Source organism: Vicia villosa, linkage group LG3 (genome assembly GCF_029867415.1).
Source record: "Vicia villosa cultivar HV-30 ecotype Madison, WI linkage group LG3, Vvil1.0, whole genome shotgun sequence".
NCBI classification, from domain to species: domain Eukaryota; kingdom Viridiplantae; phylum Streptophyta; class Magnoliopsida; order Fabales; family Fabaceae; genus Vicia; species Vicia villosa.
In genome coordinates this window covers 58,882,555-58,954,643 of record NC_081182.1, presented here as the reverse complement: position 1 = coordinate 58,954,643, position 72,089 = coordinate 58,882,555, and the positions used below count along the sequence as shown (strand labels likewise).

The following is a 72,089-nucleotide window of genomic DNA, read 5'->3' as shown; positions in this document are numbered from 1 at the left end:
GTCAAGCTGTCTAGCATCATCCAAGTCGCTATTATCACCAACATCGTCTTTCGAAAACAATGGCTCGTTATGTTGTGTTTGGGATGGCTCTTTGTGTAGGGAGGACTGACTTAGTTGATATTGATGTGTTTGAGACGATTGTGTGGGATAAACTTCCTCTTCCTCCTGAAAACAAACATACAACTCCATTAGATGTCCACTACTAAACCTAGTGCGGCAGTGAAGCATTGAAGTAACATCTTCGTCATCTTCGATCTTCGCAGTATTGTACGTGACACTATTATGTGCTCCATCAATTATCGGAAATCGGTAAAAAATATTCGATATTTGCCTTTGCATTGTTTCTTCTATTTTTTAGTCATATGCGCTAAATCACATTTGCGATGAACTTTGACAAGAGTGGTATTTGTATTTTGAAATACTACCCCAATATCATTATTTGTAACAATATTTCCATTGAAATGAATGATACAAGGTATTTTATTTTGTGCCATTGTTTGAATTTTGAATGTAAGAAAGGTTGTTTGTTAGAAATATTGTTTGTGTATTTATCATGCATGTGACCAATTAGAGAATCTGCATGCAAGTTCACGTGAAACATGAGCACGTGTCATTACGCCATCCTAGATGGCGACATGCCTCAGAAGTCGCCAGCCCAGATGGCGACATGCCTCAGAAGTCGCCAGCCCAGATGGCGACATGGGCTTGATTTCGCCAGTCCAAATGGCGACATGGTACAGATTTCGCCAATCCAGTTGGCGGCATGGTCCATACGTGGAAAGAATGCATGCCCTGTAAATGAAGTCTATTATTCTGTACACAAACAACACACACCAAAATGGCACTGCTTCTTTGCTCAGTATTCATTGTTCCGTACAATACCTCTGTTCAAATTTCTGATTATCACACTGCTTTTTATAATCCATTAACTACATGGCTAATGGAAAGGGAGAAACTTCGTCATTTAAAAAATCAATTACGCCAAGTCACCGGAATTGATAGGCAAATTCTTCATATATCATTTAATCGTTGGTACTTCAACGAGAATGGTGTTCTAATGGAAGAAGTAACAAAATTAGAGACTAATGAGGATGTGCATAATATGGTTTATGATTTTATAAGTGATTTTAACAAAACACCGTTTGAATTATATGTTAGATTTAGTAAATCAGGCGATGAAGTGTTAACATTGTGTAGAAAATCGATTTAAATTGTTCAACCAAACTTAAATTATTCAACTGTGACATTTATTATTCCACCCAACTCAACTAATTATTATGTACTTTCTACCCACCTAGCATTAATTATTTTAACCAATGCAATAATTACACTTTACTTTTCACCCACCTATTTTCCCTAGAAATACCACTCAAACTCTCCTCATTTCTCACACTTAAGCTCTCTTCTTAACCTCTAAAACGCTTCACTCTCAAAATATGGAAAACTTGATTTGGTTAGGTTCTAAGCATAGGGGAACGAGAGAAAATATCGATCGTGTAAGTTTTATGTTTCTTTTATTATATATTTATTTATACAATAGACAATATTGATAGTGTAAGTATTATGTTTTTTTAATGTTACTATTTTTTATTATATGTTTATTTATTAAATATTGTTCGTTAATATTAATTTTCATTATACAAAAGACAATATTGATAGTGTAAGTATTGTATTTTTTTAATATTACTATTTTTTATTACAGCTTGATGATGAATATATAACTGCATTTAGATGTAGAAGTCACAAAATGGTGGAGCCATATCCTGCAATCCACCATATATAATTACTTCAGGTTTTTACCACGTATCTATCATACCCCATTCACAAATTGATAACCGATTAATTTTAGCGTTATTAGAAAAATGGAGGCCAGAAACTCACATTTTCATCTTTCGACTGGTGAATGCAGTGTCACGTTGGAGGATGTTAACATGTTAATGGGCCTTCTAGTCGATGGTAGGCATTTAAATGGTCCTACCGAACTAGGCCCCGGTGTATGGCATTCCATAGTAGGGATATTGCCACCACAAGATTGTTTAAAAGGACATGGCTTAGAAAAATTTACACAAACCGAGAAAATATACCAATAAACGCTTCAATAGAAGAGCATAAAATGAGATATGCCCAAATTTATATAATGATCCTCATTGGGCAAGTCTTGTTCCCTGACAAGACCGGTAGTCACGTCCACCCAAAATGGTCCCAATTTATTTTTGATTTGAATGAGTGTGGTACATATAGTTAGGGGGTCGTCGTTTTGACAAACTTGTACAGGGAGATGTGTATCAAAATACTCAACCACCCACCACTATGTATATCCCAACCGTGTCCCACAATGACCCGTACACACAATTCACCCCAAACTTAAACTTGGATTGCAACGTCAGTGATTAGGAAACGTTAAGTCAACTTTGGTTTCCTCCTTCGCCTCCACCTCCAACACAAGAAACGCAAGACGACCTCGCTCCAACTGAAGAAGAACAACAATATGGTCGTGGTCATCCTCGCCAAAGAATACCTCCTCCCTATGGTACCTATGGTTATTTGGATCGTCATTGATTTTAATTTTGTACCCATGTATTAATATAATTTAGTTGAATTAATATAATGATTTTCCATGTATTAATATGATTTTGTTATTTATTATTCATATTAAAGTTTAAAAATTTTATTTTTATTATTTAAAAATAATTAAAACATATTTTAATTCATTTAAACTATTTATTAAATTTATAAATTATAAATAAAACAAACAAAATCATTTTAATTAATAAAACAAAAAAAATTAAAAAAAGCCATTCCGCCAAATGGATTGGCGACATGGGCTGAAAAAATGGGCCATTCCGCCAAATGGAATTACGACACGGGGCAGAAGTGTGACATTTGAGAAATTTCTTTTCAGCCAGTGGCAATTGGGGAATTGACTTTTAGGGATGGGGTATATTGAGAAAAAAATTCTCTACTTATATAACCACTAAATCTCATTTCACTTTTTTTACTTAGATTTTGATAATCTATACGAGACATCAAATGTATTTTTTTTCTCGTCCTTAGAACGCCACCATAATTTGGCTAACATAGATTCAATATCATGACAAATGTCATAATGAATTTATAGTAGATTCAATATCATGACAGATGTCATAATGAATTTATAACACCTTCGACATTGTTTGGGCAAATTTCTTTGATCAAAACTTTTTTCCACTCTCTGACATACAATTTTTCTTCCAACCTTTGATCTTATTCCAAACACGGTTAATGGAAAATGAGAAAATGTCCTTTTTACTTCAATCCTGTTATAGGTCATTTCTTTTTCTTCATGTGGCATATTTTGACTAAAGGATATCTCTGATTCGTCCAAGTCGGTCTATTGACTTGAAGCTTTTTGGAAGGTAGAGAGAACTTTGAGAATAACGTCAACTTTAATGAAATGTGCTCTTGTAAAGAGTAAGCTATCATCCACAAATAAGCGGTGGGATATTTGGGGAGCCTTTCGTTCTATCTTGATGCCAGGAACTTTCTTATTCCTAGCTTCCTTATGTAACAAATCAAATATCAAGTCAGAACATAAAATAAAAAGATAAGGTGAAAGAGGTTCACCTTGATGCAAAACTATTTCTAGAGCAATAATTCTACTTGGTTGGCCATTGATGAGGATCTGGTAAGACACTAAAGAGATAAAATCATTTCTAGTTCCTTTTCAATGAACTGTATACATTGTCTTCAGACAAAATCGTGCAACCTAGCATAGAATGAAGCGTTATACCGATTCTTAGTGTTGACAATACATTTTTGAAATGATACTCTGATTGAACCTGGCTGTAACTTCAACATGGTGTTCAGAACATCCCAACTTCGGCATAAATCTCCCTAGCTTGTAGTCAACATGTTTTTTAGTTTCCAATGAACAGACTTCACCCTAAAAACCATAAATAGAAATATATGTTAAAATATGATAAGCTATGTAATAACATCAAAGTGTCGTGTTCCATGTACCTGTTTGTTGTTGTGTTCCCTAAATGAGTGACTTTGTTAGTCCAAGCAACAACGAACCTTTCTTTATAAGGTGTCAGCCATGTTTCATTAGCATATTTAACAAAAAATGAAATATCAGCACAAACCGTCTCAAAATGCTTCAAGTGTTCGGCAAACTCAATTTCTATATTTGAATACATGATATTGTTCCAAATATCCATGTTCATGTCTTTCTGATTTTAACATACTCTTTACCTTTCATACTAACGTTCTTTGAAATATGGAACAAACACAACATATGAGTTGCATTTGGGAACACATATTGTAACAACCCTTTTATACCCCAAAATAAATAAGCATATAATCAGAGAATGAGCATGCATATAATAAAAGGGCGTCACATCGATGTTTTCAAAAACTAAAAGCCTTTAAAAACCGACAGCATTTACTTACAATATATGATACACCTGGTCATTTCAAATAACACTTCTCAATTAATCATATGTTATCCAGAATATGCATTCACAACGGAAACTACTAAATACTCATGTGTTTCTTAAAATGATCCATGTCCCATACCATGATCAAGTCTCAATAATCATATCAACATAAATTAAAACATAATTCTGAATATTTGGCTTGAAAGCCTCTCAAACAACAAGTAGCCAAATAACAAGTTCTCAAGTCATAAACATAATACATAACCAAATAGAAACATGAGTTCAACACGACTAATCTACCCAGTGTTACATGACCAGAGCATCGACTCACTACCTAATCTCCAACAAATACGGAAGAATCTCCGACTAGATCACGCACGAGCTACTAAACTCCAGAACCTGCATGTCGCCAAACGAGGGCAACATTAAAACAGAAGGGTGAGAATACGAACCATTATGAAGAAAGTATAACAGAATACAATGGTTAAATCAACACTTCAAGTAATTAATCACACTATGTTTAACCATGTAGATAATAGTGATCGATCCATATTTCACATGTTATCAAGTATACAACAAGCTTAAAGAGTATAATATTTCAATTCTACTATTATATTCTCAATTATGTACACAATCATAATTCTCACATATTCACACATCTAATCAAATAAGTATTCAAACTTCACTCGTTTTCAATTAACAAACTCATACACATATCACAACTACATCAACTTCACATACTCAATTATCGCATAATTTTAATGTGACTCAATGCAAGATATGTGACACTATGCATGTGGTACCGAATTGTGAACCCAAAGTTTCACCGCTTTCCGATTCAATATCTAGAATCCAAGCCACGCTTCCGATCCGGACAAGACCAAAGCCCACCAAACGTAAACATATAGTTTACCGCTTCCGATTCACTTTAGAATCTAAGCCTCGCTTATGTTTCAAAGCAAACCACCTTTGTTTCAAGGCATCCATGATATGAATGTATGTACAATGTTAATCAACCATATGCAATTAAGATCATCTCTACCATCTTAATATTTAGCATATCACAATAATTCACTCAATGAATTATTCCACAATATTGTACACAACATTCTCATCACATAAGCATTATTCACATATAGTAGTCAACACAAAATTCCAATCCACATTGCAATTAACACTAATAATTAATATAATCACATACTATCTCTCAACTTATCAATTATATAGAATTTATTCATTTTCTTGTTAAACTAATGATTCATTAAGATTTTTTTTTTATCAACTAGTTATCCATGAAATTAAATATTTAGAACCATAGTAGAAATACAATCTATTTCTATCTTTATCTTTATTAGGAACATATTAATTTATATGGAAGTCAATTTCATCAACAAATTAGTTTATATCCACCAACTAAAGCCTATGCACCTAACAAACTAAACAGATCTTAAAACTAATGTTTCAATCAGCATAGAAAAAATGACGTTTCGAAATGAAAAAGCATGCGGTTAAATAATGGCAATTCATTTCAATTCCCTTTTACTATAGCATTGTTTATTTTTTTTATTCAAACAACAATGTTGGTGATTCACGTTTCCCCTAGGCCAATAGCTAGCAACATGAATGTATTCTATCCATAAGTGAGTGTGTGGTTCACGTTTTGACATTTAGTGATATAAACATCATCAACCAAGTAACAAAATAAAGAAAACAATGGAAGGAACAGGGCAGGTACCGAAAATATATATGATAGAAGGGTAATAATAGGAGTATATTATTAGTATGGTTATTGGGCTTTTAGTAGTATTTGGGCTTTTATGTTATTATTATTATCCATTAAGAATGTTATATAATGTAGTCTCATGGAGACATTTAGAATCAATCAATGAAAATCAAAGTTATCTTTTATCTTTTATTTTAAGTCCTTTTTATTGTTCTTCCTCTTTCCTAGTTTAAACCCTAGTTTAGAACCTTGGTAGGAATTGCTTCCTATCAATTGGTGCTTTCATCCATGTACTCAAATCCTCCTATGGATTATTCTTATCATACACCTTCATTTCCATACCACTCCACCATAGACACCACTCCTACCACACCATCCTTTCCATCTTTTCCATGGGAACTTTTTACACCTTGTTACACTCATGTTGGTTCATCATCACCAAGTTTGTATCCAAATCATGGATACTCACCCCATATACCTAACCCATATCCCCCTTATTCAATAACACATCCTTCATATTCACATGTTTATCCAAATCGGGGTCATGAACCACACAACAACCCACAAACACAACTTTTATCTTCACACCAACCATTCATTCAACAACAAACACTCACCAAGTCCACCTATATGAATAGTTATTACCCAGAAGCCACACAACAATTTCACTTGCATGAAACTAACTGTCAGTTTCACTACCAAGCCATTTCATCAATCAACCCTGCTCATCAACAATTTAGGCATCCAAATCCTTATAGGGTTAGAAGGGATTTTGAAAAACAATTTCCTGTTTCTCACCCCTGTTTCAAAAAAAAATCGTCAAAAACATTCCCAAAACCGCCATTGACTGACAACAAATCACGTTCCAATAACAAACCACATTCGGGATTGTTCAATGGAAGCAAGAAAATGGGCAGTGGAAGGAGAAGAGGGAGCGACAGAAGAAGATACAACAACAGCGGAAGCAGTGGAAACCCTAATGTCCGCAAAGGAGGTTCAGTCGCTAGAGAAGCACTTTTCGTGGAAGGCAAATTCTTATCCAATTGGAGCCCTTCCTCCTCCAACCGCAATTCAGAGAAAGAACTTCGGTCAACGGGTGACGATGATTCCTTGGATTTGTCGAAGACTCGAAAGGAATCAGATGTTGATAAGAGATTTTACGAGCTTCAAGATGATCCGCCTATGATTTTGACTTATATTTTGGAATGTGAAGCTTCTGCTACAGTTGATAGTTCTTTTATCCTTGATACTGCAGGTTTACACGTTTCTTATGATGCTGGTTGGAATATTCCGAATGCAAATCAAACCCTCGTTTACTCCATCGACAACCAACTTGGAGATCTAATACCTGAATGTGTCGAAGAATTGTGGAAACAACAAGTTGCAGATTTACGGTATGCAGTTTCGGATACTAATGAGGATTTGTCTAGTAAGCTGGAAAATTTTATAATAGGGTTTGGAAGAATGAGAAATAATAAAGGCAATGTGGGTCATGAATTGAGGCTATCTAATCAGATTGATCACCCTGGTCCACCCTCTGGGAGTAATCTTCATTCTGATTATGACGATATTCATGTGGTTGGAGAATCTGATAGCGAATTTGCCGATGTTGCCAAAGGTTGGGCTTCAGTTCAGAGCATTCCAAGAATGGTGAAGCTTGATAAGAAGACTGGTAGAAACTTACTTCAATGGCCTGTTACGGGAAAGGAGAGTTTGAGATTAAGAAGTGGTGAATTTAAAAATTTGAAGGTTAAGCTAGGGGCAGTGTTGTCAAAAGATATTGAAACTGCTGCGCAGTTGGATGTTGTAGCTGAATTTGAGATTGAAGCTTTGGAGAAAATAGCTCAATCCAATGTGGAGTATGAGACGACTGGTGGCATTGATTGTAAGCAAGCCCAGCTTATAATGAAGTACGAGAGAGAAAATAGTTCAACTTTATGTACAGGCTCGACGAATAAGGCATCTGCTACGATTAATGCTTCTTATTCGCTGTCTTATGCTGCTGCTAAAGCTCCACATCGGCTGAGTGCTGCTATTAGCAACTTCAAACATGACTTGGTGGAAAGTAGTTCTTCTGGCGGAAAGATTCCCAAAACTTCCATTCATAAAAAATCATGGAAGAGTTGCGTAGCTCAAGTTCACATCAGGCAACTCATGTGAAGTTTAGAACTACCAAAACAGCGGGTTGCCGACGAACCCGTTCTTTATGAGTGTCGTCTCATAGGATTTGATCTCAAGAAGCTTATTTCGATTTTCGCAAATTTGCTACTTCATGTATTTCGGGTTTTTGACCCTGGGCCATGCCATCCGCGACATTACCGTGTTGGATATGGTTTGACATTGACGGAAGACACAGTGAACACTACCAATTCAATCTATGGGAACATTGAGGTTGCAGTATATATGGAAGCTTCTGAAATGTCTCCAAAGGCTTTTTCGGCTTTCTGCAGAGTGGGTTTCCATCTCGTTCATCAAAAGAAATGGTCTGAGGCTTTCCTTGGATGTATCGTCGTCGACGTCCCCTTTTCCGTTCAGAGGCTCGACACTGAAGCTGTTGTTACTATCATTGTTGGAAAAGCTTTTCAGATTTTTAACTGTGCAAAGCTTCCTTTGGTTGTCGTTGGTCCTCAACTTCCTAAGAAGATTGGTACTCTTGCTTCGTATCGCGATTATACTCTTACTGCATATGGAAACAACATTGGTGTTTTCAAGAGAGCACACCAGGTTGCAACTTGGACCAGCCATAATGCGAAGGTTAAATCGCTACTGTTGTTTGAAGAATATATAGTTAGTCTTGATGCTGAGGGAGGAATATTACTAGAACCTTCAGCAATTGGGAGAAACAAGAGATTTCTAGAGATATTTTTTCCTGAAAGAAGCTTAACAGTTCTTGAAACAGTAGCCAACATTGGTCTTGAACTCGACATGCGGTTTATACGCAGAACATGTACAAAAGCCTTATGCATAACCCTTGTTGGGATCAGTGTCTCATTTGTACTTGGTATAGGCACTTCAGTTTTTCTTCGCATGATGATATCCAACGATGTTAATCTAGCTGCCTTCCTCGTCTTCATGGGCGTTTCTCTTTCGATTACCGCCTTTCCTGTACTCACTCGCATCCTAGCTGAGCTCAAACTCCTGACAACCGATGTCGGTCGTATGGCAAGATCAGCCGGTGTTGTCAATGATGTTGCAGCATGGATACTGCTTATTCTTGCCATTTGCTCTTTCGGGATCAAACACTTCCCCTCTTGTTTCCCTGTGGGTCCTGCTCTGTGGTGCGGGTTTTACCGTCTCTCCAATACCGAAGAATGTTGTTTTGGTGCCTATGTATTTGCTGCTATTGATCAAGCAATTAGTGACAGTATGGATTTGAATTCTGTTTCTGTTATTGGAAGTACTAGTACAAATTCTGAAGCAAATTTTTCATATGAGGTTTCAATAGGTGCATTTCATGCACTTACTAGAGAAGCTAACAGTATGCTAAAGAGATTTCGTTGAATGAGATTGAACCTGGTCCGCCGACTATTCTTGTTTTAGAACCTTGAGGACAAGGTTCATGTGAACCCCGCGGCAATGATAGAAGGGTAATAATAGGAGTATATTATTAGTATGGTTATTGGGCTTTTAGTAGTATTTGGGCTTTTATGTTATTATTATTATCCATTAAGAATGTTATATAATGTAGTCTCATGGAGACATTTAGAATCAATCAATGAAAATCAAAGTTATCTTTTATCTTTTATTTTAAGTCCTTTTTATTGTTCTTCCTCTTTCCTAGTTTAAACCCTAGTTTAGAACCTTGGTAGGAATTGCTTCCTATCAATATATATATATATATATATTGCTCACCAATGTAGTACCACACATGGCTGCCATTTTTACTTGTTTGAAAAGAAGATAAGTTAATAGGAACAAGCATTTTTCGTTGGTTCATAATTAATAACAATAGCAGCGTTCCGCCGTCACCCATTAATAACACATTTCCATTCATTTTCATTTTTTTTTTTAATTATGAATACAGTATTCGTTTCCAGCATTCCTCTTTGGTTTCAATTTCTAATTTCTCTACAGGTTCTAATACTCTAAACAGAATTTAAGCACATATTTCATAAGATTCCACTATGAACAATTATAAATATGTTAATCTACCAATTACCCCATTATACTAGCCCACAATGATTAGGGATTCTCCCCCTTACCTCTTCAATTTCTTCAAACCCTAGCTTTTGCTCTTCACCTCTCTTAGCCTCCTTTCTCCACTTTCTCTTCTCTTTAAAAAAATTCAGCAAATGAAATGGTAACTCTCCTTCTCATAAAACCCTTACTAACTTAATAACTTATTATCTTAATGGGCTTAAGAAAAATAACACCCCCAAATTACTTCTACTTCTAATAAATAGGCCCAATAAATAATATGCTCCAACAAATAATATTATTACCCTTAATATTATTTTCCAATTAATCCAATTAAATCCGACTTTATCTCAATTAAATAAAAATCCGATAATAATATTATTTCTAATATTATTTATCTACATATTTCACTTTATTAATTCTTCAATTAACCGAATAAATTCCAACTTCACTTGATAATCCGAACATGTTTCTCAATAACACTGACGATCCAATTAATTATCAAACTTCGTCCAAATTAAGTAAATAAATCCTTATTTAATTTAATTAGTCAGTTAATTAAATTCGGGCTGTTACACATATTGCATCACATACATCAAGGCAAGTTCCCGGTTCCTCACCACAACCTTTGGTAGCAATTTCTTCTAAGAGAACAACTTTTTGAGCTTCTCCAGTGCCCATTTGAAATTTCCCCCTTCATGTTCCAAATAAGCAAATCCAATCGAAAACATCAATTTCGTTGACGTAACACCAACCATCTCAAGCAGTGGTATTCGACACCTGTACGATTAAGATGCACATAATCAAACTGATAAATCAACATCTACAACAAATATAAGGATGTGTAGTCAAATATTCTCTACCTATTGTCTTATATGTTCAATCAAATATCAACACCGAATCAAACATATTTAACAACTTCACTGAATCAAGATGTGTCCAAAAGATGTCTGCTACAACATTTGAGTCGTCCCTATTTTTAGTCCAACACATATATTTCTCTCTATGAATAAGACTCAACAACACATGCATTTCTGTTAATTAACCTTTATTGCTCATTCTGTATGTAACTCTAGCTCCATTTCAAAACATGTTAAAGACTTAAAGAATTATTTTAAAATATTTTTCATAAAAAACTCTACCTGTTAAAATATTTTTCAGAAGCTGTTTGTGCAGCAGCTATTTTATGGTCTTTTTGAAGAAAAACATGTAAATTGATTCCAAATCTACATGTTCTCAACAATAATGAAATAGATGTTGCACAAACAGCTTCTGAAAAAATCAGTAAAAAATATTACTGAAATGGAGCAAAAGACTTAAAGAATTTATTTTTACATGATTTGATGAAACAAAGACCATAAAAACTCAACATAATATTCGTAAAAGCTTAAAAAGAAACAAAAATCAAACATGCAGAAAATAAAATCCACCTTAATATCTATATTTCTTTGTTTCCTTTCACCTTAAGATGGATAGATATGAAGATAAAATACTGGTAGATCTGAAGGTAAAAAACTTAGTTTCTTGTGAAAGATCTGCAAAAATCAAAACAAATATGATCATAATCAAAATTATATAAAATTAGATAGAAGAGAACATATAATAATAGGAGAAAGTGAGCAAAAGATGAGATGAGAAGAGAAAAGATCAGAGAGAAAGCTTCACGATCCGGTCTTCGTATAGATCTACAACCCTGAAAAAACAACAAACAAAAAGAAAAAATAAAAATAAATGACAAAAGTATAAAACGTAGATGAAGATAAAAAGATGAGAGGCAATGAAGTTTTAAAGCCAAATTCAGTCTTTGTATAAATCTATCGCCCGAAAAAACAAAAAAAATAAACAAAAAGGAAAAAGATAAAGAAATTTGAAAGGTGCAAAACATTGATGAATAAAAATAAATGAGATAAAAGGAAGAAGAAGTAATAGAGAGAGTGATATGACAGAGGCAGCAGGCAAAGTGAGAAAAGAGAGAAAGAAAAGTTGTTGGGGAGATTTTGAGAGAGAGAGAGAGGGAGTGAGGAAAAACGAAAAAGAGAGAGAGAGAGAGAGAGAGAGAGAGAGAGAGAAGAAGTTGGAAATGAGTAGAAAAATTGAAATAGGCATATATAAAATGATCGCCATAATATAATAATAATAAATCAGACCAAAAAGTGAGAAAAACAATAAATAAGCAAAATTGAGTAGGTATTGGTAAAAGGGCAAGGGGCAATATTGTCTTTTCCAGATACATTTGTTTTCTTATATTATAGATGTGGCTATTTGGATCATTATTTAATGTTTTTTAGGGGCATTTAGGGCAAAAACACGCACCTGTACATCAATGGATGTTCGCAGGGGTGTTCGGATGTGCATATTTGAATCCCCTGTAAGGAATTTTTGGATATGCCAATCTGAAATGTTTCCTGAGTTTTTTTTCTTCATATTTGTTTCATTTTTTCATTGCCTCTTGAGTGTTAATTATTTCCACGTATTTTTGTTAGGATTATGGCTAATACCTTATATTGAGACTTGGCAGGTCAAGCCAAGCAGCATTCGCTCGGCGTGAGAGAGCATGGCAGTCTAGAAGGGTCTTGAGGAGTTGTCTGACTGTTGTGTCATCATCTCAGGCTAATGAGCAGGAACCCGAGGAGGAACACTTTCAAGCACAGGCTGCTCTTGACACGCATGTTATTCTTGACACGCGTGTTGCTCCTGATACACATGCTGCACGGCTACGTGCAATAATGACAACAATAACAACAATGACGCAGACTGCCGAGAGGTCTATCCAAGAGTACCTAAAAGGGCCTTATGACACCTCCATTTTGATATATTACGACATCCATGTCACTTCGCATGTTTAGGAAGGAGATGTATTTTTGTTTGCACATTAAGATTAACGACTAACATTGATATTAATTTTTATTTTTAATAACTAACATTGATATTAATTTTTATTTTTACAGGAAAGGTCAGTTATAAAGTCCGTGAACCACGTGCGAAAAATATTTGATCTTTTTAAGCCTTGGGAGGATTGGTTCAGGGAGGCCATTCTTGGCTCCAGACTTGTCGGACTATGTTATTCTGGTTAGGGGACTATCATCCCTGATATACATGGGGCATTTTGCGAGAAATGGTGAAATTCTATGGTACAAGCATAACAAATGCTAACACAATTGTCTTACATGATGTCAAGACAGATGTTACAACATATAGAAACAAACCAGTCTCATCAGACTGAATTTAATACTGAAACATAAAATTGCATAATGATAAATAACACATAGAGACGTTAACCCAGTTCAGTGAAAATAACACATAATTTGGAGGTCACAAAGTCAGGAAGGAAGTCCACTATCAATAGTATTAATTCAAAGCTAAATAGTCTTAGTTTACAACTTCTCGCCAAATCACTATCCAACGATACTTCTACCTAGACGTTGACATATAGACCTGGGAAGTCAATATCCCACAGCCTAAATCACCGCAATGATATCTAACAGCCCCTATCCCAGTGACTGTATAAAAAATAAACCAATTTAGAAGATCACACTTCCAATACAAGAACTCTACTCTTTTGCTTAAAAGCTTTAAGAGTGAAAACAAATAACTCAACTCAATACCTAAGGGCTTCTGAGTGAGAACAAACATCTTGAAAAATAGTTAAACAACATACAATCTGCCATACAGTCTACCACACAGTATCAAAAGATACGTGGGAGACTTGAAACACAAGAGAATCTCAAAACCTAAGCTTTCTAACCTTCCCCTAATTTTACAATTATGAAAATTTCGTTACATTAGGTCTAGGGATCTCTTTAAATAGTCTTCAGCAATCCATGGGCTTCGAGACACTTTACTTGATCCACAAGCTGAGAGTTGCAACAAATCTACAGGGAAATCTTTTTGAATCTTGAAAATAAATATTGTTTCAATCTTCTAATTTTAGAAACTTTAATTCTGGTGTAGATTTGATTCCTTTGTTCAAGATTAAATATTCTTGACCGGCGTAAATTACTGAAATATATCCAAAGGAAACATCATAGAATAAATTTAAAACAAATCAAATTTGTCAAGATTCCAAACAACCTGTGCAGATCTTCTGATATAGGATGTCATGACATCAGACATGACATATGTTTTTTCCTATAATCTCACACTTAGTTGTAACAAGAGATCAAGATGTTATGACATCTTGCTAAACGTCCTTCAAGCACCGTGTTTTAGCAAAAATCTGCCAACTCCAAAAAGAAGGAGCTAACAGATGGCACAAGGAAACCTCATTTTTCCACTTTCCTGTTGGGGAGATAACGATCACATCAGATGACGTCGCATGCCTGCTATACCTTCCTATTATAGGGAGGTTTCTTAACCACTCTCAGATCAATCATAACGATGCGATTGAATGGATGGTCAAATGTCTAGGAGCTTAATTAGAACACGCTTATGAACAGTGTGCCTCAACTAATGGAACTCATGCCAAGTTCTCCTTCCCGGTGGCACTGTTTGAAGAGCACCTGAATGCGGCAGAAACATCCGCGAGTGAGGACAATGATTTTTAAGTACAGTACCATCGTGCTTGTGCTTTACAGAGTTACTTCATTTTCTTGGTTGACACGTCCATTTTTGTGGACAAAGGTGCAACCTACCTGGATGTTGCATACCTACAGTACTTCTTTGATTTGGATTCAGTTAGCGAATGGAACTGAGGGTCGACTGTTTGATATACCTATACCAAAAGCTGAATGAAGCTTCTAACTAGAGGACAAGAAAGTTGTCGGGCTCTTGTACATTGCTGACAGTACTTTTCATTCAAACTATTAATTTTAATTTGGTTTTAATATTTTGTTCTTACATAGCTCTTATTCGTTTTTTAGGGATGGATCATTTCCCACTTCCACCATATTCATGATTTCTACATTGATGAGGAGTATCGTGAAGAGTTACCGCGGGCTGCCATGTATCTCTTGCAAAAAGGGAATAATGTTGTATCGTCGTTTCAGGTGTATCTTTATCGGACCATTCACGATGACATCAACTGGATGCCTTACGAGGATCACAGGGAGATGGTCCCTTTCGACCCCATCTCATTATACTCATAGTGGCTGACATGTGGGAGTAATATTATGGCTAGGTATCTTCCTGAGCGATGCATGCAACAATTTGGTTATGTGCATACCATCCCCAGATCTACCTTTCAGGCTGCTCCTGACAATATTGTCCATCGGGATTTCGATGACATCTTTCAAGATTGAAGCATCATATGGTGCTAAAGAAGTATAAGATGATGTCACCATCGAGTAGTTCACATTGTGTGGAGGGATACATGACACGGTTCTACAAAGTGTCATACCCTATTATGACACCATGCGCTCCCGGTTGTCCACCTAGGCCAATTCATGAGGAGATCTTAGAGAACTAACAAACCCATGATGACCATGCCACTGATGTCTTGCCGATTTGTCAGCGTATACAATTGCTTGGGCAAGAAGCTTTAGACTTAGGTGTGATTGAGAGAGGCAATTCTGAAGCGGTGACCATCGTAGAAAGGATGGTTAGGGAGGCATCGAGGGTCGTGGGATACATAAGGTAGATAAGGGGTCAGGGGGTTAGGATAAGACATGCGCAGTAGGCCATGCCTTTCATTTTTTAAATGTCGATGAATTAATATTACATTTTGTATTTTCTAAACAACATTTGTATTATTATTGGCTACATCAGAATAATATTACCTATCTTCATTGTGTTTGTTTTATTATTTTCCGTTTGCGTGTTTATTAACGGCTTAACCAAATTACGAATCAAATCGACATCGATTCTTTTTTAAAAAAAAAGTAAAAAACAATTATGTTTATGCCAACTATTCTTTCCAGCCATGTTTTCAGATATGCATATCCGAACCAATTTTTGTAAATTTCTTTATGGTTCGTTCGGAGATACATCTCTGAAGGACAATTTAAAATTATCATTGGTATTTTTCAACCCATAAGGGTGCATTAAAAAATTCCTATTTAGCTTATGTTAGTCATTTTAACTTGAAGTCTAAATTGACACATAATTTCACTCCTGATTCTATTGTTATATAGGATTGAATTATGAAGCAGATAATTCGTGCATGTTATAAGTCACATGGATTTTATTACATTCACACTTCACCTACAATTGTTTTCACTTCTACTAGAAAATTTTCAAATTTTTTCAATGTCAATTAGGTCATCAAAGTCTAAGAAAATCCAAAGTTATAATTCCTCATTTGTCTCATTTGTAAGTTTTAGATTACGAATCATGATAGCTTTGGAAGCATGTTCGGTCTTTCTTCCTTAATAGTATTAGAAATAAGCTATTTTTTTTTATGTTATTTCATTTTGATATATGAGAACTAAGTCAAACTTCAATGGTAAGAACTATATATTTTTGTCCTTTTTAGATTTATGTAGATTTATATTTCAAAACTATTAGATGTATTTCAATTTTTTTAAAGAAAATTCAAAATTAGTTTTATGATTCTATTCACATTTTGCTAGTGATAAATCTTGTATGGTTAAAAGTACATCGACCATATAATACATCAATAATCTTGTTCATATACTCCATCAACCACATAATACATCAATAATCTTATTCTATACTCCACAATAAAATAATATTGTTGAACGTAAGCACATTCATATAATTGAAACATTGTGTACTTTTCTTATCCATGCTAATTTAAAACATATTTATAGTGAGTACCTTAAAAAATATCAGTAAAGAATATATTTTTAGATATTTTAAATTCACAATTCACAAAATATATGTTTTTGATTCTCTACTCTCTATTTATCTTTCTTTTATATAATAATAATAATAATAATAATAATAATAATAATAATAATAATAATAAATAATTGTAATTAATTTTTATTTATAAAATAATTTTGTTACCTACATTTAATTAAATCAGATCTTACTTTAATCTTCTAAATCAAATCTTTTAAATCAAATCTTACCTTAATCTTTTAAATCAGATTTTGTTTATATTATAATATTTTAGGAAAAGTGAAAGCTTAAAACTGGCCGCCGGTGCTCTATTCTGTATATGAGCCCCGAAACTTTACGAATTCTTGATTCTTACGAAATTTGTTTTTTCTTTAAGATCTCTTGTCGTTTTTTTGCACTTATTTGATTTTTGGATGCATGTTGTTTTCTCGTTGAAGAATCGGTGCATATATAAAAATCTTGATTAACATGTTTTCAGAAATTTGGTGATTTTCTTGTAATTGAGCAGCGGTCAGGCAACCGTAGGGATGGAATCCACAGATGCTTAGTTTTTTTTCTACTGTGATAGATCTTTCAAAATGTACACTTGATATGAGCTCCGTAACTTTTCATTTTCTTTACGAATGTTGATTTTTTTGAAATTTGTTTTTGCTATCAGTCTTGATTCGAAACTATGCGTTGGCGGATAAATGTGTGTACCTGGTATTGGTATTGGTGGGCTATCGGACTTGATTCGAAACTATGCGTTGGCGGATAAATGTGTGTACCTGGTATTGGTATTTGTGGGCTATCGGTGTTGACTCGAAACTATGCGTTGGCGGATAAATGTGTGTACCTGACATTGGTATTGGTGGGCTATCGGTCTTGATTCGAAACTATGTGTTGGCGGATAAATGTGTGTACCTGGTATTGGTATTGGTGGGCTATCGGTCTTGATTAGAAACTATGCGTTGACGGATAAATGTGTATACCTAGTTTTGGTATTGGTGGGCTATCGGTCTTGATTCAAAACTATGCGTTGGCGGATAAAAGTGTGTACCTGGTATTGGTATTGGTGGGCTATCGGTCTTGATTCGAAACTATGCGTTGGCGGATAAATGTGTGTACCTGGTATTGGTATTTGTGGGCTATCGGTGTTGACTCGAAACTATGCGTTGGCGGATAAATGTGTGTACCTGACATTGGTATTGGTGGGCTATCGGTCTTGATTCGAAACTATGTGTTGGCGGATAAATGTGTGTACCTGGTATTGGTATTGGTGGGCTATCGGTCTTGATTAGAAACTATGCGTTGACGGATAAATGTGTATACCTAGTTTTGGTATTGGTGGGCTATCGGTCTTGATTCAAAACTATGCGTTGGCGGATAAAAGTGTGTACCTGGTATTGGTATTGGTGGGCTATCGGTCTTGATTCGAAACTATGCGTTGGCGGATAAATGTGTGTACCTGGTATTGGTATTTGTGGGCTATCGGTCTTGATTCGAAACTATGCGTTGGCGGATAAAAGTGTGTACCTGGTATTGGTATTGGTGGGCTATCGGTCTTGATTCGAAACTATGTGTTGGTGGTTTAAGCTGACTGCAGCAGTATTGCTTTGAAGCATAGCTGTCCTGCGCTGGCTCGCATAATGGTTTTTATGCAGCTGTGTACTTGTCAATAGCATGGGATAATTTTGGTGTTACAGTGGGAAATCTTGGCACATTTGGAGCGATTCACCGCTAGAATCGATAACGGGCAGAGTATTTTCTAGGATAGCCAGCATAATTTGATTCATTTCCAAGGGATCCTAAAGAATTAAAGTGATCTCTTGTACAGAAAGATGTTGCACGGCAGTTTTGGAACTACTATTATTGTCGAGCTGGATAAAACTAAAGATAAAGGCATTGTTTATTTCCAGCTTCTATTCAGAGGCTGGATGGTCAAGAACTGTGTTGGTCTTGGAATATCAGTCCTGGCACATTATGCTAACTACCGATTAAGAGGTTTTGCTGCATTAAAGTGATATTGTTTTGCTGGTTTTAGTCTAGGTAGTGTCTGCCTCTTGAAGTTGAGTTTTTTTTTTATTCTATAGTTTGGTTTGCTTCAATGCCTTTATGGCTGACTCTATTTTTGTTCTGTATTGGCATATCTTATGCCATGGATATATTTTAATTGTAAATAAATGACTTTTTTGGCTTTTTAAATTTTTGTTTACTTCATTGTCACCATTTTTATTCTTTTAATTTGATGAAAGAAGTGCTTCAAATATAATAGTCAATAGTGAGAAAGATTGCAGGTTAAGCATGGTCCTAGAAATTGGTTAAATTGTGTGATTATGGAAATAAAGATTGCTTGATTTAAAAGATTCAGCATAAAGTGTAAGCGAAGTTGAATGGACTGAGAAAAGAAGTGGGTGAAAAAGCATATAATGCAGTGGTGGCAGCTTTGACAGAGACGATTTGTAACCTTTGAATTATGGAATTACCAAACTGGTATTGGGGGGCTATCGGTCTTGATTCGAAACTATGCGTTCGCGGATAAATGGTTGTACTTGGTATTGGTGGGCTATCGGTCTTGATTCGAAACTATGTGTTGGTGGATAAATATGTGTACCTAGTATTGGTATTGGTGGGCTATCGGTCTTGATTCGAAACTATGCATTGGCGGATACATGTGTACCTGGTATTGGTGGGCTATCAGTCTTGATTCGGAAACATGCGTTGGCGGATAAATGTGTACCTGGTATCGGTATTGGTGGGCTATCGGTCTTGATTCAAAATTTACATTTGATATGAGCCCTGAAGCTTTTCATATTCTTTACGAATTCTTGATTTTTATGAAATTTGTTGTTTCTTTTAGATTTGTATTTGTGCTTTTTCACTGACTTGATTTTGGATGGGGAAACATATGCATCTTGTTTTCTCGTTGAATATTCGGTGCGTATATAAAAAGCTTGATCACAACGACTGCTTGTTTATGATGTTTTCAGAAATTTCGTGGATTTGTTGTGATTGGGCTGCGGCCAAACAACCGTAGGAATGGAATCCACAGATACTGAGTTTTTTTGTCTCATCCTTCTACTACATCCGTCTCACATTTTCTTATCTTCAGCTTAAATTTTAACTGTTCAATTTTCTGTAGTTTTTTTAAACCTAAATTTTTGGGGTTTTATAATAAGTAGAAAACATTAGTTTGCAAATGTTAACCGAGTTTGAATCTATCTTCAAACAGGTCTTTTGGACGAAGTCCTCTTGGTTAAATGGGAGTAGAATATCAGATTTGAGAGGAGACAAGTGAAACAGTTCATGGTGGTGGAAAGAGTAATCCATAACTTTTGGGCATTGGTGGCATGTATCTGCAGAACAATATTTTATTAAAACAGAGTTATATGGCCAAGTTCTTTGAAAATAAGCCTCATTCTAATGCTCATTGAACAAAGTTTGAAATTGTTTGGTCCACAAAAAAAAAATCATTGTACGAGTTTAAAAAAAATTAAAAAATAGTGTCATGATTCAGTAATAAAGAAATTAAAATGCATACAGATATTAGATTGGTATATGAAAAAAATCATAAATTTCACTCACAATTGAATAATCAGAAAAATGAAGTACAACAACTATAGTACATGGTATCCGATAAATGTGTGTACTTGGTATTAGTGGGCTATTTGTCTTGATTTGAAACTATGTGTTGGCGAATAAATGTGTATACCAGGTAATTGTATTGGTGGGCTATCAGTCTTGATTCGAAATTATGCGTAGGCGGATAAACGTGTGTTCCTGGTATTGGTGGGCTATCGGTCTTGAATCGAAACTGTGTTGGCGGATAAATGTGTGTACCTCGTGTTGGTATTAGTGGGCTATCGGTCTTGATTCGAAACTATGCGTTGGCGGATAAATATGTGTACCCGGTATTGGTATTGGTGGGCTATCGGTCTTGATTCGAAACTATGCGTTGGCGGATAAATGTGTGTACCTAGTATTGGTATTGGTGGGCTATCGGTCTTGATTCGAAACTATGCGTTGGCGGATAAATGTGTGTACCTCGTGTTGGTATTGGTGGGCTATCGGTCTTGATTCAAAACTATGCGTTGGCGGATAAATGTGTGTACCTCGTGTTGGTATTGATGGGCTATCGGTCTTGATTCAAAACTATGCGTTGGCGGATAAATGTGTATACCCGGTATTGGTATTTGTATTGGTATTGGTATTGGTATTGGTGGGCTATCGGTCTTGATCCGAAACTATGCGTTGGCGGATAAAAGTGTGTACATCGTATTGGTATTGGTGGGTTATCGGTCTTGATTCGAAACTATGCGTTGGCGGATAAATATGTGTACTTGGTATTGGTATTGGTATTGGTGGGCTATTGGGAATTGGCTCGTAATTTCCATAATATTTCAATGAGAGTAGTTGGTATACTGGAAATCATATCTCACAATTTTTACGGTGTGCTATGTTTTCATGCATATGGTATATTGTTAGTAATTGGCTCGGAATTACCACGATATTTCATAGAGAGTTGTTGGTATACTGGAAATCATATCTCACCATTTTTATGGTGTGCTATTTTTTCATGCATATGGTATATTGTTAGTAATTGGCTCGGAATTTTCACATTGAAAAAGTATTCAAACAACAAGGATGTCTTAGAGGAACAAAAAGAATTGGATCAACTGCTTTAGGATGGAAACAGTTTTTAATGATCACAAAAAGCTTAAATCGAAACTGGAATTTCCGAAAAGTGAGCTTGAATTGCTTTGGAAAAACGTGAAGCCCATAATGAAAGTGAAAGAATAAAGTTGACACTGAGCCATTCCTTGAACCTATGAAGCAAAGATATAATGAGGAAGCCGAAGATAAAGCTACAGAACTATGTTCATTGTGGGAAGAGTATCTAAAAGACCCAGATTGGCATCCGTTTAAAGTTGTCATGATTGACGGGAAAGAAAGAGTATGTTTCTGTTAAACATGGTTCTCTTTTTATATATTTGGCCTTTTGAACCTATAATTCTGTCGCTTTTTGTCATCTGAGGGACTTACTGGTGTCGAGCCCTGTTTGGAAATGTCATAGGGGATCAATAGGGGAAAGAACCAATAGACAACCAAGAATTAGAGATGAGTATAGAAGTAGGGGTTTCAATCCGGTTCGAGTCAATCCTTTATGGAATTACAAAGGTCTCTCTGGAACTGTTCTTGTGGAATTCAATAAAAACTGGCCTGGCTTAGATAATGCACTTGCATTTTAAAAAGCGTATGCGTTAGAACATCTTGGGAAAAAGGATTGGTTTGTTAATACCGGGCCGAAGACGGGTCTTTTTGGATGGGTTGCCCGAGCAGATGATTACAATGTGAATAACATCATCGGTGAACATCTGCGAAAGATGGCTGATGTTAAAACTATACCGGAACTAATGGAAGAAGAGGCTCGAAGGCAAGATAAACTCGTGTCCAATTTGACCAACATTATTCAAGTTAAAAACAAGCACTTATTTGAGATTGAAGCAAGATGCACCGAGACTACGGCGAAAATGAATTCTGCCATGACAGAAAAAGATTTACTCATTCAATCTTATAATGAATGTAGATAGTATATGTTGTGGTTGTGGGTGTTTAGTTTTTCATGTTTCTGATTTGCGACTGGTGCTTTGGTTACACTTCCAAAGGATTTTTAATGATCACGAAAAGCTTAAATCGCAACTAGAATCTCAGAAAAGTGAGCTTGAATTGCGGAGAATTGCTTTGGAAAAACGTGAAGCACATAATGAAAGTGAAAGAAAAAAGTTGGCTGAGGAGGTATAGTGTTTTTATTTTGCTCCATCCCATATGATTATTATTCATATGGTTTTTTTGACAAATGTTTGTCCACATGATTGGCACTTAGATGTGTTAGTGCTTTCAATGAAGGATTTATCAACCAAGCTTAATCAATATCCACTTTGCTTATCATGTTTAAAATCATGGAATGATTGGTTGGGAGTTTATTTTCCGTTGAATCTTCGGATAGTTAATTCTGAAAATATTGGAAATATGATAAACCTGGTAATTGTTCGAGTAGTACCTCATTGAAGGTTGTGAATCCAGAACAAGTTAGTGTTTGGATTGCAGGTGTATTTACTTTAAAAGGGAAAGTAGCTCATGATTGAATTCTTATTGGAACCTTATAATCTTTGTATAGACTAATTGTACACTTCGTCTGAGTGTGTCTCTGATCTTAATCTTGGTAGTGCTCCCTTGCTTGTTACTTAAGTCCCTGGTGATGTGGGAGAAGATAGTACCAATATTTAACAGTAATTGTTGACTCTAATTAAAATGGTGAACTCCAATGTGTGGTTATATTCTATGCTCTTAATGATATGAAATTATGTTCTTACTGTGTCTGCGAAGTCATTTAAATAATATTTTGCTTCAGAAGCTTGTGTAGAAGGCTTTGTTTAACTCTGCTGGCATTTATTGTTATGCAGAATACAACGAAAAATAGCTCTCTTCACTTCTTCAGATGGCTTCAATAGAGCAACTGAAAGCAGATCGAAATGTTTTGAAACTGGCTGAAGATCAAAACGTCAGTACTGCCTTTCTATTAGTTTTGTTAATGATCATTAGTGTGCTTGTCAGGTTCAGAGTAACGTAGTATTTATGCTATTTGAATGTCTATTATACAGAAACAAAAAGAACTCCATGCTAAAATCATCCAGATTGAAAAACAATTGGATATGAAACAAAAGCTGGAATTATACCAAGATTAACGAATATAATCCTTGTGGGCGATATGTAACCTCCGAATTATGGAACTACAAAACTGGAAAAAGAGCAACTTTAAAGGAAGGAGTACAATTTTTGTTGAACACGTGGAAACGCAAGAAAGGAATGTTGCGAAGGTTTGTATACAACTTTGTTACTCTATATTCATGTTACTGAAATTTACTTAAAACTGGTGGGAAAAAAAGAAAAGAAATCTATGACCAATTGTTGTGTCTTACCCCTTTCCATATGAATACTGCTACTGTTTTAATAACAATTTCATGTTACAATGGATGGTTGATGTTGATGGCGCAGCTATAATAACTTATGCATGGCAGCTGCTTTGCACTCATCCATATTTGTAGAGCTGTGAACTCATGGTTAATGTATGTTTTAGTGATCTATGGTTATGTTAAACTAGTTAGTTTCACTATTTTCACTAGACAGATGGTAATTTTCAAGACTCAAAACTGCTTTTGCTCTTAGAGTGACAGTCTTTGGTATTATCTCTAGCTTGGAAGACACATATTTTTATGTGAAACTTGTATGACAATATATTACTAGCCTTTTAATTATCAAGTTTCTTTCTTCTTCTTCTCTTCGACCGATGAAGTGAGGGTCTAAAAACAACCCACCGGATCAAAAAGCAAGCAAGATGTTACTTTCTATGAGTAAAGAGCATTTTGGTAAGATTTTAGTGTGTGTGTTGAATAAATCGTCGTGTATCCCAAGGCTTTGTTATACTGTTAAGACAAAAAATTGGTAGTGAATCTATGAATTTGTCAAAATTGTTTAATTAGTGAATCTCTTGGTCTATCAGCGCTATGCCTCACCCCGTTTCAAGGTCTGCCAAACCCATTGCATTTGTAAGGCACTCTAATCTGTTTTAGCTCGGTTTGAATCAGTGGCCTCTATTTTAGGGATGTTATTTGTTATTTCACCTTTCATTTGTTGGCACTGTTATATTCAATTTATGTCTAAGATGTGTTCATAATCCCTAGGGAATGAGACTAACAAGTATGGATCTATTGTTAAGAGTCTCATTTTCTCTGTAATCCCGGGTTATCGTTATAACATTCAAGAAACTCAACTATTGAAACTATTTAAATTGGCCAGTTGAGTAAACATGAGGTTTCTTAGACAAAAATTCTCAAGTCATCTCACTAAGAAGTCAAAAGAAACTCAAAAGAGTTATGTGTTGAATGAGAGAGCAATTGGACTGTTAATTAGTCTCTTATATGATAATATAATCCATTTAGTCTTTTCTATTGGTTTGATTAGCACTCTATACAACATGCTATATTATTTGAAAAAATTACAAAATGCTATAATATTTGACAAAAAGACAATGTATATTCTAGTGATATACTGATATTCAACACCTTTATGATGTTTTATGATTAAGAAATTAGAGAACGTCTACATAATTTATGTCTTTTGCAACAGATTTGGTCATAATATTGATTATAAGCATTATCGTGTTGGCTTGAGTGCCTTCTTCATTGGGCCTTGTGGCAGCTTCGTAAACAGGAGCTAAGGCATAAGATCTAAGAATACTGCCATCAAAGCTTAAAACTTCAGTTCTACATCGTTGTCGATTTGCAAGTTTTAACCTTTGATGCTCACTTGATGCCCCTGAAATGGGAGAGGAAGGGTCCACAAGTGGATTCCATCTTCAACTAGCATTAGTTCATAAGCTGCCGTGAGGATTCCTTAAATTGTTCCTTCTGGTAAAGTAACTTAGCAGCAGGCCCTGTTGCTTGGTACTCTGAAGAAATGTCATGTAATTTTCTCCTTGAGCTCTGCATTGCATGACGGTGTTCACCAAATGATCCAGATTGAAACAATTCACATGACACCACCCTTCTACATGTATCATTACACGACGTTGGGCTAAATAATGGCATCCCAAACTCGACACTCAACGGAACCCAATCATATTTTTCATCAGGTGAAAACTGGCCAGGCTCTATCATTAAACAATCTAAGTAAGCGAATGTATCCAACTGTCCATAGTTTCGTCGTGTCTGCCAAATCGCTCAATAGAGACTTCACCTTTGAACTTTCTTCTTCTGATATTCCCAACTCTTTTCCAACAGGAGCAATTGATCCATCGGCGTTCTTTAAGGGCAAAGCGATATCCATAGTAATCAATTTTCCAGATTTGTCAAGATCAAACTTATTGAGAGGTAGCACCAGTACGGCTGAATGCTTAAGAAGTGAATTTAAACAATGCAAAAGTATACTTCCCTTCACTAAACTTCCTTCAAGCTTCCCTCCTAACCCTCCTACTGTGGAATCATCCCAAGACCATACGAGAGCTTTCTCACAGCCAGCCAATGGAGCAGGAAGCGAGCGCAGACACTGTCATTTCATCAGAACAACTGACAGAGGCCCACTTGTTACAGTTGAATATAGTACCAATTTCATCCAAGGACTCATAGAAGAATACGAGGGAGGACCAAAATGAACAGGACCCCCAGGTCCAGGAAGAACTGATGAATGAGGAAGAGGCAATATGGACACAACTATATCATAGTCACGAAGAAACAAACGATGGTTGTTGGTGAAAGAGAAGCCAAGCTTTCACTACGGAGAATATCTACACGGTATTTCTTTTCCTCTTAGCATTTATGTTCCAATATTTGACCCTTCAACCATTAGTTTCTCGTTGTTTTGGAGATTTTCATCATTACTGGAATCCAGTATGTCATTGCCATCACCTTCCAATGTAATAGAACTGGTTCCATTACTAGGAACACCTTCATAGGAAACAGAAGCCTCAGCAGACTTCTCCAAATCTAAACTCAATAAATCATAGTCTCCTAATTTCTCAGACAAGGATTTTTCAGCTGTTTGAGAGCTTGGTTCGTCATTGCTTGGAGTAGCCATATTCATCTTATCAAGTCCTTCCTCAACTTTCACATCAGAAGCAACTCCGCCTGATTGTAGACATTCTAATACACATCGCAGGCTGAATGCGTGATTGGAAAATTCCTGCAGTTCTCCCTCAAATTTTGCACCTTCCAGAGTGCTTAGATCCTTGCAAAGATCAGAAATGCCGGCATGACCTAATTTATCCGATTCATAAAGCGTAACAGCATGAGATTTCAGACCTGGTGAAACAGAACCCATCATAAGATAGGATGTTATATTGGCATCAACTATGAAGGCAACACGCGTATAGGCCGAACGAGGACCATGGTTGCTTGAACCCGAAGCATCCGCTTGAATATCATTATAAATATGGATATTGTCAAAACCATGACTAGCAAGAGAAACTTCTTCATCACTAAATGCACTTCTTGGAGACCTGGGTATACTTGTATCTTGAAGAATAGAAGATGGATCAATAACTTTTGTTGCCCGTCCCAATTGACATACAAATGATGCAGCAGCCTGCAGTTGTGACAAGTCAGACTGTAGGGCTGTTGCCAACTCAGCAACAGATGCATTTTCATTTGAAACAACACAAACTGCATACAGTAACTCTTCAATAGAATCTTCATAAGACTGCTCCCTGTTGGATACAAAACCTTCAAGCCTTGAAACTTTGAACTGATCCTCAGGATACACTGGAACATCAAAATAGATCAATCCGCGTCTATAGAGACCCTTTATAACTTTAGGATCAAACAGGATAAATGAATTTGTATCCACTAGTGATAATGGAAGATAATATGAATTGAGATACACTAAATACAATCTGGTATATGATTACGTGTACAGTTTAAGGCTTCACGTGCTTCATCATCGACAAGAATTACTCACATTGCTAGTTCTACCATCTCGTTATTCCAGTCCTCGTTTGCTAGCCCTTGGGTTTAGACTTTAAAGTATTTGAACATGTTTATATTAATTCGTCTCTATTATATAAAAAAAATATATTCAACCTAAACTCACACATCCATAGGCGAAGCTTGGGCCCGGCGAGGGTGGGCCATTGCCCAGGCTGACCCAATTTTTTTTTTTTAATTAGAGTGAAAAAAATAAGTTAATATTAAATTAAAAAAAAAAACAAATAAGAAAAAAAAGGTGAGAAACTAGAACAAAGAAAAAGAAGAGACAGAAAGACACCACCGCTACCACCGCCGGCATAGGATTTCGAAGCGACAGCTACCCACTGCCAGCACCACCGCCACCTCCACCGACAACCCCCAATCTTCACTGATTTGGTAACCTTCTTTCTCCAATCTCCATTAATGTTTTGATTTGCTAGTTTGAAAGTTCATAAATTTTTTTCCTATTTGAAATGGATTTGGTTTTTGATTTGAGAGAAAAAATTTATTTGAATTTAGAGAATGGAGAACATTTGATGGTTTGATTTAGAGAATGAAGATGAACTTATGTGAGGGATGAGATTACATGAGCTAAGAAGATGAACTTATGTGTTGAAAAAAGAACTTATGTTCTGAAAAAAAACTTATGTGAAGATGAAGTTTGAGAAGAAGGGATGAGTTTAAGAGCTTATGTAGATGATAATTATTTGGCCTTATCTTTATTTATGTTATCCCTTTTGTGTGTTGCTAGCTAGGTAGGATCCATGGGAATTATTTATGTTATCCCTTTTGGCTTTTTGTGTGTTGCTAGCTAGATATATTATAATAATATGGCAAAGAATGCATATAACAGTAAGAGTAAGACTTTAAAATATATTAGAACAATATGGTTTCACACTTAGATTTTTATACTTCTACTGAAGTCCTCCAATTTATTAGATTTTTATACTTCTACTGAACAATATGGTTGCTAGCTAGATGAAGTCCTCCAATTTCAACGCCTATACTTCTACTGATAGTGAATGACATCATTGCATTGAACAATATGGTTTCACACTTAGATTTTTATATTTTCTTTGGCTTGAATTTTCACAAGTATTTATACACCACCAAATAAGTATTTATCAAAAATCTTAATTGTTTTTTCATGTACTTTGGATTTGTTTAACACTATAATAATTGTATGTATACGGTGTAAATTATCTACGGTGTATCAAATTGGTGTAACAATAGCATAGCTTTTATTGGGCTTATTGTAATTAATTGTTTGATTTGTTTTATTCAATGACAGAGATGAGGAGATTTTTGGTTGATAGAGAAAGTATTGAGAATGTGAATGTTGAGCAAGCGGAAGCCGAATTACAATCACTACCTAATAATGTGATTGATGAGTTTAACCCAAATGAGATTGTGCGTGATCCAGGTCTTAGGAAACAAATTAATGAGTATGCTCCGGATATTCAAGACCAAGTGAGGAGGGCATATATATTGAAGGGTCCAATGCAACCAGATTTGACAAGTTTTCCTCGTACTCTATTTGGAAGTGCTAAAAGAGCATTTAGTAAATCATGGTATAAGAATTATGCATGGTTAGAATATAGTGAGATAAAAGATGCAGCTTATTGTTTTTATTGCTTTCTCTTTAAGAAACCCGGGAGAGCCGAGCACTTTGGTTTTGAAGTCTTCACTAAAAGTGGATATAAAGATTGGAAGCATGCATCTCAAGGTTTGAAAGATCACGTTGGCAGTCATAATAGTTTGCATAACTCATGTGTCAAGCACTACGATGATTATAATAATCAAAGACAAAGTGTGGCTAGTAAGTTTGCTAGAGCAACCAAGGAATCAGAAGAGTTATATAAGATTCGTTTGACTTGTTTTGTAGATTGTTCAAGATATCTAATTGCACAAGGCATGGCTTTTCGTGGCCATGATGAATCCTCTATTTCTCTAAATAAGGGAAATTTTAGAGAGATGGTAGATTGGGTAAAAGCTAAGGATGAACAAGTGAGCGATGCTTTTAATCGTGGTGGAAAAAATTGCACAATGATTTCTAGTGACATTCAAAAGGAGCTTGCAATGTGTTGTGCACATGAAGTTACCAAGGTGATTATGGAAGAGCTTGGTGATAGACAATTTTCCGTGCTTATTGACGAGTCACGTGATATATCTATCAAAGAGCAAATGGCGGTGATGTTGAGGTTAGTAGTTGTATTTGTTTTCAATTTCCAATTTTCATTTTTCATTGCTTACTATGCCATCAAGTAACGATTCATTTGTTGAATTTGTTTTAGGTTTGTTAACGACAAAGGGCATATTGTGGAACGATTCATTGCTCTACATCATGTCAAAGATACTACATCTGAGGCATTAAAGGATGCTCTTTATGGTATTCTTGATAAGTACACGTTATCTATTTCAAGGATACGGGGGCAAGGATATGATGGAGCTTCAAATATGAGAGGTGAATTTAATGGTTTGCAAAGAAAGATTCTAGATGAAAACCCTTATGCTTTCTATGTCCATTGTTATGCTCACCGTTTGCAATTGGTTGTTGTGTCTGTTGCTAGTAGTTGCTCATCTATTCATGATTTCTTTGAGTACATATCCTTAATTGTGAACACAACAAGTGCATCTTGTAAGAGGAGAGATGCCTTGACGGAGGCTCAACACCAAGATATTTTAAATCAACTTGAGAGGGGTGAGATATCTAAAGGAAGGGGATTGCATCAATCATCTAGTCTCACTAGACCCGGGGATACTAGATGGGGTTCACATCATACTACATTGCTTCGTTTGGATCAAATGTGGCCATCTGTGTTAAAGGTACTTAGTATGGTTGATGGAGATGGACGTGTAGCATCTCAAGCAGCAGGTTTGATAGAAAAAATGGAGAGTTTTAAATTTTCTTTTATTTTGAAGTTAATGTTAAAGTTGTTTGGTATCACAAATGAGCTTTCAAATGTCTTGCAAAGAAAAGATCTTAATATTGTGAATGCCATGGAATTAGTTGATGTTGTGAAAGCTCGGCTGGCCACAATGAGAGATAGTGGTTGGGATAATTTATTTGCCGATGTAAAAGAATTTTGTGTTGCTAAATGTATTCCGGTGCCTAATATGGATGATGAAATACCAGTTCGAGGTCGGTCAAGGGCAGAAGGGAGGACTATCACTAATCTTCATCATTATCGTGCAGAGATTTTTTATGTAGCTATTGACAAAATATGTGTCGAGATGGATCACCGCTTTAGTGAAGGAAGTAACATTATCCTTGATTGCTTCTCATGTCTTGACCCCAAGAACTCCTTCTCTAAGTTTGATGTTGATAAGCTTGCCCATCTTGCTGATATTTATCATGAAGACTTTTCTGATGATGACCGTGGAACAATAAGGGATCAACTTGAAACTTATGTTCTTCAAATGAAAAGAAATGCTTCATTTTTTACTTGTGAAGATGTTCAAAGTTTGGCTATAAATATGGTTCAAACTGAGAAACATTTGGTATTTCCATTGGTCTACAAACTTATTGAGTTAGCTTTGATATTACCGGTGTCGACAGCATCCGTTGAAAGAGCCTTTTCAGCAATGAAGATTATCAAGTCTAAATTGCGCAATAAGATCAACGATGTGTGGTTCAATGATTTGATGGTATGTTACACTGAGCGGGAGATATTCAAGTCACTTGATGATATTGACATTATTCGGACATTCACCGCAAAGAAGTCTCGGAAAGGACATCTGCCTCGTGATTTTATTTAACATTCTATTGTAAGGTTACCTTTCATCTCTTTTATTTTGTTTGATGACTATTTATATATTATATACAATAAATTTGCAGTATTTAAATTTTTGCCCAGGCTTTATAATTTTTCTGGCTTCGCCACTGCACACATCACATTATAGTTTGAGATAGGTAAAAACAAAAGTCAATGATATTCGTCAAGTAATTTCTCTTTCATGTTTATTCTTAATTTTGTTTGTTTTCAATTGTCCATTTAATTTAATTTATGTTAGTCATTTAACTTGAAGCCAAAATTGGTATGTAGCTTTCACTTCATGCTATGATTCACACAGACTTTATTATATCCAAATTTCATCTACGATTGTTTTCACTTCTATTAGGTTATCCAAATTTTAAAAAGTTCAAAGTTATCGTTCTTCACTTGTCTTAGTTGCATCTTTTAGATTGTAAATAGTATAGAAACGGTTCAATTTTCTTTCCTTAATAGTATTCAATAATAAACTAATCATATTTTTTTATGTCATTCATTTCGATTTTCTTTCCTTAATATTACTCAATAATAAACTAATCCTCTTTTTGATATCATTCATTTTGATGTATGGAAACTAAGTAAAGTCACTTCAATTATAAGACACATATGTTTGTAGTTTTTATTGGTGAATTTTCAAGTTGTATGTGGATCTATCTACTAACGGATATTCATAACTATTAGACGTATTTCTAAATTTCATGAAGGAAATTTAAAATTAGTTGGGTTGTTTTATTCATATTTTGTGTAGTGATATTTATTTGAACGTTGAATTCAAATGTTCAGTGGTATTTGAACGTTTTTATTTGAATGTTGGATTCACATTTTACTTTCCGAAACCACCTTGTTTACACATTATTATTTGGATGTTGGATTCAAATGTTCAGTGGTATTTTCAGATATGCACATTGTTGTTATATCAGTTTGCTGCATGATCACCCCAACCACTATTTCATTCACTTCGTTTTCCCCCATAACCAAAACCTACCACAAAACTTCAACCATTCTGAATCAACTTTTCATATCCAAACCAAGTTTCAAGTGTTTTATCATGCAAATAGAGCATAGAAAACTGCAATTTAAGGTAAACTTTTTTCATGTTATCTCTTATTTCCTTGCATTGATGCGGAGTTTAGGATGAAAAACAACACCACTTTGAATATGCATATCTGAAATGCATCTATTATATTTCGGATATGCATATCTGAAACCTGTCCTGTTACAAAAACAGAATCTCACTTAGGAGACATTTTTCCCACTTAGGAGACATTTTTCCCACTTAGGAGTCGCCTACCTCAAGACCCATTCGGCAGCATAATTTGTATTGGGTATTTTAGACCCCTCCATTTTGTTCTGGTTTATTTGAAACCGGCGTGTCCTATTCCGGCTCCATTAGTGGAGTGGACGCCATATTTTGCAAAAGAGGCAGAGACTTGGCCGAATCACTTTTTGGAAAGAATGACACGGTCTATCAAATTATCGGAGCTTGAGAGAGAATCAAATAGGGAGAAGTCGGTGAAAGAACCAGTTTTAGATTTAAGTAGTGACAATTTGTTCGGTGCATTTTAGAATGTAATCGAACCATGTTTTGAATGTATTGTCGTGTACAATGTAAATTATATATGATTCATTAAATATGTAATAGATTTATTCTACATTTTACCGCTGTTTATTTTTACCGTTTTTTTCTTCATGTTTCTATGGTACTGATTCTACTTCTGATTCTGCAACATTCAGATATACATATCTGAAATAACCTTCATTTAAAAAAATAGGGTTATTTTGTATATACATATACGAAATAACTTTCATTTTAAAAAAAATTAGGGTTATTTCGGATATACATATCTGAAATAACCTTTATTTTAAAAAAAACAAGAGAGGTTATTTTGGATATACATATCCAAAATCCCCTATTTTCGTAAAAATGGTGAATTTAGAGGTTAATATCTGAAACATGTCCTAGTGGCAGGATAAGAATTCTTGGGTCTAAAATGCTCCAAATCTTTTATAAATAGGATCTCTAAACCAATTCTTCAACATCACACACCACAAATAGAGAAGAATCAAACATATCCTCACATTGCTTTTGTCTACTTTAGTAGTGAGATGTCACCGCATCAATTTAGGTTCTCCGAGGACACGCCTCTCGTCGAGCTGATTACCATACTGAATTATCTCCTACAATATTCAGAAAATTGAAAGGTGGTCAAGCTCGAGCATCGTTCACGCTCACTTGACACTGAAAGAAAGATAAAGTTCACCCATGTTCACTGAAGACGGATGGAAATTTGAAGGTTATGTGGAGTATTTTTTATTGATACTACTAAGGGTCCGATTGAAGTCGACGCGAAGCTTCAACGATCGGGAAAAGATGTTGTCAAAATATTGTAACGTCCTCAACTACCCGTTTATAACAAAATGTTATGTTTAATTTATGTTCCACTATCTATGTAATGTTGGCTATCTATGTTAAATCTATGTTAAGTTGTTGTTGCTTTGATTTTAAGGTTTTTTCTTTTGTTTGGTTTAATTCGGATATGTGTCCGAAAGCGGCTATTTGGATCTTTCGGATATGCATCTTCAAACCTATGCGATAAAAAATTAGATGTGTTAAGTTCAAAAATGCATATTCGAAATAAAAGGATATTAGGAAAATTTTGTCAAAGGCCTCTAAAAACCCTTAAGGATACATTTGAACATTCTCTTCAAATAAAGTGACCTCTTTATCCTAACCCTCGTTTGCTAGCTCTTGGGTTGTTGACTTTGAAGTTTTTGAACATGTTTATATTAATTCGTCTCTTTTATAATAGAAAAATCTCAAACTAAACTCATATCACATTATAATTAGATCACATTATAATTAGAGACTGGTAAAAAATAAAAGTCAATGGTATTGGTCAAGTCATTCCTTTCATGTTTATCTCTTAATTTGTTTTTTAAATTAATTTAATTTATGTTAATCGTTTAACTAAAAGTCTAAATTGGCGCGTAACTTTCACTCTTGATTTTTTCTTATATAAGAACGAATTATGAAGCAGATAATTGATACATGCTATCATTCACATGGACTTTATTATATCGAAATTTTATCCAAAATTGTTTTCACTTCTCTTAGAAAACTATTGGTGTGTTACACGCATTTTGTTTTTAAAATATAAAAAAAAAGTAAAAAAAATAAAGTTGTTTTACCAATTTTTTTTATTCGTAAAATAAAGACATATTTTAATTTAAATATGGATCATAAATATAATTTTTAAATATATAAAAACATTTTAATAGACATTATATTATTTTTGTTTTGATATTATTAATAAAAATATTTGAATAACAAAAGCTATTTATTTTTATCAATTATTTATTTTAAATTTATTATAAAAAATTTATTTATTTATAAATTAGAAAATTAATTCGAAAATATTTTTTTGTGTTAATATTTTTATGAGTTGATGAAAAATTGTTTGAACTTTAATCAAATACTATAACTCTAATATTTTTAATGCATGAATCATTTAAAATAATGGTATTAAACATATAATATATAATTATCAATTAAGAAATTTAAAACAAAAATTGTATAAATAATATTTTAAGAAGAAAAGAATAAATTACATTAAATGCAAAATATATAATACATGAAAAAAAAACCACCGCAAATTTATAAAATAAACTGATGAAATATGCTGAAATTTTTTTTAAGGTTAATACCACTTTCACCCCTGTAATATATGCGAAATTCACTTTACCCCCTGGTAATATTTTTTTTGTAGTTTTCCCCCTGTAATATTTTTTTGTTTGGATTACCCCTCTAAGCGTGCAAATTTAACACCAAATCTTGGGGGTGGGTGGGGGGAATCAAACAAAAAAATATTACAGGGGGTAAACTTTACACTTAGTGTTTTTTTTGTATATTTAACCCTTTTTTTTAATATGTTACTATAACTAAAAAAAAAGTATGAGCATAACTTGCATGCAATTTATTATTCATCTAATTATAAATTTTTCTAAAATGTAAAAATCATCCCATATATTTTTGAACAGAAGGAAATTATCATATAAAATTGAGACTTGTATTTAGTGTCATATATCCGGTCATTTTGAGGTTTCACTTAAGCTCCATCTTTCAATTTCACCTTGTAGTTGAAATAACAGGTTAATGAGAAAAGTATCTTCGGTGGATAATGAAAATAACATAAATCACATCCTTGCTTTTCAATAAAGATCATACATGCAAGAGAGTGAGAATCCCTCCACAAAAGACTGTCACATGATTCTATATTTAGAGGCCACAAACAATTATATGGACTAAGGGGAGGACAAAAGCCTGTAAATGGTCATAAAAGTCCTTTCATGTCAACATGTCATTTCCTTGAAGTGTTATATAGTTGAAATATAACAAATTACCACCATTATCATATTAATTAATCAATCCAGGATAGTTTAAGGAAATGAGATAATCATCAAGATAAATTATTGAAAGTTACAGGAACTACTAAAATTTTAATTGCTCTTATTCATACAGTTTAACATAAAAAAACGTTAGAAAAGTTAACTTTGGACTATAACATACTGGAAAAAAATTCAAGTTTCCCGATTTCATTTCAACTTCACCAAAAAGGTCTCACATGGTAATTTGATCCAAAATTCCGGACTACTGAATCATTTGCTTACAGCGTGAAGAAGTCAAAGTTCCTTCTGTATCTCAACCATCTTTTGTTCTTCCCGATTCAATCTCATTGGCAATAAATATATATACAATAGCCCTGAAGTATCAATATAATTTGAAAACAATATTGTAAAAATCAATATTCTATAACTGTAAAAAAAAAATTTAATGTGGCTATCTGCTTGATCTTTGGATGAATGTTCGTAAAACAACATATTGTCTACTCAATCCATATACTACTTCACCAATCGTTTACGTAGCTATTTGCCAAATATATCGAAGTTCCTATCACAAAACATACCAATAAAATTAGTAAACAAACTTTCACAATAAATCCTACTTTAAGATTTAACAATAGTGAACTTACCGCAATGGTCGCACGCTTCACCAATTCTGCAATTGTAACAATTCCATAGTTATACACTGAAACAGATAGTTAATAATAGAACAAACAGACATCATCTTGTCATGCTATTCAATTGTAAAATCTGAGTATTAATTGAAACTCATGTGCAATAGTTTATGAAAACAATTTGTTTTTCATTCTATGATAAGAGCTTGTGCTATACTCACTTGTTGACTTGTTCATTCATATAGAACGTACTTGTTAAAGTTGATACTTTAATAGTAGATTATGAATTCATGATTAGCAACTCCAAAGTACATACTAAAATGATGAACATCTATAGATGGAACAGAGAATGTCCTTATGTTAGATGTCAAACAAATTTCAACCTGAAAAACGAAGAAGAAAATTAATAATAATGTAATAGAGGCTATAAAAATTGTAATAGTATATACATAAACTTGTATTTGAATCTTATTTTTGAAATTCCCTCAAAAGTTATGATTTACTTTCAATACCTTAAATTATCGAAAAGAGTTTGTGAAATTAAGTCTAACTAGAATTTTAGAAGATTTCTTCCTTCTTCAATGCTCCTGCTTATACATCGTCGAAACAATGACGTGTATATCACTTCTCTGATAGCGTAAGATTTCATTGCAACAAAAAGTCATATTTAGTGAAATTTATACCTGTCTTTTTTCGAGTAAGGATCAACTCCATTTCCTAAAAAGAAATGGAAGGTCCATTACTATAATTTTGTGTGTGTATTACACGTATTTCTAAGACATGTGACACATATTTACTATTTATTTGACTTTATGCACACAAAACTATAGTAATACACCCTCCATTTATTTTTAGGAAATGGAGTGGATCCCTACTCTCTTTTTTCATACCGAAATCATTTACGCCATCACCTCTTGCTAATGTGGTCCTCCCAATTCATTCTTTCACCCATCATGTTACCTGTTGGCAAAAGATTGATGGACCAAGACACCAACAAACATTAACATATGTATTAGTGACAAATTGCATATTATAAATTCAATTATTTTCAAATTTTAGCAAGATGATAAAAGCCTTATTAAGATACAAACCTTACCTTTATCCGCTTATGAGATTTTCATGTTCTAATCCACACAAACAGCTTAAATGACATGCAACTCCATTGATACTGACTATATCCTGTTGAGTGACTTTATTGATACTATCCTTTAGATCTCTTGGAAAAGCATACTTGTTGCGAAACTATAAAACAAAACAGAAACTTCCCTAACTTCAACAACACAAAATAATAAATGTTGAGTGCATAAGAAAAACTGAAAAACATGAAAGATAGTAACCGGTAAAAACATGCATGGTACATATTCCTCTTTCGAATGTGCATAGTAACTAGTAAAAACATGTCTGGTACAAATTTCTCTTTCGAATACGCAGATCCACAAACATCGTGAACACACAAAAGAATGAATAGCTTACGTGATTGTTAAGTAACCACCATGTATTTCCTTCACAAAAGAAAAAAATATTTTTGTCATATTTTACATGTTTACATTCATTTACTATTTTCATATCTTAATATGTTAATTATTATTTTCTCTCTCACAAACATTATTACTATATGTTATCATCATTATTCTATTTTAAAATGTTTTGTAACATGTCTAATGACTTTTTTGATTCATTACATAGAGGTACATGTTTTATACCGTAACATAATTCTTATTTTCTTATTTTGTTTATAATTTTTTCAATCACCTTCACATTAGGCATTTGTCTTTACCATTTTTTCTACCATTATTCTCAAGTCTTTGCAGGTAGCTGATCTTTTTTATTAAGGTTGGCAACAAATTATCTTAATGAGATGACAATCTTAGAGACTGTTTGGCCAAACTTTTTTTCTACATATCTTCTCCTTATAAGGAGATGGAGGGCCAAGTATATTTTTAATAAAACTCTTGTTTTAAAAAGTAACTTTTTTTTAAGATAAAATTTTGAATAAAATGGGCTTATATAAAAAGGTGTTGAAAGGAACTTTTAAAAAACTTTTTGGGAGCTTAAGCAAATTTGGGTCGTGCTTCAATCCTAATGAGGATACTTTTTTAAAAAATCACTATTTATCTATCATATAAGAAAATAATGTGTTCTGAAAATACCAAAACTATCGTATTTGCTCAATATTAAGGCACGTGGATGTCCTCTTTATCAACTTCATATTTTCTTCTTTGACAACAAAATGTATTACTTTTCACAAGAAAACACCTTTTGTTACATCTTTAATGCTATTGTTTCACTTTTTTGTTTTTCCTATTATTTTATTATTAAAAAAATTACAACTTCCCATGTTCCATATACTGCACATCTCTTGTTTCTGAGGCGTTATCGTTAGGTATGTTTTGTTCTACTTAATTGCTTATATATATATATATATATATATATATATATATATATATATATATATATATATATATATATATATATATATATATATATATATATATATATATATATATATATATATATATATATATATATATTTCACTTTTTTGTTTATATTAGTGGTGAGATTTATCTTTGGAAAACTGTTGGATTCACTGTCTTCTCTCTTCATTTTTTTGTTGATTTTGTATTTTACATAAATTTGGGAATCATGATCTTAAGAAAAAATCTTCCAGATCTGGAGAAAAGCGCTTCTGGATTGGGAATTACTTTTGGTTAGACATTTTAAAACTTTTTTCTTATGATGATTTTTCTTTTCATGTATATGTTATCTCATGTATTTTTATTTGTTGTGAAAAACGATACCAATAACAAAGTATAATAGGAATTTAGGGAAGAGAATAAGAACACAAGAATTGGTTATAACTGCTATTCTTTCACTTTCTCTTAAAACAAGATTACAAGTTTACAAGATTAACAAATAACCTCTCTCACCCTAAATTAGGATTTGCAGCTTAGCAATGATGAGAGACTAGTATGTTATTTATAATAAAACCTAACATACTAACTAATGGGCTTTTTCAGCAAGGCCCATTACACAAGCCAACTTAATAAACAAGCTAACTTAACAAATTAGGGTTTAAACAATAAAACCTAATTTAACATGCTAACAACCCTAGCATCTTCGACATCTGCATGCTAGACCCATCTTCGACTACAGCATGCACACTTCGACACCAGCATGTGAACAATCCTTCGACTTCATGCTTAACTCTGTCGAACTGTCGAACCAAGAAGCTACCCTTCGACAATACTAGAGTTCGATCCAATATCTCACAAATCTCCACCTTGGACCTAACTCTACAACGTCAAGGAACAAACTAGCTTTCTTCATGCAGCTTTATCAACTGCATACAGTGGAAAAACTTGCAACTCGGCAATGTCTTGGTGATCATATCAGCAGCATTGTCTTCAGTCGAAACCTTCAGCACTTGGACTTCTCCACGCTCGATTACTCCTCTGACGAAATGCAGCCTCACATCAATGTGCTTAGTTCGCTCATGATAGGCTGAATTCTTTGACAGGTGTATTGCACTTTGACTATCACATTTAACAGTGATACCTCGACCTTGAAGTTTCAGCTCTTTCGCAAAACCTTCAAGCCACAATGCTTCTTTCACAACTTCAGTGAGAGCAATATATTCCGCTTCAGTGGTTGATAGAGCAACAACCTTCTGAAGAGTTGCTTTCCAACTAATTGCTGTGCCAAACATAGTGAAAACATATCCAGAAATAGACTTTCTAGAATCCATACAACCTGCATAATCAGAGTCGACATATCCTTCTATTGCTGCTTTACTATCTTCACCCAAGGCTCCACCATAAATTAAGACTCTGTTTAGAGATCCATTTATGTACCTTAAAATCCACTTCAATGCTTGCCAGTGAGCCTTTCCAGGATTCACCATGTACCTGCTTACAAGACTTACTGCGTATGCTATGTCGGGTCTAGTACAGACCATAGCATACATCAAAGAACCGACTATATTAGCATATGGGATGCTATTCATATAGGCTCTTTCGACATCAGTACTGGGACACTGATCAATACTCAGCTTGAATTGAGGGTTTGTTGGAGTCACAACTGGCTTCGAATTCGACATACCAAACTTTTCAAGAATCTTCCGTAGATATGCCTCTTGAGATAGACATAACTTCGACTTCTTTCTATCTCTTCGAATGTCAATTCCAAGAATCCTGGAAGCAGCTCCCAGATCCTTCATATCAAACTCCTTATTGAGTTCAGCCTTCACCCTCATCACATCTTCAACATTGTTGCTTGCTATGAGAATATCATCCACATAAAGCAACAAAATAACAAATGAATTACCAGGTCGAAATCTGAAGTAAACGCAGTGGTCGAACTGACTTCTAATGAAACTTATGCGTGCCATGAACTTGTCGAATCTCCTATTCCACTGTCGAGGAGATTGTTTCAGCCCATACAAAGATCTCTTTAACTTGCACACATAATCTTCCTTCCCCTTTTCGACATACCCTTCAGGTTGCCTCATCAGGATCGTTTCATCTAGATCACCATACAAGAACGCAGTCTTCACATCCATCTGTTCCAGTTCAAGATCGAACTGTGCCACCATGGCAAGCAACATTCGAATGGACCTATGCTTCACAACAGGAGAAAACACATCATTGAAGTCGACACCTTCTTTCTGAGTGAAACCCCTTGCAACTAACCTTGCCTTGTATCTTTTCGACGTCACTCCTTCAATTTCTTCCTTAACTTTGAAAACCCATTTACAGCTGACTAACCTTGCCCCAACAGGTTTCTTGATCAGTTCCCAAGTATGATTATCATGAAGAGATTTCATCTCATCATCCATGGCCTTCAGCCATTCAGTCTTATTTCGACTCCTCATAACTTCCTTATAATCTCTAGGTTCATCATCAAGAACCTCACTGGCAGAGATTAATGCATAAGCTATAAGATCTGCATACCCAAGTCTCTGAGGTGGTTTGATGACTCTTCTCGACCTATCTCTCGACAGTAGGTAGTCATCGTCAGTTTCCTCAACTTCCTCAGCATCTTCTGCTTCTTCTTCGACTTCATCAGGGATATGCAATTCAGCATCAACATGCTCCACCTCAACAGGAATCTCTACCTGTTCCAGCTCTTCTGCACTTCGATCATCATCATCAGTTTTCTTAAAAGCCATTTCAGCTTCATTGAAAACTACATCTCGACTGGTGATACACCTCCTGTGACCTGGCTCTAGGCACCATAGCCTATAAGCTTTGACTCCTTCAGGGTATCCCATGAACATGCATTTCAGAGCTCTAGGTTCGACCTTGTCTTGCCTAATGTGAGCATAGGCTATGCAGCCAAATACTCTCAGTTTGTCGAGATCTGGTGGATGTCCCGACCAAACTTCTTCAGGTGTCTTCATATCTAACGTTGTCGAAGGACATCTGTTTATCAGATATGTTGCTGTCGAAACAGCCTCAGCCCAGAACACCTTCTTTAAACCGGCACTAGTCAACATGCATCTGACTCTTTCCAAAATAGTTCGATTAAACCTTTCAGCCAAACCATTTTGCTGTGGAGTACCTGCAGTAGTTCTATGCCTTGCAATACCAGAGGCAGCACAAAAACTGTCGAATGCCTCATTGCAAAATTCAAGGCCATTGTCGGTTCTCAACCTCTTGACCTTTCTGCCAGTCTGATTTTCAACCAGAGTCTTCCAACTTTTGAAATTCTCAAAAGTTTCATCCTTAGTCTTCTGGATGAATACCCATAATTTTCTGGAATAATCATCTACTATGGATAGGAAATACCTTGCTCCTGAATGTGATGGACACCTTGCAGGCCCCCAAAGATCAGCATGGATGTAATCAATGGATCCATGTGTTCTTTGTTTGCCTTTGTTGAATTTCACTCTGCAAGATTTTCCAAGTACACAGGGTTCACAAAACTTCAGCTTTTCGATTTTGTCTCCACCAAGCAGATTTTGTTTCCCTAATTCGACCAGACCCCTTTCACTGACATGGCCCAATCTCATGTGCCAGATTTCTGTTTTCGACAAAGGTTTCGTGGATGCAACATTTGTCGAACCACTTACAACTTCAGCCTCAAGGGTATACAAGCCTTGTTTCTTCACGCCTCTCAAGACTTCCTTCGAACCCTTCATGACTCTTAGGATGCTTTTCTCTCCTTGGAAAACATATCCTTTCTTGTCGAATTCACCAAGAGAAAGCAGATTTCTCTTCAAATCAGGAACATACCTGACTTCAGTCAACAACCTTATTGACTCATCATGGAGCTTGAATCTCACAGATCCAACACCTGCAATCTTGCAAGCCTTGTTGTTTCCCAGCAATACTGATCCACCATCTTGATCACATAATTCCTCGAACAAGTCTTTGTTTGGATTCATGTGCCAAGTGCAACCTGAATCCATAATCCACTCCTTCTTAGAGTCACTGCTTGAAACCACAAGAACATCAGATGATTCGAAATCATCTTGAACAATGGCAGCGTTGCCATTATCCTTACCTCCATGATATTTCAAGCGTTCAGGGCACACCTTTCTTGTGTGACCCTCCTTCTTACAATGGTAGCATCGAATGCCAAATGCTTCGCCACTGTAAGTCTTCGACTGGCTTTTGCCTTTCTTCTTGTCGAACTTACCATCCTTTCGTAAGAGTTTTCCTTTAACGGCCAAACCTTCGCCAACAGTCGAAGGTTTATGCTCCTTTCGTTCATTCAAGTCCTTAGAGTACAAGGCTGATTGAACTTCTTCAAACGTCAGGGACTCCCTTCCATACAAGAGAGTTTCTTTGAAGTGAGCATGTGATCGAGGCAAAGAACACAATAGTAACAGCGCTTGATCTTCATCATCGATCTTCACATCAATATTTTCAAGATCAAGAATCAGCTTGTTGAACATATCCAACTGCTCAGCCAATACTTTGTCTTCAATCATCTTGAATGAATACAAAGCTTGCTTCAGGTAGAGTCGATTTACCAGCGATTTGGTCATATACAAACTTTCAAGTTTCACCCATAACCCTGATGTCGTCGTCTCCTTTGATACCTGCCGGAGAACCTTATCACCAAGGCTCAACAAAATTGCGCTGTGTGCTTTCTCGATCATATTTGTCTTCTCCGCTGCCGTCAATTCTGCATTCATGGCTGCCTCTCCCTTCAACGCTTCCAAACAACCCTGCTGAACCAGTAGGGCTTTCATCTTCAAGCGCCACAGACCGAAATCATTCACTCCGGTGAACTTTTCAATCTCATACTTTGTTGAAGGCATCTTCTCCACGCTCACCGCACCAATTTGTTGTGAAAAACGATACCAATAACAAAGTATAATAGGAATTTAGGGAAGAGAATAAGAACACAAGAATTGGTTATAACTGCTATTCTTTCACTTTCTCTTAAAACAAGATTACAAGTTTACAAGATTAACAAATAACCTCTCTCACCCTAAATTAGGATTTGCAGCTTAGCAATGATGAGAGACTAGTATGCTATTTATAATAAAACCTAACATACTAACTAATGGGCTTTTTCAGCAAGGCCCATTACACAAGCCAACTTAATAAACAAGCTAACTTAACAAATTAGGGTTTAAACAATAAAACCTAATTTAACATGCTAACAACCCTAGCATCTTCGACATCTGCATGCTAGACCCATCTTCGACTACAGCATGCACACTTCGACACCAGCATGTGAACAATCCTTCGACTTCATGCTTAACTCTGTCGAACTGTCGAACCAAGAAGCTACCCTTCGACAATACTAGAGTTCGATCCAATATCTCACATTATTTTTTGTCGGTTTTGTGGATGATTTGATTTCATGTTCTCTTTCTTGATTCTATAGAGTATAAATTTCATTTTTTTTATCCTCCGATTGAAATTAATTTTTCTGGGTTTTATTTTTGCTTTGAATTTTTTTTGCAGTGAAAAAACAAAAAAATGGATTTAGATCCAAAGGTTCACACTTTAGGAGAGATGGCTAAGCATAGGAAGACCAAAGATTGTTGGCTTATTCATTTTGGAAAGACTTTTTTTTTTGCATTAATGGCTGATTTTTTATAAATGAATGTTTTATTTGATTATTTTTGTTGAAGATGAAGTTTGATCTTTAGGGGTTAATGTTTGTCTGGCTTTATTTTTCTGGTTCTTGTGAATTGTTGTGTTGCACAGTATTCTTAAATGTGTTATCAGACTTTTAAAAAAATTATTTGTAACTCTATTTTTATTTTTAAGATTGATTGTTATTTGATGATGATGTTTTAATAATAATTGTTTATTTAGTTTCTACACAATTGATGTAATTAGTAATTTGAAAAAGGGTTGGAAGATGTGTAAAAGTTCATATATCAGCAACAGTGGCAATATCAAAGCTAATCTCGTATAAATGTCAATACCATTATTTTTAAGGATTTAATGGAAATACACTAACAGTGTAAAGCAATTTTACACAGTCAGCAAATCGTAGCCCTTAAATATTTATTGCATTTTAACTTGTATTTTAATTATTTATAAAATTATATATGTGAATGGTTGGGGTGCATTGACAATAGGGGTGGCAAAACGGGTCGTGGCCCGCTAGGCCGGCCCACGCACCCGCCAAAAAATGGCGGGTTCGGATGGTATTTTAGATCCGCCGCTCACCAAAGCCAGCCCCACCAAAACCCGCCGCCCGCCAAAGCCCGTACTTCCTCTAAAATTTCCTCTTTTTTAGTTAATTTTAGTAATTTTAATTCTTGATGGTTTATTTTATATATTTATTTGTAAATATATGTAATATTTTTTTAATAAAATTTGTTAAAAAGTTGCTTTTATAAAAAAATTGTTTTAAAAAATAAGTGAAAAATTTAATTAAAAGGTTAAAAAACCTATTAATCTATTAAAAAATGAAAAAATATATAAATAAAAATAGGCGAGCAAGCTCGCCGTCCGCCAACCCGCCTTCTTGGCGGGGCGGACATGATTTTTATACACATGGGTAACACTCGTAAGGTTTTCTGGATCTTTGTCTTTCAAAGAAGCATTTATGTTCCTTGGAAGCATATTGTACTTTGTCATGTCATTCACAAACTCTATTTCATGATCTTTTAGACTGCCCAATATGTCATGACCTTCCAAATTCTCAGATATTTTATCATTGTCCATCCTGCACCTATCATCTTCCAACCAATACCACTTGGATCAGATCTCAGCCTAAAGGGACATTTAACTTCCATACTATAAATGCCTTCGAAGGAGTTATTGCTTTCAGGCACTTTTTTTTTTTGTAATTTCCTCCTCTCTCACAGCCCATAATCAATTTATCTTTCTTCCCATGTCTTCCATTAGCATATTCGGAACGAACAATGACAACATTAATATCATGTCGTTTACCAGCTGTTTGTGCCCATGCTAAAACTTCAGATCAAGACTTAAATATCTATCAATTAAAAAAGAGTAAATATCAATATCATAGAGATGGCAAAACCTTTAAAAATTACATATGTTACATAGAAAACATACAACATCAGTGGTGAAGAACTCTGTAAAATCTGTAAAGAAATCCGTAGAAGAAGCTTTCGGTTTTGCCCCACACAAGTATAACATTTTTTTTGAAGACTTACCGAAAAGTTCAAGTATAAACAAAATTTCCTATATACCAGAAATTACAAAATTGCCGGGAAATTTTGTTATTAACCGGAAATTTTCAGTATTTTCTTTGGTATTTCTGAGTAACACCAGAATTTTCAAAAATTTTGTTGAATCGCCTCTGTAAATTTTATAATTTACACACAATTGATAAAACTCATATTTGGATATCAAAATTTTCGAATTTGATACCAAAAACTTTTTTTTTATTGGATGTCCATAGTAATTTTTTTCGGATTTTCTATTTTTTAAGGATAAATAATAGTAAGGATAATTTTGTCATTATTGAAATACAGGAGGGTGTCAGGTGTGATTTGGCGGGGGACAAGTTAAATCTTGATTCCCTTTGTATCCAAGTCCCCATCGAAGACATGAGGCCCATCTAAATGATTTTTTTTATAAAAAACAAGAACCTCTTAATGCACTCTTGTAGGAGTGAAATAAACCCTTGAAAGTTGCAAAATGCCCTTCAGAAATGCATATCCGAACGCATCCAAAATCATTTTTCAATGGATTTCAGAAGTGCATCTCCGAAATAACCCTTATTATTATTTGAACGTTGGATTTAAACATTCAGTTGTATTTTTAAATATGTATTTTCGAAAACAATATTGTTATATCAGTTGGTGCATGATCACCCCTACCACTATTTCATTCTCTTCTTTTCCCCCATAACCAAAACCTTGCAAAAAAGTTCAACCATTCTCAAACAACTTTTCGTCTCCAAACCAAGTTTCAAGTGTTTTATCATGTCAAATATAGCATAAAAAGGTGCAATTTAAGGTAAACTTTCCTCAAATCATCACTTATTTCCTTGCGTTGATGATGAGTTTTGGATAAAAAAACACCTTCACTTCGGGGTGATTTATCCTGACTACATTAGTGGAGTGGACGACACATTCCACAAAAGAGGCAGAAACTTGGTCATATCACTTTTTGGAAAGGATGACAAAGTTCACCAAATTGTCGAAGCTTGAGAGAAAATCAAATAGGGAGAAGTCAAAGAAAGAACCAGTTTTAGATTTATGTAGTGACAATTTGTTCGGTGCATTTTAGAATGTAATCGAATCTTTTTTTTTTAAGTGTATTATTGTGCACAATGTATACTCCATACGATTCAATACATATATAATATATCTATTCTACATGTTACTGCTGTTTATTTTTACCGTTTTTATTTTTTTGATGTTTCTAAACTAATGATTCTCCTTCTGTTTATGCATATTTCAGATATACATATCCGAACAAATCTTCATTCTTAAAAAAAAGTAACATAGGTTATTTCAAATGTACATATCCGAAATAACTTTTTTTTAACAAAAAGGGTTATTTCTGATATACATATCTGAAATCCCCCTAAATTCGTAAAAAAAAAAAAAAGTGAATTTGGAGGTGTATTTCTGAAACATGCTCTGGTGGCAGGATAAGAATTCTTTGGTCCAAATGCTTCATATCTTCTATAAATAAGGACTCAAAATCATTTCTTCAATATCAAACACCACAAATAGAGATGAGTCAAACATATCCTCACCTTACTTTTGTCTACTTCAGTGATGAGATGTCGCCACGTCAATTTAGGTTCCCCGAGGGCACGCCTCTCGTCGTGCTGATTACCATACTAAATTCTCTCCCGCAATATCCAAAAAAATCGAAAGGTGGTCAAACCCGAGTATCGTTCACCCTCACTTAACACTAAAGGAAAGACAAAGTTCATCCAGTTTGCACTGAAGACGGATGATGATTTGAAGGTTATGTGGAGTACTTTTCACCGATATTATACTAAGGATCCGACTAAGGTTGACGCGAAGCTTCAACGATCGGGAGAAGATATTATCAAAATGTTGCAACATCCTAAGCTACCCGTTTATAACTAAATGTAATGTTTAATTTTTGTTCCACTATCTATATAATTTTGACTATTTATGTTAAGTTGCTTTGTTTTTAATGTTCTTGCTTCTGGTATGGGAGTTCGTCTTTAATTTGGATACGTACCTCTGAAATCTGCAGTTTGATTCTTTCGGATATGTATCTCCGAATGTATGCCATAAAAAACTGGAATTTGGTGAGTTCAAATATACATATCCGAATTTAGAAATTATTTTGAGAATTTCGTCAAAGGTTCCTAAGTATACATTAAGAAATATTCATAAAAAAAACTATACTCTACATGAGGCCTATTAAATGAAATCTTTTATAAAAAAAAACAACTATTAATTACAATTTAAAGAAAAAAACTATGTGTTTCTAAAATAACTCTTATAAAAGTGAATATGAAATAAGTTAACTAGATCCCACAATCATTAATTGTTTAAGCGAATGAACATGGACGGTGAATTATACTAAAAGACAAGCAATAAAACACAAGACAAGGATTATGAACCCCACCAAACATACGTAATTGTAGTGTGGGTAAGGAAAGGAATCAAAATGACTTTGATTCTTTACAAGAAACTCAACAAGAAGACACAATGTGCCACTGAAAATTTGGAGGCAATATAAAAAAAAAAACAAAAACAAGCATCTTTGTAATTGTAAACTTCGTCTTTGCTCAAGCCAAACTATGTCATGTGGCCTAAACTGTGTTATAGTCTATAGAAATGCTACCTTATGTGTAAAATATTAATACTGTCACATTTGTGAAATATAGTTATATATAGCTTTCTTACCATTCACTTGACAGCAAATACCTTAAAAGTAATTCTGAACTAGCTAGGCCACTTATTTTGTATCTGCTTATTTCAGAGTTGAATTAAGTAGTGCGATGAGTATACCATTTTCAGTGGCAGTAAAGCCTTCTACCATTAGGAATAATGGGAAACCGTGTGGTAGAAGATATGATGTTATAACATCAGAATTAACCATGGTTCCAAAACATAGTAGAACCGCGCTTTTTCCCCAACTGTCAAAACAAAGAGTTTCTGTTGCTGATTTACATGTACAAGAAGTTGTTGAAAAGCAGTCTCGGATAGCCGATATTGATACTCTATGTTCTAGTAATTTCAAGCCACAGTTTGAGCCTAGTTTTCTAAAGAATGCATATGAAATGTGCAGAAACATCTGCGCTGAATATGCTAAGACGTTCTATCTAGGAACTTTACTTATGACTGAAGAAAGACAGAAGGCTATATGGGCTATATACGGTAAGAATTTGAGAAACAAGATAGAAACAAAGTTGCAAACAAACAAATATATATATGATGATTTCAATTTTGAAACTTGTTTTTTTATTGAAACCTTTGTTTGCAGTTTGGTGCAGGAGGACGGATGAGTTGGTGGATGGTCCTAATGCTGATTATATGAGCTCTGCTGTTCTTGATAGATGGGAAGATAGATTGAATGACATTTTCAATGGACAGCCCTATGATATGCTTGATGCTACTCTTACCGATACGATTTCCAAGTTTCCTTTGGATATTAAGGTGACAACTAAAACTCGTTAACAATCAATTCTCATACTTTCTTAATCAGATACTGCGGAAAAAAGTTGAATTAGCTATGAAATATGTGTTAGATAAATTTTATTTTTTCCGTAATTCAACTAATGAGACAGGACTTGTCTTTGATTACAGCCTTTTAGGGACATGATAGAAGGTATGAGAATGGATACGAGAAAAACCCGATACAAAAATTTCGAAGAATTATATCTCTACTGCTACTATGTGGCGGGAACTGTTGGGTTGATGAGTGTTCCGGTAATGGGAATCGCGCCGGAGTCTGTCATTCCTGCTCAAAGTGTATATAAATCAGCATTATATCTTGGTATTGGAAATCAACTCACAAACATTCTTAGAGATGTAGGGGAGGAGTAAGTTCATGATTCTAATTGATCTGCTTCACTTAATTGATGTTCACTTTTTCTTTTGAATTATTTTATGTTATATATGATATTTACTAAAGATTTATCAACTTTTTGTTTGAGTATAGTGCATTAAGAGGTAGAGTGTATCTTCCACAAGATGAACTTGGTGAGTTTGGTTTATCTGACAAAGATGTATTCTCAAGAAAGGTGAGTGAAAGATGGAAGGAGTTTATGAAACAGCAGATTGCAAGGGCAAGATTCTACTTCAATTCTGCAGAAGAAGGAGCTTCTCACCTTGACAAGGCCAGCCGTTGGCCGGTATGTATATTTTACAGTATCGATCAATCATAGTCGTTTGATTATTACGTAGAAGAACTGTGTTGAATCAAATGATGATTTATAAGATTGTCATATGCATACCTATTAGTACATTATATATGATATCATGCATACATGTGAAACAGTTTGATATATGTGTGATTTGCAGGTTTGGTCGTCTTTAATATTGTATCGCAAGATCTTAGATGCAATTGAAGACAACGATTACGACAATTTGACAAAACGAGCTTATGTAGGACGAACTGAGAAGTTTGTGTCATTGCCTGCAGCTTATACTAGATCTCTCTCAATTCCCAAAACCAATCTGCATTCTTCCTTCACAAAACTTATGTAGCAAAATTGTACCCGGATATTTGTTTATTGTGCAAAATGCATACAACAAATCAATAACAACAAGAATTAGTTCAATATACATACACCTGTAAAATACTTGGCTTCAAAATGAAAAATCATGGAATTAAACAGTTTTACTATTATTCATCAGAAAAGATGTATGACAGAATATATTTATTAATTGGTCAAGTACAGTCTGTAATTAATTAATGAAATTGATGGCAGTTTTGTCTCAAATTCTGGCTAAAAGTGATTATACAAATATATAAATGAAATTAAATAGTTTGTTACCTGCATATTTCATCTATCAATAACTAACAATGATCCAACAAGTCACATGTAATCAGAACATGCATTTGAATGTCATGCTCAAATTTGCATTTGCATATCTTGACATCAAGAACAAGGTGATATCAAACTCTCAACATAGACTTCTGGGTCCATCCAATGATTGATGGTTTGAATATCGGGAATCTTCAAAGTATCATTTTTGGAATCATAAACAACCAACTTCAAGTTAACACTTCTCAACTCATGAAAATCCATCAACACTCGGTCATCCTCAGAAATATACAGCGCCTTGGTATAGGCATACAAACCCCGATTTTCGATGTAAGGAACACTACACAATTTAATCCAAGACTCCTTTCCATATTCCTTCATAATCCAAACATCCAAACATATTTGACTACTCGCAAAGATGCATAGACAATCCTTCGCCACCCCCAACGTCCACAAATCATTCTCCAAATCAGGCTGCAAAAGCGTCTGATACAACTCATCCTTCAAATCAAAAGAAACAATAGCACGCCAAGAACTCATCTTATCAAACGCCAACCAATTAACAGCCCCACCCACAAACACCCCCGATCGACGAATCGAGCTACAATACGGGAAATTGTCGACTCTTTTCCAAGACATTGTACCCATAACATGAACATTAACTTCACTGTAATTGTATTTGTCACAAAAAGAAACAACAAAAACCTTATAATCATCTATGAAAGGATCATACCCAAAGCTATATAAGGAAAAAGAATTTCTCTTGTGCGTAGTTTCCAAACGAGGCAACTTGTTATATTTTCCAATGGAAGGGTTCCACAAAAGAGCGTGTCTGTGTCTATCATCTAGCGTTAAACAAAGGATGCCGTCGCATGAGCATACATCCAAAGGAGCGCCGTATTCTTGTGTTAGGGTTTTAGGGTACGTGAGTAGTCTCTGCGTGACGGTAGAGGTTGAAAAAACTGAGGGGATCGGGGACACAAAGAGAAGGAGCTGGTTTAAGTAATTGGTGGAGCTTACAATGAGGTTGTGGTGCGGGGTTGACAGGCGAAGGTGTTTCTTTGCGAATTTGGGATCGGAGATTATGGAGTTGAAGGACTTGCATAGGCAGCGGAGTTGTAGGAGTAGTTTCACGGGGAGCATGCAGAGAATTTCTGCGAGAACGTCGAAGGGAAGAGTGGGTAATGATGGTGATGTTAGGGTTTCGGTGGAGATAGTCGATGGCCGCCTCTTGGTGAAGGTGGCTTCATGGGTTGAGTATGGAGATGAAACGACGTGGTTTGGATCGTCGCTCTCGCTAAGTTGCGCCATGTGCAACGGAGTTTCCGCTCTAATGTATAATACCTTGCAGGTTAGAGTGACTGTATAGGGGAGAAACTAGTCTCTAGTTGGCAATTTGATTAAGTTAGTAAAGGATGGATTTTTTGATTTTCTTTTTAAAATAACTATTTTTTAAAAAAAAATTACGTAAAGCAATATTTCAAATTAATTGTAAAAATAATTATTTTTTCACTTATTTTACATCCCCGACTATACCTACAAAAGAGACCAAATTGTCATCTCATGTGGCGACAACACTTGAACTTAAATTTTCAATTGTTTTGCATTTGGATTTTGGACACAAGTATGTCCCGATTCTTAATTTTGATGGCCAATATAACTTTGGACTTTTTTTCTATTGGCTTATTTCCTTTCTTGGGTTTTTAACCTAATTTCTAATATTATAAAGAGAAACTTTGGCAATCGTAATTGGTGGAATTCTTTGATCTCACGTATAATTTTTCGAAAAATTTTCTTTCAACTTTTTTTTACGCTAATTCTTCCCCCTCTTGAAGGTTTGTCTCGTTGACTGAACAAACAACGATCGACAAACTTTCTCCCTCTTACGGTCAATAATTTCAATATGAGGGCCCCTTTAAAAAAATGTTTATTCTTTGACCAATGAAGATATCTAACGCCTTCATTTTTCAAAATGTTTTTTCTTTTAATATTTGTTTTGGCTAATGATTTCGTATGAGACACTTTTCTTTAAAAATGTTTATTTTTGTCAATGATAATCTTTACATTCATAATCTTATTTTTCCAATGATTAGGCATGATTTAAATCTTTACATTCATAATCTTATTTTTTCAACCCTTAGATTTTTTGTCATATTTTGGTCAATGACTAAAATTCATATTATATGAGGTCAACCCTTAATTTTAACTCTTTTTTAATATTATAATTTTCCTTGTAGTATAAAGAAAACATTTTTATTAAAAATAACCTAAAGGCTTAATGAGTCCTCTTGAATACAAGGAAGACGAAGAGTGTCTAACACCTTCTTTTTACCTAATTTAAAGAAAGGGTGTCTAACACCTTCCTTTTGCCTAATTTAGACAATGAGTGCCTAACACCTTCCTTTTGCCTAATTTACTTACTTACACATAAATCTCATATTTTTAGGGGTTTCCCACTTTCCCATAAAACAAGTAGTGGGTGTCGAATCGTTTAAACGTAAATTTTAGAGCAGATTGTTAAAGCTGACAACTCTGCTGGAGTCTGGGGAAATTTAAAAAAAAAAATACCATAATTTAGCCTTTAAATTTTAGGTTTTATTTTGGTTATTCTCTATTTACTAATATTTATTTGGTTTATTTACTAACAATTTTGGGCTTTAAATTTTATTGGCTTATTTACTAATATTTTAGGGTTTTAAATTTCTTTGGTTTATTTACAATAAATAACATTTTGGATTTTAAATTTCTTTGGTTTATTTGCAACAATATTTCAGGTTTTATATTTATTTTCAATTTATTTTGTCTACTTAAAAATATATAATAGTTTAATTTAAAATTATTTATATTTTTTAAAAACTTGCAAATACTTGCTCCCTTCATATACTTTCGATTAGTTTTTTATTTTGAATAATTAATATAGCATAATTAGTAAGGAATAAGTCTTGCAAACAGGAGTTTGTGGGTTTGAATCTCAGTTAGGTATTGTTTGGCCCAACTTTTTATCTAATTTTCTTCTCCTTCTCTTGATGAATTTAATGATTGATATTTTTTTCTCTCATCTCTCATTATAAAATACTCTCACTTGATATGCTCCATATATATATATATATATATATATATATATATATATATATATATATATATATATATATATATATATATATATATATATATATAAAACTTTCACAAAACAACTTTTGAATTAAAAATAATTTTAAAGTTTAAAAAATAATCGTAACCAAACAACTTTAACTTTATTTTAAAAGCTCTTATTTTTAACTTTAACTTTAAAGTAACTTTTAAGACTTAAAAAAGTTCGTTCAAACTAGCTCTGGTGGCCAAAATAATTTTGGGCTTTATTTTCTATTGGGTTATTTCCTTTCTTTGGTTTTTAACCTATTTTCTAACAATATAAATAGGACCTCTGGCAAACTTTCTCCCTTTTACGCAAATTTTTTTAAAACTTTTGGGGGTCAATGATTTCAATATGCGGGCCCCTTTAAAAAATTGTTTATTCTTTGGTCAATGATGATATCTGAGACCTTCCTTTTTCAAAGTATTTTTTCTTTTAATACTTATTTCGGCTAATTATTTCATATGAAGTCATTTTTTTTACAAATATTTATTTTTGCCAATGATGACACTTGAGGTTATTGTTGCTAACTTTGATTTAAATCTTTCCAATTATAATCTTATTTTTCCAACCCTTAGAATTTTTTCCATTTTTTGACCAATGACTAAAATTCATATTATATGAGGCCAACCCTTGATTTTAACTCTTTTTTAATATTATAATTTTCCTCATACTATAAAGAAAACATTTTTATTAAAAATAACCTAAAGGCTAAATGGGTCCCCTTGAATAAAAGGAAGGCAAAGGGTGCACAACACATTTCATTTGTCTAATTTACCTACTTACCCATAAATCTCATATTTTTAAGGGTTTCCCACTTGCCCATAAAATAAGTAGTGGGTGGTGGCGACCATAAATTTTAAAGCAGGTTGCTACATATTCTCATTGAATCAATGGGAAAGGTCAAAGGATCAAAGATTTGGGTTTTATGTCTAATCATTTCAAAAACAAAATAAATCATAGGTAGAAAATTAAGGGATCATGTTATGGACTTTGAAGGAGATAAGGTTAACCATAAAATAATCACACAAGTTTAATCAAAATATTTGATGAATAAATTATTGGAAAATATTTGATTAAAAGGCCTTTAAAAAGCATAAAAGCATCATTTTTATTTTAATTAAAAAGGATTAAATGAATAGTTTTTTTTAGTTTTAAAATATATTCACAAAATATACCACATAAGTTAAGATTATACAAAAAATCAAGTGAAGACGAGTTGATTTACTATATTAAAATAAATATCAAAGTTTGTGAAAATAAAATGAAATAAACAAGTGGTAAAAATTAAGTTTTGGCACCCATGAGTCTTGAACTCGTGTCTTGCCTTCACAGATGAAAAGGTTAACTGTTGGGTCACGCGCCAGTGGTGATAACCAAATGCTCACAATTATAAAAATATGAGACAAGACATAAATCATAAAAATGAAAAAAGTTGCAAAAGGGGCGATCGAACCCGCACCCTTAGGGTCTGTTTGGTTCAAATGAGGGGAGGGGAGGGGAGAGGTGTTAATGGAGGGAAGGGGAGGGGAGGGGAGAGATTTTTTTAATAAGATAAGTGTTTGGTTCAAAATAAGAGAGGGGAAGGGAAGGAAGAGGTTTTAATTAAAAATATCTTTGGTTCAGGAGGGAAGGGGAGTTTTATTAATAAATTACATTTTTACCCTTTTGATCTTATATAAGCGATATAATATTCAAATATGAAAAATTCATAAATATTTTTTTGGTAATAATTTTTTGAATATTGAGGGACTAAAACATTATAGTTTACCATAACGTTAATAAACTGAGTACACTTGATTCAGATTATACCTCTCCGACTGTCATACCCCAAAATTTGCACATCACATTTCAAGTCCACCTGACTTTCAAATGCTCAAAGATCTCCAATTGCTCAAAGCTACCTATCTCCTAAACAAGTGCCTCAGAATTAGGGTTTTGCTTTCCTCACAGTAAAATCAGGTTCTAAGACCTCAAGTGGACTCCATGGCCTCTCATATGCCTCAAAGTACCCTCATGCCAAGTTTTAAGTCCTGATTCAAAAGATTGCTCACTCAATGGCCCAAACAATCGATAATCGACTAGTAGACCTAAAAGTCAAAATATGGTCAAACCACAGTCAAAACTTTCGATTTTTGGTCAACATCCTCATTATGAAGTATCATTCATCATTTGATCAAGTATTGATCATGATTCATCAAGAAAAGATCAGAAATCAATACATTCAAAGGTTCCTAAATTAGGGTTTCATAGGAAAAAGTCAACTGAACTTTGACCAGCCATAACTTCCACATGGAACATCAGAAATTTTCCATCCAAAGCTTTGGGGTACACAAAAATCCTGCGAGGAAACCAAGCGGTTAGGGTATAAACAAATCCTGCGAGGAAACCAAACGGTTAGTGTATAAACAAATCCTGCAAGGAAACCAAACGGTTAGATAATGAATACAAACAAGTCACACAAGTAGCCTTAGGTTTAAAGGCTTGCATGAAGTTCAAAGGTAAGTACCCTCCCCACTGAAGTTTAGTTGGTTCAACCTGTCCTAGATAAAGATCGGGTTCTAGGGTGCTCATATCCCTGATCTTTCTCGTGGGCATTGTCTCAATATAGCACTCAATCGGCCAGCCAAAAGCATCCCTTGAGTCCAATCTCAATGAGTGTAGCATCGAGTATCAACCGGCTTCAGTCAGGAATCCAAAGCCAACCATCTCACTACTTCCTATAGGCCAAAGTCAAGTTCACTAAGGTTCTAAGGGCGAATTAGTGCTTAATGACACCACGCGGTAGCCAAATGTCTCCTCGATCAGATTCAAGGGCCATCAGGACAAACCAAAGTGTCGTACTAACGGTGGCCACCAATTCAACCATAACGATACATGTCGTACAGTTTCCCTGGTCTCATGCCACATACTTAAGGTACACTAGATCCGGGTGTAGGACCTTTCACATAATAACAAACCCAAGCAATTCCCTTAAAAATAAAGCATACAAACAAACAATTAAAAACATTTATAATGAACTAAGCCCTAAGGTAAACCCCTCTTAAAGACTCCCCAACAGAGTCGCCAGTTCTGTAACTCGGTGAACTGACTTTTATTTTAATAAGCAACAATGTTGCGGTGAAGCAGGAGTCGCCACCGACTTTTATTTTGTCCAATGTTAGGAAAGGTAAAAAGTACAGAAAAAGACCTTTTTTGAAAGAAAACGGGCTCGGGGGGTAAGTTATGAAAAGGGAAGGTGCAAGCACCCTTTTCATCCGTAGTTATCTACGGGCTCTTAACTTGCTTAGCTCATGTTTGTTTGTTTTGAGTTGAAAAGAGGCATAAGGACTTTAGCGTAACTGCGTAGCCTTAGTTTTTTGAAATAGTAATGAAAAGATATTTTTTTATTGAGCTAGGCAGGTTAAGAGCACTACCCTAACTAATTGGTCCTTTTCTATACTTTTTACGATTCCCAGGATTATCCATACTATATAGAAGTAGGAAATCCTTGTTATATTGGACGTGCGGGTCATCGAAGGGTCATCGAGGTCGTTGGAGGCAACAGGTAGAGGTACCTTTAGCAATATTCGGAGGGACAATCATCGCTTTGTAGGCAACCATTCGAGGGACTAGATCATATTATCGTAGGCAACATCGTGGGTCATCGAGGGACTTATGATCTTTGCGATGATTTTTAGTCGAGGGACTTTTGCTAACAGGTACCTCTACATTCGAGGGACACGACCTTATATTCGAAGGCAACCAAAGAGGGGCGTACCCTAGAGGTGAGTGCGTGCAAGTGTGTTAGATTCGGTTATTTATTTATCTTGAGTTAAGGTTAGCTAGCGTTTGATTGATTAGTCTTGTCATACAATCCTATTAACATACATCTAAACAGTTATATAAGCAGAAAATAAAATGCAGAATGTAAAATTTCTACGCTATTACATGGCTTCGGGGAGGGGATTACAAAATGCCAAACGGGGAATTATAGTGCGGGAATTTAAATGTCCTAATTACTATTACAACCCATGCACAATTACAATATTTAAAAAAAGAAATGCGAAGAATATTAAACTATTAAATGTACAAAAATTAGTGACTTGCAAATGTCCACAAGAAATATCTCAAGGCCTCGCAGATAATACCTCGCAAGAATAAAAAAATGTTAGCAGTGAAAACTTGTGAACAAATGTTAACATAAAGAAATCTAAAACTATATTAAATTCTAACAAGAAATATATATATATATATATATATATATATATATATATATATATATATATATATATATATATATATATATATATATATATATATATATATATATATATATATTTTGGGTTAAATAATTTAGAGAAAAATTTAGAATTTTGAAGAATAGAACTTAAATTAATTAAATTAAATTAAAACAAGTGCTAAAAAGAAAAAAGTTTTAATTAAAGGCTGGAGGTGTAAAAGAATATTTCGCTGGGCTTTAAATGTTGGCCCAAAAGTGAATGACAAACAATTTTTTTTTGAAAGAAACCCTAAAATTCCAAGGAGGGGTTCGCCTCCCCTTATTACTCGGTTTCCTCTCACTCTTTGTACAACAACAACACTCGATAATCAATCTTCTTCTTTTATCCTCCATTGTTAAGCTATTACCAACAAATTTAACCACAAAAATAATAAACAATAAAATTCAACAACCAATAAAACTCACAGGCCTGAAACTCACCGGATTTTGGAGGCATGATGGCTCGATGGTGGTTCGATGAAGTCGACGGCGGCCGATGGCTCACCGGAGATGCAGCGTTGTGATTCCGGCCGAGAGGGGCGCTGCGGTGGTTGGGTCTTGCGTGGGTGGCTGTGTGCGTCGTCTGAGAGAGTTCACGGAGGGATTCAGATTCCACTTCTTCTCCTCTATTTTCCTGCAAAAACAGACTAATGGTATGTTATCAAAATATGTCGAATCCGGTGCTGTTTGAAGGATTGCCAGATGATGTATTGAAGTTTCTTGATTGCATATTTGCTTCGATTTGGATCTGTTGTTATGAACCTGCATCATAAGTTTAAATTTGATGGTTAGTATGAAAAATGTATTGTGAAATTTATCCCTGGAATGTTGTTGCTATACTTTGAATGGTGAAATTTACAGCAAGAAATAATGGTTTAAAAGATTTGTATTGAAAAGTAAATAGCTTGTACAGTGGGTATTTTCATCTGTGAACAAAGAAAATGGTTTTTGGATTTAGAAAAGAAATTGGTACCAATTACATATGAATGTACAATATGAATTAGTAAAAAGAAAACGAGTGAATTCAATATATTTTATTGTGCGTAAGAACAATCTTTTAGGGAAAAACTTGCACAAACGAGTGTTAGTATAAGGCTAGTGGAATATATACAGTGACCACAAAATTGTTAATAATAAATAAATAATTAAAATAAGCAATCATCAGCAATATTATCATGTGATTAAAAGAACAAACAAATTAAAATTTAAAAGAAAATAGATGGGAGGCCTCATATCAAAATCATCGGCCAAAGTTGTTATGAAAAGCGTAGAGATTTCGAAGAAAGGTTTGAAAAAGTTTGTAAAAAATGGTGGGTTATTGTTGGTTAGAGTTAGAAAATTGTTCGTCCCAAACTGTGTATGTGGAAAGCTCTATTTATATATTAGAATTAGGTCAAAACCTCCTGGTGCAAAAAAAGATAAAAAAATAGTTAAAAAACATGGAAATGCACCAAGCGGGAATTGAACCCGTGATCTTCTGCTTGCAAGTCTTACTTCCTTACCAATTGTGCTATGTTATTTGTATGAAATAAAAAGCCAATTGAAAGTGTGTGAAGCATCGGCTAACATTTTTTATTTATTAAAATATAAGCATTTTAAGAGTAAACTACTCTATTTTAACATAGACTTTAAATTGAATATTTTTAAAATTCAGGATGTTGATGTAAATAAATCCAAAATTTTATAAAAATCCAATTTTAAAAATAACTTCAAAAATTTTTGTCACTAAAAAGTGTGGGCAAATTTTGGGGTATGATAGAACCCTTGACCAATACGTGGACGATTTGCTTTCTCTTATTGGCCGGTCGAAAATTCCTTCCCTCTCCCCGTCGGCGATTGGCTGGTCAACGCGCCACGCGTGCATTCCACTAATGGTTCGGTTTCTTTATTTTATTATTGTTTCTTTTCATTTACTTAACAAAATATGCACGCAGCTGGGTTGGGGAAGGAATCCATGTTAAAGGGAGGGTCACGAGTTCGACCCTTGGTGTCGTCAATCTCTTTTTTTTCCAACAATTGCCCCAGATCCGGTGCATCCCTGCTTTGCACGTGCATCGTACGCCTCTAGTCCTTCAGCCTTCAAATCATGCCTGGTGCAAATCCAACGTCCCAGATATGAAGCTCTACCATGCACCTTCGTAGACTTACCACACAGGATCGAAGCTAAGTTTCTTAGTTTTGTTTTTTTTATTACATAATTGATTTTATTTTATTTTTATTTTTTCTTCTCTTCATTATAATTTCTTTTTTAACTTACTTTAACAAATTAGATTTTATATAATAATTTGGTAATCATTTATTTTTAATCAGAAACTCGACTTTTTTTCCATAAATTATAATTATTTTTTTATCCGATCTTTGTATCTATTTTTTAATCAATATTAGGCTGAAAATTAATAACTAATTTTTAGGTCTGTTAACCTCGGTTCATTTATACACCCTAGAGGTAGGTGTTATCCATTAACGCATTTTTTAGCCTTACAAACCTTGTAGCTCACCATAAGTTTTCTTAAAAAACCTCTTTAGGGTTTGTAAAATTTTTGGGGTTTGTAGATCTTTTATCAATTAGGGTTTAGATCAATTAATACACTAACTTTTCTTTTTTCATTCTTAATATTTTCAGGTTAATCAAAGGTTTTTCAGCCGCACACTTCACCCGACCAAAAGCTAAGTTTTCTAACTTTTTTATATATATTTATTTTTATTTTTAATTATATAATTCCTCTTTCATTTATTATCAATGCCTTGAATTTGCCACAAAAAAGTTTTCTACATTTCTCTTCTCCATTTTTCAGGGTTAGCCACGGTCCTCTGACTACGCACCATCAGAGCTAAGTTTCCAATCCTTATTTTATTTTATTTAAATATTATTTTACTTTTTGCCTTTTGTCCAAAATAGGGTTTGCTTCGAATAGTCAATACACTCACCCCTATTATTGTCATCTTAATTTTCAGGGTCAATCAAGGTTCGAGGGAATCAAGGCATTCAGTATTTAAAATTAATTATTGATTTCTCTTATTTCCGCTTTTTAATTTCCCCCGTCCCCGCAGGTGTTTATTGTAATAGCGTATGAAATTTTATTTTTTTGCCTTTATTTCATTTTAATTGTGTGGTTAGTAATTTAGGGAGTGAAAACCATAAATTGAATCTAGAATCACCTAATTATAAGATAAATGCCATTGAAGTTAACCACCTATTTGTGCCACACACGCACCTTTAGGGTAATCCCTCTGGTTGCCTTGTTGCCTTATTATTGTTGCCTTGTTGCCTTAAATTTGTCGCCTAAGAATAGTCAAGACCCTCGATTCCGAGGATACCTAAAGTAATGTTGCCTTCAGAGTTATTGAAACTCCCTCAATGTTGCCTGATTGTCCCAAATTGCTAAGGTATCCTCGCATGATGCCTAAAAGATAAAAATGACTATCATATCCTTCCCTTAGACTACCTGCCCTCTTTATGGCAAGGGATAGTCTTATGGCGAACGATTTATCAATGACCCTTAAACATCCAATTGAAAGACTTCCTGCCCTCTTATGGCACGGATAGATCCTTTCGCCTGAAAGACTTAAAGAACAAGAAAGACAACTTAGGGTAGGTAGTTCTTAATTGCTTGCTCATATTCAAATCAAACTTTCAAAATACTTTTCACACCTCATTTCAAATACTTTCAAACAAGGTTACGCTTATTTACAAGCTAAAGTCCTTAAACGAGTCTTTTCTTATTCACACACTACTTTTTCAAACATTTCAAACAATACAAAAGTGAGCTAAGCAATTAAGAGCCCATGGATAACCATGGATGCAAAGGGTGCCTTACACCTTCCCTATGTATAACCTACCCCCCGAACTCAAAATCTTTCAAAGGTCTTTCCTGTTCTTTTTGCCTTTCCAATTGGATAAAATAAAAGTCGGTGGCGACTCTTGCTAACCGCACATTCCGAATAAAGTCAGTTCACCGTATTACAGAACTGGCGACTCTGCTGGGGATGCTTTCGAATAAAAGAGGGGTTACCTTAGAGCCATGATCACTTTAAATTTGTTTGACTTGTTTGCTTTATCTTTAAAGGCTGTTTTGGGTATTCTATTGTGTGAAAGATCCTACACCCGGATCTAGTGTAGCTTAGGTATGTGGCATGAGACCAGGGAGGCTGTACGACATGTATCGTTATGGTTGAACTGGTGGCCACCGTTAGTGCGACACTTTGGTTTGTCCTGATGGCCCTTGAATATGATCGAGGAGACATTTGGCTACCGCGTGGTGTCACAAGCACTAATTCGCCCTTAGAACCTTAGTTGAACTTGACTTTGGCCTATAGGAAGTAGCGAGATAGCTGGCTTTGGATTCCTGACTGAAGCCGGTTGATACTCGATGCTACACTCATTGAGATTGGACTCTAGGGATGCTTTTGGTTGGCCGATTGAGTGCCATGTTGAGACAATGCCCGCGAGAAAGATCAAGGATATGAGCGCCATAGAACCCGGTTACTATTCTAGGACAGGTTGAACCAACTTAACTTCAGTGGGGAGGGTACTTACCTACGAACTTCAAGCAAGCCTTTAAACCTAAGGACACTTGTGTGACTTGTCTGTGCTTGCTACTAACCCTTTGGTTTTCTTTCAGGTTTTCTTTTGGGACTCACTCGTCCTTACTAGCTTGCGCTATGCCTGATGCATTACATAACATCATGACATCATGACATCATACGCATAACATGATTTAACTAACCTTTTCAAGGATCTTAGGAATTTAGGGCGCACAATTTCAGGTGCTCTTATCAAGGACTGGATTCCTATCAAGGGGCAAGAGGATTTATTTTCCTCTGGCCACATACCTTCCAATTCAGAGACTCGGCACCTATCAAGGGGCAAGAGGATTTATTTTCCTCTAGCCGTGTACCTTCAAATTCAAAAGTATCCCGAATCAGAGGCTATGACCCACTAGATATGGTGAGCTCGATTCCCATAGAATAACATCCAAAAATTAGAGTTCTTCAAACAAAGATGCGACCAAATCATTTTGCAATGCTGCTAACTAAATTTCCTAAAGATCCTTGAAAGTATTGCATCCGCATTCATAACATTGCATCACAGGTTTCCACCACAGGTTTCTCACCTCCTCGCTGTTTATTTCAGCATCATGAATCTCGAGCAATCAGTCAAAAATCTTCAGGCTCAGAACAACCGATTCCGAGAGATGATCTTTAACTTGGCCAAGGGGCAAGAAGAATTAAAGGAACTCCTATTCTTGGGGTACAATTACAATGCGAGATGCGCTTATTATTCGAACAATCCTGGTTATGGTGTAAAGGATGGTAGACCGTTGAAGCGTGCGATTAAAAATTTAATCATGACCCTCAAATCAGAAAAGACCACGACAATGAAGTCACGACAACTGAGTCACGACAACAAAGTCACGACAACTGAGTCACGATAATGGAATCACGACAACTGAGTCACGATAATGGAGTCACGACAACTGAGTCACGACAACAAAGTCACGACAACTGAGTCACGATAATGGAATCACGACAACTGAGTCACGATAATGGAATCACGACAACTGAGTCACGATAATGGAATCATGACAACTGAGTCACAACAATCAATTTACTCATATGATCCAGAAGCTCAGGGCAATCAAGCCAACGAATTCTAACACCTATTATAAACCCAATGCGAGTTGCGCGTACCATTCCAACAGTCTTGGACATTACACAAACAATTGCTTGACATTAAAGAATAAGATCCAAGATCTGATCAATGACAGAGAAATCAAATCCAACCCTCCTGAAACCCTTGTGGTGATCACCGTTCCTATGCCTAGTCATGACATGATTGACTGACGTCTAGACGGAAGAACCTTTTTGATCATTATATCTACTTTCATTTGCAAGTTTCTTTTCTATTTGTTTAAACATTTGACTCATGATAGACATTATTTGTTTTAATAATCAACATCAGTGCATTGCATATGTTTGTCTTGAATAAATTATTTCTCTATCACGCATTTTAAATTATGTCTTTACTTTGCATATGTGTTTTGATATTCAACTCCTGCTAAAGCTGTATGCCTCTTGAGGGAGGATGACGAAAACGATACCGCAACCTCATACAGTATGCTTTTGAGCGGACTATGCTGACGATGTACAGGCATTTGTTCAATTCCTAAACAATGGAGATATAAGGATGTTAATCCCTCGTCAACCCCCTTTGAGCCTAAGAAGTAGAAGTTTCTTTCTTGTACTAATTAAAAACCCTTGATCATAACCTGGGGCAGGGTAGTTCTCAGTTAATTTGGCTGTGCATTCTATTTTAAGAGAATCATTCAGTACACCTTTCAACAAAGGTTTCAATCACAAGCGTTCATCAACACACATCAAAGAAGTGTTGGAGATGTCAATCAAAAGCCAATGATGGTTCATCAATCATTAAGGAAGGCAGCCAATATCTTTAAAAAAATGATGAAAAACATACAAAGAAAAGCCTGCTAAGTCAAAAAATCAAAAAAAGAAGAATTAGGCAAAAATCAAGGCATCCCGCTGACTGTAAGCTCAAAATAAACAGTTCAGGCAAAAGTTAGGGATATCAAAAAGATGAAAAAAGAGAAGTCAATAAACAACACAATGTTGTGACTACCAAAAGGAAGAAGTGACTGTCATCTCAAAAGTTCTCTTTGCTTGTGAACCATCATCATTATCAAAGGTGCAAATCCAAAAATCTCTTGGAGCCTTAATGCATAAGTTGAATTAACTGAGCTTATGAATGAAGAGCATCACGAAGAAGGGAGGGTACAATAAATTTTTGAGCCATTATCCTTTGTTTCTTAAACCGTGAACCAAGCCACGTTACAACCCTTGAAAGTCCTAACTGAAGCATGGTTAGTTCGAAAGCATAATGTCACCAAAAAAGGTATCCTGACTCCTTTAGGTTTACCAAAAAATGCTGAGTTGATATTTCATTTTTACAAACGTCACGTTGTTACAAATATCATGTTTTATAAATATCACGCTTTTACATCTTTTGTTTTAATGCATTTCAAAAACTCAAGACGAATGTATGCATTGCATCTCATGAATTCATTATTAAACATATTCTGCTACGTAATTTCAAATGTTAGCATCACAAAGAACTTGCAATAGGGTACAATTAATGACTGAAAGTTATCCCGACAGAGAAGATTACTCCGAGAAGCAATGTCTCCTACTTATACAAGGGGCATGACACGTTTTGCCCAATCAATCTGGGGCAATCAAGTCAAGATTCCAAGAATCTCTCAAATGCCAAACAGTCAAAGGCATACATCCCAAGTGGGTTCCAAATTATTTCCCAATCAATCTGGGGCAATCAAGTCAAGATTCTGAGAATCTCTCAAGATGCCAAAGCAATCAGGGGCATGCATCTAAGTAGATATAAAGCTACCCCCCAATCTGGGGCATTGTCTTGGATCTATGATTACTAGGGGCATGTCGCCCATAGTGCACCTCTCATAAAGTCCTTGCAAGGTGAATCTCTTCAAGTTCCTACTAGCAGAGGCAAATCTATGAAAGTCCAGTTTAACATCTTGATCAATACTCAGTGGTGTGTCCCAATCAAATCCAGGAATGGTAGTTATTATAATACTGGGGGCAACCTTCACCCATGTCTCCCCATAGAGTCGGGTTCACAAGATCATATCCCCACAGAATAATCATTAAGAAGATATCTTCAAACATACTCATCCCGACAAAGACGTAACTCCCCAACAGAGTTTACATCTTCAACACTATCGGTTCTCCAACACTTTGCTCTTCTCCAACATGGTTTATTAATATCTCTAATCCCCAATCAGGGAACATCAAGTTACTGATCATCCCCAAGCAGAAATCAGAAATCCCCAGCTGAGCATCTTCAAGATAAGATCAAACATCAAAATTACAATGACATAGAGATCCACCTTCTCAATCAAGATGTGTCAAATAGCATAAATCATAGTCATACGTCATAAATCATAAACACATTCATACAATTGCATACATGGTCTACATAATACATAATGCATCGCGACAAATGCGTACATAACATGCAAGGTTCTCATTTATTTTGAGAATCCCGTCACATAAACACATTACATGCATCATGACATGGCATAAAAAAACTAACTTTTCTTTTTTTCAGGTTGCAGCTGCAGTAAAATAAACAACTTCAAAACCTTTCAGATCTAAGTCGATACCTTGGACGGTTCCTTAATGATCTACCTTCGGATCTAAGTCGATACCTTGGACGGTTCCTTAATGATCTACCTTCAAATTTAAGTCGATACCTCAGATGGTTCCTTAAATGATCTACCTTCGGATCTAAGTCGATACCTTGGACGGTTCCTTAATGATCTACCTTCAAATTTAAGTCGATACCTTGGACGATTCCTTAACAATCTACCTTTAGATCTAAGTCGATACCTTGGACGGTTCCTTAATGATCTATCTTTGGAGTTAAGTCGATACCTTGGACGGTTCCTTAATGATCCGCCTTCAGAGTTAAGTCGATACCTTGGACGGTTCCTTAACAATCTACCTTTAGATCTAAGTCGATACCTTGGACGGTTCCTTAATAATCTATCTTTGGAGTTAAGTCGATACCTTGGACGGTTCCTTAATGATCCACCTTCAGAGTTAAGTCGATACCTTGGACGGTTCCTTAATGATCTACCTTTGGATTTAAGTCGATACCTTGGAGGGTTCCTTAAACAATCAACTTTTCAAAATCTAAAAGCAGCAACCTTGGATGGTTCCATAACGGTCAACGCTCAGAGATCTAATTTCATCATCACGAACGATGTGGACACGATCAACTGTTTCTAAAGTCTAATTCAGCTACTACGAACGGTGCTGACACGACAAGAGATCTAATTCTACCATCACGAACAGCAAACAACTACTTCTCAAACACTCCAAACATAATCTAATGCATGATTTACTGGATGGCATCTTCAAGCCCATCTCCGACAAAGGTCCCTACTTCAACAAGGGCAAATTTCTGGGTATTCTTGTGTTCAATCCTCTTCCACCTTCAGATTCTGACTGGCATACAAACCACTCTACATCTTCAGGTTTAAGATAATTGAACAGGGGCAGCTGTCATACCCCAAAATTTGCCCATCACATTTCAAGTCCACCTGACTTTCAAATGCTCAAAGATCTCCAGTTGCTCAAAGCTACCTATCTCCTAAACAAGTGCCTCAGAATTAGGGTTTTGCTTTCCTCACAGTAAAATCAGGTTCTAAGACCTCAAGTGGACTCCGTGGCCTCTCATATGCCTCAAAGTACCCTCATGCCAAGTTTTAAGTCATGATTCAAAAGATTGCTCACTCAATGGCCCAAACGATCGATAATCGACTAGTAGACCTAAAAGTCAAAATATGGTCAAACCACAGTCAAAACTTTCGATTTTTGGTCAACATCCTCATTATGAAGTATCATTCATCATTTGATCAAGTATTGATCATGATTCATCAAGAAAAGATCAGAAATCAATACATGCAAAGGTTCCTAAATTAGGGTTTCATAGGAAAAAGTCAACTGAACTTTGACCAGCCATAACTTCCACATGGAACATAAGAAATTTTCCATCCAAACCTCAATTTGAAGGAAATTGAATTCCCTACAACTTTGTCTCTCACATGCCAAGGCTAAAAATCCTTCATTTAAGAGATATGAGCCAATATATTACAGGTCCCCCAAAAAGGTCAACGAAAACACCTTTTGGGTCAAAGCTCATAACTTGAGAATGAAATATCTAGTTGATATGAAACCAAAAGCATCCTTTAGAGGACACTCTAAGCTTTCTAAAAAGTTCAAGTACAGTTCCATACAATAGAAAATGAGTGAGTTATGACTGGCACAAGTTGGGCGAAATTCAAGAAGAACATGAAACCCTAATTGGACAATTTTGAGTTTCTTGACTAATGGGCCTAAGTTTGAGCTTTGAAACATGATCACGAGTACATCAAGGGCCCATAAAACTTTTGTCACATTTTTGCGCCATTTATTTAATTTATTTGAATTTTTATCCATTTAAATACAAAATAAATTGGATAAAATCCCAAAATAAATGAGATAAATCATGAGCTCTTATTCTAACTATATGGAAGGTCCAAGTAATGCCCCATGAGGGCCCAAAACGTGATAAGCAATATGGAGGAAGGTTTAGCTTGAAATAGAAAGAGTTTTTATATTTTTAAGTGAAAAATTCCTTTGCCTTTAAAAAAAACTTGACATCCAAGCCCACAAGTAACCCTAAATTTATCCTCTATATAATGCTAGCAACACCAATCATTAGGGGAGAAATCCTAACGGGAAACCTTGCCCCAAGAGCACTCTCTAAATTTCCAAAGTTTTAAAGGAACTAAGGCACGAGTACATGAATTTTCCAGACATTCTCAAAGCAAACCGACCATTCTATTCTCTCCCTGAGGTTTCAAAGAAGAGGTATGGATGGTAAAATAGGATTTAAACAACCTCGAGCACATACTTTTCTCTTTTCGTGTTCATGAGTATGTAGCTTTCGTTTTCCATATTATCTTGTGTTTCGACTCTAACTAATGATTGCTGTGAGTTATTAATGAGCATTAAAACAGGTTTGACGCATGGTTCGTGAGTTTTGGTACCGGTTACGACCTCTACCATTGTTAGGGCTTGACCATGCACAGTTTCGGTATCGTGTTCATGTGCGGTTTCAGTCCATGAAACAAGGCTCATTGGATTCACAAGTCTGTAATTAAGTGTTCTATGGCATTGTTTTGTATTGCTCGACCTTATTTTGCAGGTTTCTATAGTCGCAGTGGTAGCTACGAATCTTTGGTAGCAAAATCGCAGATGATGTCGAAGCCAAATCGTAGCAGTGGTTTGGTTGAAGATGATGAACAGTGGATGGAACCCTTGACCAATACGTGGACGATTTGCTTCCTCTTATTGGCCGGTCGAAAATTCCTTCCCTCTCCCCGTCAGCGATTGGCTGGTCAACGCGCCACGCGTGCATTCCACTAATGGTTCGGTTTCTTTATTTTATTATTGTTTCTTTTCATTTACTTAACAAAATATGCACGCAGCTGGGTTGGTGAAGGAATCCATGTTAAAGGGAGGGTCACGAGTTCGACCCTTGGTGTCGTCAATCTCTTTTTTTCCAACAATTGCCCCAGATCCGGTGCATCCCTGCTTTGCACGTGCATCGTACGCCTCTAGTCCTTCAGCCTTCAAATCATGCCTGGTGCAAATCCAACGTCCCAGATATGAAGCTCTACCATGCACCTTCGTAGACTTACCACACAGGATCGAAGCTAAGTTTCTTAGTTTTGTTTTTTTTATTACATAATTGATTTTATTTTATTTTTATTTTTTTTTCTCTTCATTATAATTTATTTTTTAACTTACTTTAACAAATTAGATTTTATATAATAATTTGGTAATCATTTATTTTTAATCAGAAACTCGACTTTTTTTCCATAAATTATAATTATTTTTTTATCCGATCTTTGTATCTATTTTTTAATCAATATTAGGCTGAAAATTAATAACTAATTTTTAGGTCTGTTAACCTCGGTTCATTTATAGACCCTAGAGGTAAGTGTTATCCATTAACGCATTTTTTAGCCTTACAAACATTGTAGCTCACCATAAGTTTTCTTAAAAAACCTCTTTAGGGTTTGTAAAATTTTTGGGGTTTGTAGATCTTTTATCAATTAGGGTTTAGATCAATTAATACACTAACTTTTCTTTTTTCATTCTTAATATTTTCAGGTTAATCAAAGGTTTTTCAGCCGCACACTTCACCCGACCAAAAGCTAAGTTTTCTAACTTTTTTATATATATTTATTTTTATTTTTAATTATATAATTCCTCTTTCATTTATTATCAATGCCTTGAATTTGCCACAAAAAAGTTTTCTACATTTCTCTTCTCCATTTTTCAGGGTTAGCCACAGTCCTCTGACTACGCACCATCAGAGCTAAGTTTCCAATCCTTATTTTATTTTATTTAAATATTATTTTACTTTTTGCCTTTTGCCCAAAATAGGGTTTGCTTCGAATAGTCAATACACTCACCCGTATTATTGTCATCTTAATTTTCAGGGTCAATCAAGATTCGAGGGAATCAAGGCATTCAGTATTTAAAACTAATTATTGATTTCTCTTATTTCCGCTTTTTAATTTCCCCCGTCCCCGCAGGTGTTTATTGTAATAGCGTAGGAAATTTTATTTTTTTGCCTTTATTTCATTTTAATTGTGTGGTTAGTAATTTAGGGAGTGAAATCAATAAATTGAATCTAGAATCACCTAATTATAAGATAAATGCCATTGAAGTTAACCACCTGTTTGTGCCACACACGCACCTTTAGGGTAATCCCTCTGGTTGCCTTGTTGCCTTATTACTGTTGCCTTGTTGCCTTAAATTTGTCGCCTAAGAATAGTCAAGACCCTCGATTCCGAGGATACCTAAAGTAATGTTGCCTTCAGAGTTATTAAAACTCCCTCGATGTTGCCTGATTGTCCCAAATTGCTAAGGTATCCTCGCATGATGCCTAAAAGATAAAAATGACTATCATATTCTTCCCTTAGACTACCTGCCCTCTTTATGACAAGGGACAATCTTATGGCGAACGATTTATCGATGACCCTTAAACATCCAATTGAAAGACTTCCTGCCCTCTTATGGCACGGATAGATCCTTTCGCCTGAAAGACTTAAAGAACAAGAAAGACAACTTAGGGTAGGTAGTTCTTAATTGCTTGCTCATATTCAAATCAAACTTTCAAAATACTTTTCACACCTCCTTTCAAATACTTTCAAACAAGGCTACGCTTATTTACAAGCTAAAGTCCTTAAACGAGTCTTTTCTTATTCACACACTACTTTTTCAAACATTTCAAACAATACAAAAGTGAGCTAAGCAATTAAGAGCCCATGGATAACCATGAATGCAAAGGGTGCCTTACACCTTCCCTTTGTATAACCTACCCCCCGAACTCAAAATCTTTCAAAGGTCTTTCCTGTTCTTTTTGCCTTTACAATTGGATAAAATAAAAGTCGGTGGCGACTCTTGCTAACCGCACATTTCGAATAAAGTCAGTTCACCGTATTACACCGACACAAATGAAACTATATGTTAATAATAATTTTTAAATAGTGATGAATCATCTAACAAAACAATTGCATAAAATAAGTTATTATTAAAACTAATAATTTAAATTTTTTAATAAAATGAATAAACAAAAAATAATATAAAGTGAATGATTTTAAACTTGATATAAAAAAAATATATAATAGGATAAATAAAAAAATTATAAGAAAAAATGAAAATAAATATTTAAAAAATTATAAAAATAATGCAATGATTAAGATTTGTATTAAGTAAAAAAATTTGAAGGTGGATATTAGCTATAATAAGTTGATGGAAACAATTGAGAAAAATCACATAGAAGAGAAGCATTAAGACGAAAGAAAATAATTAATTTTAAAATATTAAAATTAAACTGAGGATATTTTAGTAAATATAATAATTTTTTACGTATTAAAGTTGAGATTCCCTCCCCTCCCCTCCAAATCCCCCCAATTCGGAGGGAAGGAAAAAGTGTGGTCTGGAGGGATTTTGCTCCCCTCCCCTCCCTTCCCCTCCTTAAATTTGAACCAAACATATTTAATTGGAAATTTCCCCTCCCCTCCATCTACCCCGAACCAAACACACCCTTAGGCAAAAAGAGAGTCTTAGAGCGTGCGTTTTATAGACTGGGGTGGTGATACATCCAACAAACAAATATATTATAAACCAAGTTTTAGAAATCAGTTTCAACTTCATCTTCAACCTCAAGAACACAGATTTTCTAGAAATTGTATCATGCTTAAAACTCAACCATTTTCAAAAATGTGAACATGAAAGTTGTGTGATTTTTCACTACGAATCCAAATATGTATCAATCACAGATTTATTTTTATTGTAACTCAATAATTTCTCAGAAAACCATAAGAACCCTAAAACTTCAA

General features: G+C 34.9%; 3 protein-coding genes and 1 pseudogene across 3 annotated transcripts; 2 read left to right on the top strand and 2 right to left on the bottom strand.

The window, feature by feature from the left end:
- Nucleotides 1-24,475: 24,475 nt before the first annotated feature.
- Nucleotides 24,476-27,453, bottom strand: LOC131661592 (uncharacterized; annotated as a pseudogene).
- Nucleotides 27,454-27,782: 329 nt separating this feature from the next.
- On the top strand, nucleotides 27,783-31,350 carry LOC131661591 (uncharacterized). The gene is made up of 3 exons (XM_058931185.1): nucleotides 27,783-27,914; nucleotides 28,810-29,719; nucleotides 29,813-31,350. The coding sequence occupies exons 2-3, from the start codon at nucleotides 28,812-28,814 to the stop codon at nucleotides 31,275-31,277; spliced, it is 2,373 nt and encodes a 790-aa protein (XP_058787168.1). The 5' UTR covers nucleotides 27,783-27,914; nucleotides 28,810-28,811; the 3' UTR covers nucleotides 31,278-31,350.
- A 17,296-nt stretch (nucleotides 31,351-48,646) lies between these two features.
- Nucleotides 48,647-50,480, top strand: LOC131655861 (phytoene synthase 2, chloroplastic-like). The gene is made up of 5 exons (XM_058925661.1): nucleotides 48,647-49,070; nucleotides 49,177-49,349; nucleotides 49,500-49,735; nucleotides 49,855-50,047; nucleotides 50,217-50,480. Exons 1-5 carry the CDS (start codon nucleotides 48,692-48,694, stop codon nucleotides 50,400-50,402), a joined length of 1,167 nt encoding a protein of 388 aa, XP_058781644.1. The 5' UTR covers nucleotides 48,647-48,691; the 3' UTR covers nucleotides 50,403-50,480.
- Nucleotides 49,186-52,045, bottom strand: LOC131655859 (F-box/kelch-repeat protein At3g23880-like). The gene has a single exon (XM_058925660.1). The coding sequence runs from the start codon at nucleotides 51,992-51,994 to the stop codon at nucleotides 50,798-50,800; it is 1,197 nt and encodes a 398-aa protein (XP_058781643.1). The 5' UTR covers nucleotides 51,995-52,045; the 3' UTR covers nucleotides 49,186-50,797.
- Between the last annotated feature and the right edge of the window lie 20,044 nt (nucleotides 52,046-72,089).

Coding starts and splice junctions, on each gene's coding strand:
- LOC131655859 (XM_058925660.1), bottom strand. CDS start 51,994: ATGGCGCAACTTAGCGAGAGCGACGATCCAAACCACGTCGTTTCATCT.
- LOC131655861 (XM_058925661.1), top strand. CDS start 48,692: ATGAGTATACCATTTTCAGTGGCAGTAAAGCCTTCTACCATTAGGAAT. Junction 49,350..49,499: donor AGTTTCCTTTGGATATTAAG/GTGACAACTAAA, acceptor CTTTGATTACAG/CCTTTTAGGGACATGATAGA. Junction 50,048..50,216: donor ACAAGGCCAGCCGTTGGCCG/GTATGTATATTT, acceptor TGTGATTTGCAG/GTTTGGTCGTCTTTAATATT.
- LOC131661591 (XM_058931185.1), top strand. CDS start 28,812: ATGAGGAGATTTTTGGTTGATAGAGAAAGTATTGAGAATGTGAATGTT. Junction 29,720..29,812: donor CAAATGGCGGTGATGTTGAG/GTTAGTAGTTGT, acceptor AATTTGTTTTAG/GTTTGTTAACGACAAAGGGC.